Genomic DNA, 72089 nt, shown 5'->3' with positions numbered 1-72089 from the left:
CCGCCGTGGAGTTCTTGCTGATGATGGTTTAAGTAAATTTTCTCATGATCGTCAGAACTTAGGAGCTAGCAGAAACGGGATAGGCAGTGAACTTTCTGGAATGAATTCTCCAAATAGAAATCATTACTTCATTGAAAGAATCCCCAAGCCTTTTGGTGGCATCAAGAAGGGAGGCAAAGGTGTGCCAAAAGACCCTGTGGAACATGAAACTTCTAGTAATCCTGAGCGAAGGGTATCTAACATATACATCGAAGCCAAGAAACATCTTTCTGAGATGGTGAACGATGGGAATGAAAAAGAGGGGTTCGCAAGCAGGCAGGATCCAGATATGCTGGGGAGGATTCTCTCTCTTCCTGACTACAATTTTTCACCTGTTAGCAGTCCTAGGAGGGACCGGGAGCACAAAACTGCAAAAACTAGATTCTCTGCATATGAGAAATTTAGGAGGGTCAATGAGAATTCTCCGCAGTTCAAACAAGAAAAGGATGACTGTTTGGGTCCATCGACGCAAAACTTGAAAATTCTGTCAAGCATTCCTGATGATAACCCTGCTGATAAAGTAGAATCTCCGATCTCAAGTCCAAATATCTCAGATGAGCATATTCATGATACTAAATCAGAAAGAACCTTGAGTTCTGGTAGAAATGAGATGAGTTTTGAAGGTAAGTTCTATCTCCATTGTCCAATTTATGGTGAGAAGTATTCAAAGAACTCCCTATGTTTGCATTTTAAATACTTCTAATAGTGTTTTTAACTGTATAATTATTTTTGCAGTTAATAGGGACATTGTAAAAATGACCAACTTGGCATTCCAGGAAGAGAACAACGTTTTGCATGTTTCTGCTGAGCCAAGTAGCTCTTGCATGACTAGAAATCAACAAAATGATGATACGGCTGACATTTGTGATGAAAAAGGATCTTCTGAATCCTTGAAACTGGTAAGGCATTGTCACTTATAAATGTTTGTTTCACACAAATAGTTTGCTTTATAAGTGTCAAAATTTAAACTGCACAAATATTTCTTTTAAAATGACAAATTACCTTCTGGTAACGCCTAAAGGGGTGATCTACATGCTTTGACTGCACACTTCTTCAATTCAAAGCTCAGTCTGTCCACCCTAGGAGTAGATTGGGACAAAACGTACAATATTTATACATTTTTAAAAACACATTGTTACTTCTGGTAAATGCAAAGACGCTAATCACACCCATCACAATATATAGAAGCACTTCTTTGTATCAAATGTTTGTCTCTATGCATGGCTTTGATTCTCTCCCCTATATTTATATGCTTTCAGTCCCACCATCCTCTTTATCTTTTCTTTGCCATTTTTTTTCAACCTCAGGACTCAGATGAAGATATTCAACCACCTTCTTCTCCATTTGCATCCCCATCAAGATCTTTAATTATTGAGAAGGATGAACATCTAGAAAGCTCCATGGATAAACCAGAGCGACCCAGTCCCATATCTGTTCTTGAACCATTATTTACCGAAGATGACATAAGCCCTGCAAGCACCAGAAACCATCATGGTAGGCTTTAAACTTTAGTAACTTCACTTTCATTATTCATTCCAACTTCCTATCACATTGCTTTCATTCTAAAAGTTTTCTCATCTGAAATCGACAGTTGAACTGCCAGTGAAGCCACAGCAAATTGAATTTGAAGAACATGACTCTTCAGCTTGTGAACAGGGTATTCATGTAAAAACTTGTATGGAGGAAAAGGACTCCTTATTTGAGTATGTCAAAGCAGTGCTGCAGGCCTCTCGCCTGAACTGGGATGAATTTTTTATGAGGTTGACTGCTCCAGACATACTTCTTGACCCATCACTTATTCATGAAGTAGAGTTGTTCCCCAATCACCTTTGTTGTGACCAGAAGCTTCTATTCGATTGTATTAATGAAGTTCTTGTAGAGGTTTTTCAGTGGCACTTTGGTTTTGCTCCTTGGGTGTCATTTGTAAAACCAAACATTCGACCAATCCCTAATGCAAAAACCGTTATCTTCGAGGTATGGGATGGAGTTAAGTGGCATATCCATCCCCCACTGTCACCTCCCACTCTGGATCAAATTGTTGGAAAAGACATGGCAAAATCTGGAATATGGATGGACATTCGTTCTGATGCTGAAACTATTGGGGTGGAGATGGGTGAAGCTATTTTCAATGAATTAATAGAGGACACCATATTGGGCTGTGTAAAGGAAAGGCCAGAGAGTGAGTCCCCTGCATTTTCAGCTGAGTTAATTGAGAATGAGAACAGTACCAACTTGTAACTTACAGAACATAAAAATTCTTTCTTGCCCATATTGATCCACCTTGAGTTGGTATGGAAGAAAAGCAACAAAGTCATCCCTTACGTGTCAGGAGAATGGCGCAACATCTTGGTGTGGAACACCTTTGGCTTGCTCTATGATCTTTGCTTGGACAGTGCAATATTATGGTTGTTTCTAATTTTGCCTGTTGAATCATTTACACGTGATAAAATTTGCAATCCATTTGACATCAGGTTTGGGAGCTCTCATGGGCACAGGCCATCAAATAAAGGATCCTCATTACATGAGCAGGATTAAGAAAATTCTTCGCTTCTTGCGTTTGAAATGCAGTGAAGATGCTGATTTTTCAAAGTACTTAATTGGTCCTGACTTCTGTGGATTTAACCAGGCGGATCTTTTCTTCTCATCATTGTAGAATTTGTAGAGTGTTGTGTTCATTGTGATGTAGTTGAGTGCTGTACCTAATTGCCTCACCCCCCCCCCCCCCTCCTTTCCATTCCATTCATTTAACATGTTACCTGTCTTATAAGATTTGCTTCTGTATTTACAAAAAGTTGAAGTATGCAAGTTGTGTCAGCTAGTTGTAATACAAAAAAGAAAAATAATGGAAGTTCACACTGCAATGCGGTATGCAATGGATAAGTTTTCATTATTCTGCTCTGAGCTATCCATTTTTACTTGCATGTAACGGGCGGATTAAGTGTTTCCCCCAGTTCATAGTTATTCGATAATTCCTGTTTCTACCTCTATTATATCTGAGAACTGTATTATACCTTACTTTGTTCGAGACATCATATATCAAAATTTTAAATTCCTGAAAGCACAAATTAGCTCCAAAAAGGGGTTTTCATTCTAAATTCTTTCCTTACCCCATGATAGGGTGCCTTGTGTAAGACCCTCCCCCTCTCTCGATTTTAATTCTCTCATTTCTCGTGTATTTCATCCTCATTGCAGAAAGCAAAATAGAAAAGAAGGGATTTCTTTTTCTCTTGAGCATGTGTTACATCGTCCCATATACAACCAAACTCCATGTGCATATTTGCAATGTCCCAAAACACTAAACATCTCAAATCAATTGAAACAATACACAACCAAAACAAACAATAAAAGAATAAAATTCTTCAATCTCCATCTTCAAGGAATCCCATCTTCATTGCATACCCCACCTACAAAGAGCGCACACACACATGCATTAAATTTCAATCATTGAACTCCGCTAAAAGACGCAACACACAACATCAAACTTAAACCTTTAAAACAAACTTTCAAGACTTTTCATTTTTATTTAAACCAACAAATTCATACATCATTTGAGCCCAAATCTCCCAATAGAGGTCTAGTGGGTCTATATCTTACTATGGGCCTCAATTTACAAAACCAAGCTTGCTAAAAAAATCGTCATCCAAATTGTACATAAAACCCTTAAACCAAGCCCATAAATACACTTAAAATTTCCCTTTTAGGCCTAGTTGGGCCAACTCCCCAAATTGAAGTCCAATAGTCTTTTTTCTCAAACCAAGGCCCAACTAGATATTAATTCTAAGATTGAGGCCCAATCAAACTTTAACCTCTATTCCATTCCTAACCCTATCCCAAAAGATGATTACCTAATCCCACCCAATTAACCCCTAACCTCACCAATTGTCACATTAACTCACAAAAACACACTAAATTCCATGATCACTTTCCTACTAATCCATTCCTGTCCCCTAATTACAATTCCCCCTTAATATTCCCATTTTCGCCAAGTGTCTCTATGGGATAAGGTCACTTGGTCAAGTAGCATGCTTTCCCTTCATTTTTTGTCTTGGTCACACTCACTTTTTCACATTTTAGCTTTTGGCCTTGTGGCTTTGTCCTTAGGAACACTTGGCCCTCCCCCATTCCCCAACTAATTTGATTGTAACAATGCAAAAGCATTCACTTTCTCCACTTTTTTGCTTTTTGTTTTTTGGCTTTTTCCTTAGGAGACACTTGTCCCTCCCCTATTCCTCAACCAATGAGATTGTAACAACACAAAAGCACTCCTTGGAGGCTTACAAATAGCCCCCTTGGGCTAAGGCAAAAAGGACACAGACACTAAACCCAAGGTTGGTACTCTCACTCTCCCACTACTCTCTCCCCCATTCTTCTTTCCACTTTCACTCCCAACGCCCCTTCTCACTCTCCTAACTAGAGAGAGAAAAAGATAGAGAGGAAGATAAAAGTGTGAGGGGTTGTGTGGGGGGGGTAAAGATAATTTTTCATACTTAATATTTGAGTTTTTTTTCGTTTTATTATTATTTTATAATAAAATATAAAATAATATTTTATTTAGAAAAAAAATTTTCAGTTTAATGCCTACGTAATCTCGCAGTTTGGTGCTACGAGATTTAAAATGTCAAACCTTCTCTTTATGACGCGTGACATGCTAGGAAGCAAATCTCACAAAATCAAACTGCAAGATTTGTAGGAGGAAATGAACCGGCAACTGATGCATGGCAAGCCAGTTAATTAATCTTGTAGGACGAAACTGCGAAATTTGCAGCGGAAATCAACCGTGAGCTGACACCTGAAAAATCTCACAACTTGGTACTGAGAGATTTGTTTCGGCCCTTCAAACGCCCTTTCTCTTTCAATTTTCTACGCACAGAACAGAGAGACAGAGGAGACTTGCATAGCAGAGAGGGCTGTAGCCAGACGAGTGCAGGTAAACATTAGTTAGCCGAACATTGCTCATGAACATTCAGGAGAAACATATAAAAGGGGCAGATGGGGTAACTTCATTTTAAAACTTCTCATCTATTCTTGATTTCAAATTTATATTTTTGATTGAAGAAATTGTTTGATTAAGTGTGGCTGATAAATTAGTTGGGCTGATTGAAGGCATCATTTCTAAACGCCCAAATTTGAGGTTAGAGGTTTTTTTTTTTTTATATAATATTTTACTTCATTTCATGTGTTGTGTGTAATATTTTGTTTGCTATGTTGTTGATGTCAAAATCATATGGTGATCTGCAGGAGTTACATTTCAAAATTATTACTTTATAATTGTAAACTTTAAATGATTATTGTATCTATATAATATGTTTTAGCAAACTAAACTAACGTGCTATAAGAAAAATTAGAAATAAAAGTAATTAAATTTGTAATTATGTAAGTGGGTTTAAATTTTTAAATGCTTTTCATTTAATTTTAATTATATTTTATTCTCGTTTGTTTCCATTTCATAATAATTCTCCAATTAATAAAAGATGATTTTAATCGCGGAGTAAAATGACATGATGATCCTATCATATCCTATAGATTAATTGTTTTATTTTTTTCTTTTCTTTTTAACATATTCTAATATTTTATTGATGAAGATGATTCGTAGAATTATGCCAATTTTTATATATAACAAATCACCATGAATATGCTAGCTGGGGCATCATTATAAATATTTACATTTTATCTTCACATGTTATATAAAAAAATCTCATTTATGTAAATGATCCCACTTCATTTAACTCATTTTAGTGTATGTCATGCTTTTATGCATGTCGATATTAGAAGATCCAGATGCCAGGTAATAATTTAAAGATTTCAAATTTGATAGGAAATAAAAAGTTAGGATGACTAGAAAATAATTTTTTCTTTCATTTTCAATTTTTCATGATCTATATAAGAAATTTAGAAAACAATGAAAATATATTCTCACTTTACTTTTAAAAAAATTAAAATTTTAAAACTTTAAAATTAAAAATTTCAAAGATTAATTATTTTTCCCTCAGTATAGTACCTCATAATCTTCTGTCGAATATATAAAGGAATATACTATTCATTTTATTGATGGAGATTATTCATAGAATTATGCCAATTTTTTTATATAATAAATCACCATGAATGTTGTATCTTTTAAACATTAAATTTTAATTTTCAAAAGTTGAGATATGGACAAAGAAAAAATATAAATGACATTAATTTCCCATTAATTATTACAATAAAATTATTAGAAGAGGTCTATGGCAAATCAACAATTTCTTGATTAGATTTTGACTTTTGGACAAATCAACATTTAATCACGCTAAACACATTTAAACTTTCCAAAGATGTTCTAAATATTTTCAACTATCAAATCTATCATTTTCTTCATATTAAGATTAATAAAATTGTATATTGTATTATTGAAGATCTTATTATAGTGTGCCATGCTCATGGTTCTATCATTTTTCAAAGTGATCTACACCAAGTGAATTGTGAATTGATACATTCTTGAAATGTGTTTTAATTAATTTTTTATTTTTTTTTCCAAATATCATGATTCAATTAGGCACATTAAAAAAAAATTTAAGTGTTACTAGAAAAGAGCAATTAGTGAAAAAATGAAAAATTAGAGCGAGTAAAATTGAAGAAAATCAAATGTAATTTAAGGATCAAGAGTCAATTTAGTAGCAAGTAAGAGTAAGACAGCACAGAGATCAATGAGAACAAGAAGACCTAAATTAAAAATTTATGACGAGGCAAAAAGTACTATAATATATTATAGTTTATTAGCTTAGCATGAATGAAAAAAGGTGTTATGACATGCGCTTATACAATCTTGTTTTTCATAGGTTTTTACTATTTCCTGAGGTCGATCTAAATGGTAGGAAGCTCGATCAGTGTTCCGGTGACGGTATTGTCATATATGAGGGGGGGGGGGAATTATCTTCAGTGTAGAGGGTGTTAGTTATAGTACTACGTCAATTCGACCAATTCGAATTGACCATAGGTGTAAATTAAAGAAATTGTACTCGAAGATATATCAATATTTACATATTGATCCAGATCAATATGTATTGTGGTTGACCACAAGATACCCTATGCGAGGGTATAATGATACAGTCCTCTATGAGACTGTTCCCGTAACTGATGATTATGGTCTGCGCATTGTGTTGGATGCACACTGCGTAGGTACGACATATTTAATTGTGTAGTTATATGTCGAAACCAGTCCTCACACGAGTGTCCCTGCGGTTAGGCAGATGGGGACGTCTGCCAAGCATGTGGTTGAAGCGGAGGAAGACAACCAACAGACACGTCATTATGATATGACTGCGGAAGAAGGTATTGAACCATACACGAGTGCGGAAGTTGGTGGGATGCCTATTGTGGATTTTAACGAATGTCTGGGATCGTCGTTCGACCCGCGATGTACGAAAGACCTATTCTTCACATGGATGATCAAGGAGGTTGCAAAGTTCTGACAGAAGGTCCAGAATCGTTGTTCGCCATTACGAACAACGTGTTAGACAAGGGGATGAACATTACGAATGATGTTAATGTACAAGATGACACGTACGAGCGGGAAACGGGTGAAGGGTTAAATGAGTGCCCTGATGATGTGAACCCACCCCCTATGAAACGAATGATCCCACGTACGATGCCTAGTTTATGGAAAAACATCCTATGTACGGTTTAATTGATGTAGATGTTGCAAATTTGTCACATGACGAGGAGCTTCCTATACGGGCGACTCGTTGGGATGAATCGTCTGAGCTAAGTAGTAGGATGCTATTCAGGTTGAAGGATCAGTTGATAGCAGTAGTGCGAATATATCATTCTCGAACCCACCATGACTTACACGTTATGTAGTCTACCCCAGTGTTATGGGTTGCTAGGTGCAAGGAGTCTGATTGCGGATGGAGAGTGCGTGCAATGTATCGGATGAAACATCGATTATTCGAAATCACCCAATATGGTGGTCCGCACACGTGTTTGAACGAACTTTTCTTGCAAGACCATAACCAAATCACATCGTCCCTCATTGCCAGGGAGATAGTGAATATGATTAGGGGAGATGCATTGACATCAATAGCCACATTGAAAGAGTTCATAGATCGTCGCTTTGGCTATTTGATCTTGTATAAGAAGGCTTGGTTGGGCAAACAAAAGGCAATTGCCCAAGTATTCGGCGATTGGGGAGATGTATTATCAAACTTTACCGAAGTAGATGGAAGCGATGTGCGTGTACAATCCTGGTATTATAGTCAAGTGGAGGTGGACTCCTGTTCCAGGTAGCGAGAACACCATAACATTTGTATCCGTATTTTGGTCGTTCGCAGCATTTATTTAGGATTTTCGTCACTACCCTCCCGTTATATGTGTGGACGGGACACACTTGTACAATAAATAGAAGGGTAAACTCCTAATTGCGACGTGCACAAATGCAAATAGGAAAATATTTCCCCTTGCATTTGCTGTTATTAAATAGGAAAGTCTGGACACATGGAATTGGTTTATGTATTATCTTCGTTCCATTATTGATAAGGACGACATTTGCCTTATATCAGATCGGCATCCAAGAATTCTTGCTGCAGTGCAACGCAATCCTGATTGGCAACCACCACATGCCCACCACCGATTCTACCTTCGACACGTGGTCAAGACCTTTAGTACGAAAGTACACAGTGTCAATATTAAGCGTATGGCTGAGCAAGCGGGAAGGAAGCATCGAGTAAGAAAATTTGACAAGTGGATGGAAAGGAAATTCGATGAGGGTGGAAAACCAGAAAAGTTGTTTTTCGATTAGATCTCTCCTCATATGTGGACTCAGTGCCACAACAGTGGACGAAGGTATAGGAACATGACCACTAACCTTATGGAATGTTTCAACACCGTCCTGAAAGGCACTCGTAGCCTCCCAATAATAGCCCTTGTGCAACTAACATTTTATCGCATTGCACATTATTTCAATAGCCGACGGGAGGCTGCTCGTAATGCAATATCTAAAGGAAATGCATTTACTTCACATATCTTTCTAGTGATGGAAAGAAGGAAGCTGAAGGCGACCGGACATCGAGTCACGACGTTCAACCGATCTAGGGTAATTTTAGCATCACAACCGCATAGTTAGGGCCCCATAAAAGAAATAACGTCCAAACTTTGAGCATTCAGGATATACGCGAATGCTCATGTGGGAAGTGGCAAGTTTTACACTTTCTCGTTGCATATGCAGAGACACAGCTGAACGCTGTCAGTGCGTTGAGTCATATTGGAGCACTACGGAGCCTTATGCGACATATGCTGTGAATTTTCATCCGATTATGCACAAGGTGTACTAGCCAGCATCCTCGATGCCGACTTTGCAAGCAAATCCTACATATGCTCGACATAAAGGTCGGCCTAGGAGCTCACGTATACACAATGAGATGGACACAAGGGAAGGTAGGAAGAAGAGCACGTGCAGCATATGTCATCGAGAAGGACATAACCACACAAGGTGTCTGAGAAGGAACCAACCTGGAGATGTAGCTGGACCGTCACATTGACTTTGTACGCACTTATAGGGCTTGTTTTTTAGAATTTATTATGTTGCGCTGGTGCATTTTGCAGGATCGATCCAGGGTCGTCTGATCAGAGTGTGTTGACGATAGGCGATGATCACCGATTAAAGGGACCTATAGACCGTCAAGGATGACTCGTCCTGCATACTATGTGCGAGCGTTTGTTAGGAGTCGTGCCACTTGACAGCGAGTTGGTTGGTGCACGCATTCGTATGCGGTTCCTCGAGGGGGATATGTTTTTTCAGCTTCTGGCAGATGCAGATGAGTAGACTATAGCGTGCCACGCACAAGCCCACCTGTCGCGCTTGATATGTGGGGTGCCATTTTGTGACGTTTTAGGGAGTTATGCGCATCTGATGTTCCTTCCACTCCTTGTGGACCTGGAAGCGATTCCCTCATATAGTTAGGGTTCTGTGACTTTGGTGTGGCTTTACAAGGAGATGTGCCGCGCCACTCACTTGTCGAAGACACAGATTGCTGGCCCACTTCGCTTACTACAGGTTTGGGCCTATGAGAGATTTTCGTCCTTAAATCCTACGCGGCGAGGTTTCCTGCAGATTCAGAGGGACTAGGACGGTCGTCTGGTTGACTCATTCCCACTCGCATACCGGTTAGTACCAACATCATTTATCCCTCCTCATTCATTCTATAAGTACTACGAATACTAATTCATAGTACTTACTAGTCATTACATTCAGGAACTTACGTTTCATCTTGTACATATGGAGGGATGACTTAAGGGCGCCATCGGTTATGCAACACACATTGCCCTGGTACAGGTTTAAGTTGGACATGCACGGGGAGCATGAGGTATAGTCCGATTAAAGTGTAGCACATAATAGTATTTTTCTACTAGATACGTATAGTTCGCTTACATTTTTCTTATGTTTAAGTGCAGTTTCTATGGAGGCCCTACACGACTGAGATTCTAGCCGACCTACCTCCTGATTATGCAATCGGGAGTGATCTGTGGGTAGCTCGAGTGCCACTCATATGCTTTCATATTATCGAGTGGTATCTCCCTAACCAAGTCAGGTGACTGTTCGGCTATCAACAGGGCATTCCCAATTGCTTCTTGACGTCGGGGGTAGATGTACTTGGGGAGGACCTCCATGGCATGGATGGACACAGTCGATGGGGTCACGAACTGGGCAACTATGCACGAGATATTTGTGACTACATGGGAGCATCAACGAGAGTATATCCTACCAGGAGTGGCGGAGGATGGTCCAATGCATCCGAATGACCCATACTTTACTTGGTATAGGTCCATCACACGACGCTTCGTCGATAGGACCGCTACTATATATCTGAGCCTCGTAAGAAGACTTTAACCCACACTTACTTTTGTTATATGTACATTACGATCTACATGTACTAACCATTTTTTTCGTATCCTGCAAACTGACATATTACATGAGGCAAATCATATCTCTCCAGATCCCGCAATCCATAGGTTAATGAGTGTTGCATTAGACCTTGACCGCGAGGACGGCCGATGGATCCCAGCTGCTCGACCTAATGTACCTTCACGAGGAGGTCGACCAGCTCCAGTACGAGGAGGTCGAGCAGTTTCAGTAGGAAGACGACATGCCTTATCCAGTCGTCTATTGAGTCCCATCTCCTCGCCACTAGTTGTACAAGCAAAGTACGTGTTCGGTTTGTCAGCACCGTATGCACCTTCGTTAGGAGTTGATATTGCAGGATCATCCAGTAGACAGGCTGATGCCCCTTCTGACTCTGATGCCACCCCATCGAAGTCATTTTTATTGGACGACATTTTCGGTGGGGAGGAGGTTGATGCACCCGCTATGCCACCTCGTTCTCGTTTAGAGACATCATATCAGTGCACTCCTCGTGCGCTTGGTATGGATAATGATTACGTAGTACCTCTTGGCAGAGATAATCCACAAACAGGACGACGACGAGACAAGACACCTGATGCAGATGACTAGCAGGGAGAGGGCAGATGTAGATGGCAGCCACCACAACCCCAGAGACGACCTCATTGCAGTACTAAGTAGTATAACATTATTTTCATTTCATTTGTATAGCATTGATTATTTTCATTTCATTTGTATAGCATCGTTGTATTATTTATGTATAATTGAGAATGTTTATTCATTTTGCCCAATATGTATATGTGAATGAAAGTTGTGCAATTATCAAATATCTATTACTTGTTTTATATTTAGTTTGCTAAATGAAATATGATAAGATTCAAGTAAACAATACATAGAGATATTATTGTTTATAATTGAACGCATAATTCATCATACAAATTAAACCTTTTGGTATGGAAAAAAATATATCTCGGCACCACACCGTGGGTCCTCTGCCATCCTTTTTTACCGCTCCTTCATACTGCAAAGAAAATAGTTTATTTATAAACTAATAAACAAGTACTTTTAACTTTCATAAAAGGAAAAAAATGACTTTTTTATCTTTATTTTATTAAGAAGCAAAGAACACAAAGCTAACTTATACGCTAATTAATAATTAATGTGAAAGATTGAAGCAAATAAGGCTACCTTCTATGTTAATTAATGTGGAAGATTGAAGATAAGTTGTTGTTGACCTTATAGGTCACACCTGGTTTTGATAATGACAAATACTTGTTGTATTTGATGGTTGTCTAAGGATATGTGCAGGTATACAATTGGAAAATCAAAATGATGGCACAAGAAGTAGAAGTTGAAGGCCTTGAAGACTTTATTTGTGTTGTATTTAAATTCATTATTTATTATGGGTTCGTACTAGTAAATAGGATCTGGGTTGTAATAATCAAATGCATCACATGAATGATATGATAGGTAAGCTCAAACGAAAAAGGCCTAGAATGACCCTAGGACACTCATACATGCATAAACATAATGTGTTTATAAGGATAGGGTGATTGCATAAGGAAATAGAACTGAAATGCATTAAAAATACATTTTCGGTCGACCATACCTTCACAATGAAAATTTGTAGGTCGACCGAACCGGTCACCAGGTCAACAGTTTGACCATTGCATGGTCAACCGAACCCTGCCTAGTTCAAATCACCCGGTTGACCAAACTCTCTCCCGGTCAATAGTTTGACCACACGGTCGACTGCACCTATTGCTTAAGCCAACCACATAGTCGACCAAGTTCCCACGTGTGTTTGGCCAACTGCCCGATCGACTGAATCACTTAGTTCAAATCCACACGGCCGACCAAACCGCGTGGAAATGGAAAAATCACCTTGGAACCTTGTTGTCTGGTCGACCGAACTTCTAGTTCAAATTTTACTCGGTCGACCGAACTTTGTCACCTGGTCAACCGAACCTCACCTTCGGTCGATCGGTGCTCTCAGGTTGCCATATTATTTTTACCGCGGTTAAAATATCTAAACAGGGTTAATTGGGTTAAATTGGTTTAAAACAATACTAATAATCCTCTATTTGTCCTGGACGGTTATAATAATGGGGTAGTCTATATATACCCCCTCATTTGAAAAGATTAGTAATTGATTAGCAAACTTGATTAGTGAAACTTCTCTGAATTCCAAAATCTCTCTTACTCACTTCCAAGCATCCTGCACTCATACTTTCCTTGTCATATTGCCAAAAATCCATTTGTAATTGTGAATTGAGTGTTCTTGCCTCATAGGTTTGCTCTCTCCAATTTGTGATTAATTGAGATTATTTTGTTTGAGAGCAAGACCTCAAGTTTTCTTAGGGAATCAAGTTTTCTTAGGAGACTTTATCAATAAGTCTTCCCTAAGAAAACTTCACTTTAGCTTCTGAGTGTTGCATTATTATTGCAATACCTTAAGGAGTTCTCATTCGATTTTGGTTGCTAAAAATATTTTCAAATCATTTTCAAATATCTCGTGTGTTTCATTTTGAGAAAAATTCTTGGAGAGATATTTGCTTATGTTCTAAAGATCTTTGTTGCAATATTCTTTTATTGGTGTTATCTTTTGAACACAAAGATCAAACTATTTTTACAAACAAAATCTAAATATCTCTTGAGGCTTATACTTTAAGAAAAATCATTTGTTGAGATATCTAAAGTGTGGCTAGTGTCATTGTTTGAGCATTGTGATTGAAATAATCATTTTGACACAAAGATCATATTATTTACACTCTTACGCACTGATTGCAACGCTTGCATAAATATTTGAGAGTAGACATTTTGGACCACATTGAGCTTACTTCATTATATCATTTGGTGGTGTATGTGATTGTTTATATTGGATACATATCTGCTTTACATGGAAGCATAATCATTGTACCACTTTCATTATTGTGAACATACTGTTGTATTTCAAGCGTGGCATGAGGGGGCAGTATTCCAATCCGGTTAAAATTGTGTAAAGGTTGAGGTCAGTCCTGTGCTAATTGACCTAGTTGTTTATGCGCCGCTCCACCCGTTTAAGTGAGCATTATAGTGGTAATCCTTGTGCTTGTTAGCCAAGGCGGGGACATAGGTAATTTGTCGAACCTTGATAACACTTTTTGGTGTCACTTATTTCTTTACTACTTTCTGGTGCATGCTTAGTTGATTAGATTGTACTATTTAATTTCTGGTACATATTACAATTGATTTAATTTACATGTAGTAGATTGACTTTAGGGTTGTGAAAATACTGCTCTTAGGATATTAACCTAGGGCATCAATTTTTAAGTACCAATTCACCCCCCCTCTTAGGATCACGGTAAAGCTAACAATTGGCATTAGAGCCACATAGCATAGACTAATAGTTATTTTGCAAAAGATCTTATATGACTCATAGCTCCGTGACCCCTTTCACTGAGGAACCATCTTCCACACGACCTCCGGTTTTCAGTGATGTTAATTATACCTTCTGGAAACAAAGGGTGCACATCTACCTTCAAAAGGGGTGGAGGATCGTCTCTAAGGGAAATTATGTTCCCATGAAAACAGAGGGTACAACTAGAGTTCCTAAAACTGAGGAAGAATATGATGATGATGTTAATATGAAAGTTGTTAGTTGGAATGCCACAAATATGAATATTTTGTATTTTGGTCTTGATATGAATGAGTTCAATAGAGTAATGGCATGTGCTACTGCAAAAGAAATCTAGGATAAGTTAGAAGTCACATATGAAGGTACTAGGGATGTGAAAGATAATAGGATAGATATGGTGACTAGTGAATATGTGGCTTTTAGGATGAATGTAGGTGAGTCCATTCAAAGCATGTACACTAGATTCACACACATTATAAACTCATTGCATGCATTAGGTAAGACATATCCTACATATGAAATGATTAGGAAGATCCTTAGAGACTTGCCTCTTGTTTGGGAAGCAAAGGCTACGGTCAATTCTGAGGGTAGAGACTTTAAGGTCATGACTCTAGATGAATTGATAAATTCCCTAATTACCTATGAATTAGCCATAAATGAGAGACTCAATGAACATAATAGAGCAAAAAAGGTGACTACATTGAAAACCTCCATTAATACATCTAGTGAATGCAGCGAACATGACTCTGAGGATGATATGGCCATGCTAACTAGAAAATTTATCAGATTCTTCAGGAAGAATAGAAAGTCGTACAAAAGATATAAGGAGTATGCATCTGAGAAGGGAGAGTCTATCAAAAGAAAATAAAAATCAAATGCCCCCACGTGTTACAATTGCAACAAAGTTGGGCACATCAAGCCAGGCTAAGAAAAAGAAGAAAGTCATAAAGGCAGACACTTCATGGAATAAATTAAGTAGCAGTAACTCAGACTCAGACCGTAGTGACTCAGAGGTTGCTTGTAAAGACCTAAAAAATTAAAATGATTAAAATAATTAGAAAAAAATAATAATAAATAAAATAATAAATGAAAGATAAAAGGAATAGTATGAAAAAAATAATAATAAAAAAATAAAATAAAATAAAATAAATTATTAATTATTATTTAATTGAATTAATAAATTAACTAAACGATGTTTAATTGAATCAATTAAATTAAGTAATTAACTAAGTAATGTTAATCATTAGTTAAATTACATAACATAACATATTAATATATATTAATATATTATTATAATATAATATACATATATATAAAAGTATAACCCTCCTGAAGCTTAGAAGCTTCAGGAGATGGTGGATTTTTTTAAAAAAAAATAGAGATTCACGCCCCCCTCCCCCTGCAAACATATTAATATATATTAATATAATATAATATATTATTATAATATATAATCTTATAAAAGATCCTGAAGCTGAAGCTTCAGGATCAATTTTCCAAATTCACGCCCCCTCCCCCTGCAAATTTCCTACGACCAACAGCTCGCCTCCGTCTCCGTCTCTCTCTCTCAATTTCTAGACGGATTTGCGCAGATCGAAAAACGGAAGGTGCCTTTGGACTCCTAGTTCCGCCACCAACATTTATACTGAAACAGATTTGTCGTGAGAGTGGCGTAGGCACCATTCTTAGGGTTAGGCAGTTTTTCCCTAATTTCTTAATTTCTTGTTAAATTTGCTATTAAATCGACGATCAGACACCACCATGGGGTCCTAGTCATGATCGTCGTCATTTTGACGTAAGTAAATTTTCAATTGAGGTTTTCTAAATCCACTCCAAAGTGAGAGTGAGATTTGAGAAATTTGGTAATTTGACTATATTTAAGGGTATATTTATTTATTTAGAATTTATGAGTTTAGAAAATATTAAAATAATATTTTATTCAGGATTAATTACAAGGAACTAGGATTTTTTATTTAGGGTCTGGGTGAGTGCCACGGGTATTTTTCGGGATCCCTGTTGGCGTAGTTCAAGAAATCAAGTAAGGGGAAATTATATATTAAAGCAGATTTTATGAAATTAAAGGTAATAAATTATGTTATAATATATGTATGTTTTGGTGTGAATTATTAAAATGTCAACCATGTAAAACTATGATTTATGAGCCTAGAACCACTTATTTAGTTACATATTTGTGGAAATGAACTGAAGAAAGTGGAAGGAATTTTTTGAATAATTATGTAAGAAATGGAAATTGTTTTTTTAGTAATTAAATGTTAAATGTGAGTTAGCCTATTTTGCAGGAATATGTATGAATTTTTACTGTTAAATTGTGTGACATGAGATTCTGTGCAAATATATGTTAAATGTATGAGATGCAGGCTAAGTAAGTAAGACATTATGAATAAAATGTGATATGGACAATGTTGCCTATGTATGTTAATTTTGGGGAATGTAAATATTTATATTTTATGCCTTTATGTTTTAAGGATGTTGAGTAAGGAATGATTGTGAAAATACTGAAATGTTTTGAGAGTTATGTAGATTTATGGTAATGCAAGTGATGGTTGATTTATTATGGATTATAGTTAGAATTAGTAAACTCTACTATTATGTTATATGGAGATTATGTTTATGTTTTCCGCTGCGTATATCATGAATTATGGATTATTAGGAATTTGATCAGGTATAACGCGCCGGACCCAGGTTTAAAGGTTCGGGGCGTTACATTGCTAATTTGTGCTTGATGGCACCTAGTGATGAGGTATCGTCCTCTTGTTCTTTATCTTCATATTATTCGTCTGATGATTGTGATTATAATTGCATGCCTACGTTTAGAGAATTGCAATTTGAATATATTCGTGTATCTAAATTGTTGAATAAAATGACCAAAGAAAATGATGATTTGAAAAAGAAATGTGAAAATTGGTCAAAATTGTTTGGAATTGCAAAAACCTCTCATGCTTCGATTTTGAAAGAAAAAGATGTAACTATTGCTGAGCTTGAGAAGAAATTGGAGGATAGCTCCAAGATTGTTTTTAAATTCACTGAGGGCAAACGCAATTTTTAAAAATTACTTGGTGCCCAAAGAAATTTTCTAAGTAAAGAGGGTCTAGGTTTTAATGACATTGAAAATGTTAGACGACCTAATCTTTACTTGGGACATTTCACACGTGAATCAAAATCTCAAGTCCCACCTAAAGATCCTATGTGTAGACTGAAATGTTTTAAATGTAAACAAATTGGTCATATTCAATTTGATTGTCCACTTAAGAATAAGCATGCAAAAATTAGAAAAGTGTGGGTAGTCAAGGGTGATCTAGTTACTAACCCCCGTGGACCCAACAAAATTTGGGGACTAGCATCAGTTACTTAGTGTATTTTGCAGGTGTGTTTGAGATTGTCCTACTCTAAAGACAGGTGGTACCTGAATAGCAGGTGCTCACGGCATATGACCAGCAACAAGGCAAAATTTGCGTCAATCATTCCCAAGGATGGAGGGTATGTGACATTCGGCGACAATGCAAAGGGACGCATCATCGGCGTAGGTAAGGTTGGTAAGGATCCTTCCCTAGTTATGATAATATTTTATTAGTTGATGAGTTGAAGCATAATTTATTGAGTATAAGTCAATTGTGTGATAAAGGATATAAGGTATCATTTGAAAATGATAAATGCATAGTTGAAAGTAAATCGGATCATAAAGTGCTTTTTACTGCAGATCACTATAAAAATGTATACACTACCACCTTTGATAACTTAACTTCACAACGAGTAACTTGTTTTTCTGCAATAAATGAAGCTAGTTGGTTGTGGTATAGGCGCTTAGGACACGCGAGCATGGACTTATTGTCAAAACTACTGAGAAAAGAATTAATAAAGGCTTGCCTAAAACATCATTTGTAAAAGATAAAATTTGTGATGCATGTCAAATGGGTAAGCAAACAAAATCTAGCTTTAAGAAAAAGAAATTTATATCTATCACTAGACCACTTGAAATGCTTCACTTGGATTTGTTTGGTCCTAATTCTGTGCAAAGTCTTGGTGGTAAATCATATACTTTTGTCATTGTTGATGACTTTTCTAGGTTCACATGGGTGTTATTTCTCTCACATAAAAATGAATCATGTGAACAATTTACTAAGCTTTATAGGAGAATTCAAAATGAAAAGGGCTATAAGATAACCCATATAAGAAGTCATAGAGGTACTGAATTTAAAAATGAAGGTATAGAAAATTATTGTGACCTAGAGGGCATATCACATAACTTTTCTGCACCTAGAACCCCTCAACAAAATGGCGTAGTAGAAAGAAAGAATAGGTCATTACAAGAAATGGGTAGAACTATGCTGAATGAACATAACTTACCTAAATATTTTTGGGCCGAGGCCATAAATACTGTTTGTTATGTCATGAATAGGGTGTTGATTAAACCGTCACTTAATAAAACCCCTTATGAATTGTGGAACAACCATAAACCCAATATTTATTATTTTTATGTTTTTGGTTGTAAATGCTTTGTGCTTAGGGATAATGAATATATAGGGAAATTTGATTCTAAATCTGATGAAGACATTTTCCTAGGCTATACTCTTAATAGTAAAGCATATAGGGTTTTCAATAAAAGAACATTAACTGTCATTGAATCTATCTATGTCGTGTTTGATGAATATAATCTATTTTCTAAGAAAGATGATGAAGATGATATTGACATTAGAAAATGTTTAGACAAGTTATCTATTGAAAACAATGCAAGTAAAAATTCAGAAGTAAATGATAAATCATATGAAGATAATGACAATGAAAATGACGTTCAAGAGTTGCCTAGAGATTGGAAATTCATTAGGAACCATCTTGTAGATCAAATCATAGATGAATCATCCCATGGTGTAGCCACAAGATCTTCCTTGAAGAACCTAGTGAGTCATTCTACTTTCTTGTCTTAAGAAGAACCTAAAAATATTAAGGAAGTCATAGAGGATGAGTCTTGGGTGATGTCTAAGCAAGAAGAACTTAATCAATTTGAAAAAAGTAGAGTGTGGACCCTAGTTCCTAGGCCTAATGATCATACAATTATTGGAACTAAATAGGTATATAGAAATAAGAAAGATGAGAATGGGGTAGTAACTAGGAATAAGGTTAGACTAGTTGCCCAATGTTATAATCAGGAAGAGAGGATAGACTTTGACCAAACATATGCTCCTGTAGTTAGGTTAGAAGTCATTCGTATGCTACTTGCTTATGCAGCTTTTAAAAATTTTAAATTGTTTCAAATGGATGTTAAAAGTTCTTTTCTAAATGGTTATATCAATGAAGAAGTATATGTAGAACAACCACCTGATTTTGAAAATCATAAATATTCAGATTATGTTTACCGGTTGTCTAAGGCCTTGTATGGATTAAACAAGTTCCTAGAGCTTGGTATGAGAGGCTTAGTGGTTTTTTGCTAGAGAATGGGTTTACCCATGGCAAGATTGACACTACACTCTTCATCAAATCCAAAATGATGATATGCTCCTAGTTCAAATTTATGTTGACGATATTATTTTTGAAGCAACTAAGTCGAACACTTCATCCACGCACCAAAATAGGAATTGAAAACCTACTCTAACTAATCTACAATGGCTCTCAATGACATCTTATGTTTGTCACTAACATAAGAGAGGCTAAAGAGGAACCCAAAGCTCATGTTCGTAACGAATACTTATAGGCTCTAGGGTTTACAAGATTTGTTTTACAAGTTAGGAAAGTTTGCAATAAATCTTGCGTAGAAGATCGTCGCTATCGACCAAGTCGCCCCTATGTCATTCTTGTGCGCGCCCTAGTCGAGACTTGCAAGAAATCAAGAATTCAAATCTTCAATGTCTTCGACTGTATTGCACCTCAGAGTCTTGCTAATCGAGCTGATGATCAAGACTTGTAGGATCTTGATCTTTAGAAAATCTCAGGAACTTGACATAGTCGTCCCTCAAGGTCTCTTGGTCAAACACTTCGTTGAGGCTTTCGGTAATTCTGCTCTCAGTGCTGTCTCAGTATCTCGACGTGGTCGCCCTAGAGAGTCACTTGGTCAAGGACTTGGTCTAACCTTACAGCATTTTGATCTCAGTCTGAACCTTAGAATCTGCAGTGGAAGACTAAGTCGCCCATGTGTGTTGCTGGTCACGTCACATGGTCGAGCATTGTCTTCTTGTCCCTCGATGATCTGAAGCTTCAGGAGCTTGGCTGAGCATATGATTTGAGCTTTGAGTCCTCCAAATCCTCCTTGGCTCCTCATAATACCTAACTCCATGGTTTTAACCTATTTTTTCTAAAAAGACAAACAAACCTTGCATAGCTCTAAACAATAATAACTTTGAGTACATACATAGTAAAATGAGGATAAACAAAGATAAATGAGGGTCTAAAATCATGCATTTTAGGAACTCATCATCTCCTGAGTTAAAACTCCCTGCAATATGAACCATGTCATCTCTGCCTTCAGTCTGTAACTCCACCTACATCACATGTTCATTGCTGCTGCAATTTTCTGGCATCTGTTTCTTATCTTTTACCCGAGTACGCTACACCATGACTTTTACACCAAAAATCATATCTCCACTAATCACCACCTTATTTGTCATTAGATCACCTAACTTGAACCCACCTTTCTTATACCCCAGAAATATGTACTATAGGAACATTACACCAAGCCTAGATCTCACCTCACTAGAAATGTGCACCTGTGGACATCCAAACACTCTCACACTAGAGTGTTAGTCTACCACAAAACCTATCCACACCTCTCCGGCGACTTTCCTATCTAGTGATACTTTTGGCGATAGGTTAAACGAGGAACGCGCCATACTTACTGACTTCACCAAGAAGTTTCTTACAAGTCCTGAATACAACCTGTCATGCTCAAAAAACTCCTTGAATAGAACCAGCCTACTCAATACCATTGTCTAACCTGAGGATCTCTCTCCCAATCTAGTTTTTCACCTCAACCACAAGTTAAACCTAACAAACACCTCTGATTTGTGCCGGATAAGATACACCAAGACCCTTCGTGATAAACCCACGAAATACATATATCCACCCCGTGATGCTATTGGTACCCAAACATCTGAATAAATGTTGTCACCCATTTGCCTTAACCACATATACCATAAAACATCTTACTCGAACTCTACAGCTGCAGCTCCACCAACAACTGTTGTACCTTGCAGTGCATAGATACTACCCACTACCTTTTTTTCTTTCATCACCATCAAGTCACCTTCACACACTTTCATGCATTATCCCACTTTTAGACTTGTAACAATACATGTTACAATCTAAAGTGCCTAATGAAATCACATTCTTCCTTAGATCCGGTACATGTCTTACATCATATAAATTTCTCACAACACCGTCATGCATATTTATTTTGATATTTCCCATTCCAATTATTTTGCATACACAACATAATTTCCCATTAGAACATAACCAAAATTAACTGACTTGTAGGTGCTGAACCAATTTATATTTGGTGTCATGTGATAAGAACATCCGGAATCTAGGATCCAAGAATCCGTGAGGCATTCTAAACCCAATGAAACAAATAGCATATCACTGTCACTACTTTCCAAGTCTCCTTCCACTACATTTTCAAATTTTGACGAACCCTTTTGATTTTCATTATTCCCTTCCTTCCACTTCAGACATTCCAACTTTATGTGCCTAATTTTTTCGCACCTAAAACACCTTATGTCCTCTTCTTCCCGAACTACGATCGAGACTTATTTTGATTTGATCAATTCCTAAATTTTCCTCTCCCACGTTCATGGTTACCCTTTACCACAAGTCCTTCACCATGTGAAATTTCATCACTGACCTTCTTTCTTTGATGAAAACCTAGCAATGTGCTTGTTATCTCTTCCAAATTCAGGGTTTCTTTACCTCATGTTAGAGTCGTAACCAAGTTCTCATATATGTGAGACGCTGGTAGGGAATTCAGTATCATCAGCTGTAACACCCTGAACCCGCCAAGTGGGGCTCAAAGGTTACGTGTTTCAAATACCTGTTTCTGATACCATACAGCACAATCATGCAGCGGAATTAAAACATATAACCTCAATTTAAATACCAGAGTTTTTTCTATATATATATGCCCTGAAAACAACTGCAACCATTTGTTTTATATTACATTCTAGCATTTTTAAACATAAACTACTATTACAACCACTCCGAAGTTTACCACAAAATACTACCCTGCCCTTGAGCTCTAAGCTCCATCGCCTGATGGACCTGAAAATATGATCATCCACTAGGGTGAGACATATCTCAGTAAGGAAGAACAAATCATAGAAGTGTGTGGCGGAGAGTTTAAAATAATACAGAACATATATTCATTTGTATTTCACTGTCAACCGCAGCTGAGAAAATGCATCATTAACCACAATACTGTCATCTGATAACATACACGCATTCATAAATATCTTTTAATAATAATACCTGAGAATAGGGAAGATTACTCGCACATGCAAGTAGCTTCCCTCTGCTCTAATACTGATATCAGGGCACTCACCTTATTCAGTAAGCCCTCGGGCTATGTATATCAGCGAAGTTTCCAAGAATAGGGAAGGTTACTCGCTCATACAAGTAGCTTCCCTCTGCTCTGGTACCAAACAAAAAAAACAAGGGCACTCGCCTTTCTTAGCAAGCTCTTGGCATAAAGTTTTACCTTACCATAAATATACACATAATTAAATTAATATATCATTTATCTTGTCAGGTCATATTCCACACAAAATATCCATACAAGAGAACATTGTCCACATAGGACTCTCATTTATACATAGTCCACACAGGACTAACATCTCACAGAATACATGGTCCACACAAGACTAGTCCACACATGACTAATCATCACACCGAAACATAGGGTCCACATAGGACTAATCATCACAGAAACACATCGTGGCCCACATAAGCACCACTAACCACCACTACCAATCCCCATGACCTACCCGTAGTATATCAGTAGAACAACCTCCTCGAGCCAACCAATGCTCTACCCCAATATATAATGACAATATACGAACTCCTCAGGCCTGCCAATGTATATCGTGATTACATCTAGGCAATATAACGAACTCCTCAAGCCTGCCAATTTTATATTGTGATACACACGAATAACCACACAAAATGACCCACATACACACATCACATTATTTGTCACGCCGCATTCTCAAGCAACCAATATTCATAAATAATCATTATTCACCAATAAGTTGTACTCACAGCTAATCAACGTTCACAATCCAATAGTATATTTCATTATTTTGTACTCACATCGGCCAATTACAATTTTGAAAGTTGTATTCCTGCCACACAATTTCTTTTCCATATATATATTATATATCAAAAGTCATTCTTTCCAAAATGCCCAATTTGTTCAAGTAAATCATACCTAAATACACATATTTTGTATACTTAAAATTAACAGGTTTAAATTTCAATAAAAACCTACTATAATTAATTCCCCTTACCTATTTTCTTAAATTTCGTCCGCGGAAACCTCAAAACGTCGCCTGCGGCACTCACCCGAATCCTAATTTAAAAACCCGAGTTTATCAACCCAAACTTCAATAAAATGCTATTTTATCATTCCCTAGGCCCTATATACTCCATATTAAGAATAAGACTTAAAAATACCCTACTTACCCTGATTTTGGGATGGTGCCCCGGAACCTCAAATTGAAAATATGCTCCACGTAGGTTGCAGAGAATCTTCCCAAGAACCCTGTAGTGGTTCCTGATCATTGAAATGAGGCTTAATGGAGTCGGAATCAATGGTGAAAGGTTGGAGAGTTGTGGGTTTGCATGAAGGAGAGAAGGAAGATTTTTGTTTTGATTTTCAAATGGCTCTCGATTGTTTATAGTTTCAGGTTTGCTAACAAAAACCGTCGTCGATTTTCTTGGTCTCTCAGAAAACCACCACCGGTTTTCTCTTTAACCAGACAGAATTTACCGTTTACCTTTTACTAACCCAAAGTAAAACCCCCAAACCATCTCTAATTTTGTTCCTCTCTAGCAAACAGTCGCCGGTTTTCACTTTACTTTGCCAAAATTCTATTTTTCTCATTTTCTTTATTATTTTATTTTCCTAGGTCCTTACTTCGGTGCCTTGTCATCTTCCTCAAATTTCACATCAACCCGCATTAAATCACTTATGATTTAATTGAATGCATTGATGTGTTGGTTCAAATCCGAACCTTCCACCATCTTAAGTCAATATAACTTTTGCTTAAGAAAAAGTTTATTTGTAAGAGACTTAGACATATACCGGCTTTCAAGTTTTTTCCAAATATCCGTAGGAGAATCCTCTTCCCTAACTTGATACAACACGTCATCGTCCAAAAACATTCTGATAGTAGCCACAGCCTTTGCTTCCAATTCCTTCCAATTTGCCTCATCCATGCTTTTTAGTTGAACTCCGTATAAGGCCTTCACCATACCTTCCTGCAATAACAGATCTTTTACCCTTCTTTTCCATAAACCAAAATTTTTGGTTTCATCAAACTTAACAACTTCAAATTTTGCTAACAAAGTTCCAGAGGCCATTACAACAATGCTCTGATACCAATTTTTTGTGAAAATTGAATTGCACAGCGAAATATCGGATCAAACAAACGCAGAACTCGATGGTAAAATACAGAACAACACAACCGCGTGGATTATATGAAAGCAATAACAAAAGACACAAAGGAATTACGTGGTTTGGCAATGCCTACATCCACGAGAGCAATCGATAATCTTTCTTGCTATCTTGTGTCAAAGACACGAACAACCATTACAAATACATTACAAATAACATATACATAGAGTTCTCAGAGGCTTTCCCTCCAAACCCCAACCAACTTAATGGAATTTATTCAAAATTTAAAAATCTACGTTGGGTTCCCGAGTCAAACCATCGATAGTTTGTGTCATACCGTCGACAGTTTCAGATAGAGAGCAAAAATTCTTAGACACTGCCCTAAACCATCAATGATCATAGGGCTACCGTCGACAGTTTCCCATGTTGCATCTTGATTTTCATCATGTTTTCTCTTTGTGCATGTCTTCCACTCTGTATGTTAGCCACATATCACAACTCATCGTGACTTTAACATGCTCGGAATCTTTATTTTCTTCCTTAAACTCATGAATTCGTCAATTTGAAGCTCCACAAACTTTGAAAAAGTCTTTGTTGATTAAAGGAAACACCACTAATGGCTGAATGTGTGTGACTCTTATTCCTTGCCTTCCAATGACTCTGGGCTTCTTGAACCCAACCTATCTGCGACTCAATCCAAAGTGCCACTTTGCACATTCACCCTCTATAGGGGGGTCATCTCTAAACCAACATAGTATTGCTTCGTTAATCAAGATCTTAGAAATATAAAATCAAAATTAACAGGTCATGACATTGAGCATTACCCCCCCCCCCCCCTCCTTTTGAGAGAGGATGGCACACAGAATCTTCTGCTTCCTTCTCTCAGTTTTCCAAAAAAATCACCTTAAAAGTAATTATCTAACCAGCCAACATGCCATAAACGTGGGATGCTTGGAATTCCAACGATGAAACTCCAACTACCATATAATTATAGGATTCAACTAAATAGTTGCGGGAGGTCATAAATTACTAGAGAAGAAGATGAATACTTAGAAAAGAAGATGAATAGTAGGGGGGGGAAGGCGAATGGATTTTATAGAATTTGGGATATGGATGGAATTTAGTTTTGTATGAATTAAACATGGAGGGTAAATTTGGTCTTTTAATTTTTGTCACCTAGGACTACCAAAATTTGGCCTTTGTGAAGGGATTGTCATCCCTTCACATTAAGGTCCCTCCGGAATGATACGACAGATTGGTGATTCCATTGTGGAAGGTACTAGTCCACCCTTTATACAATCATTCTACGAACAATATCTAATTTTCCCTAAACTACCCTCTTTGGATTGAATAGCATTTAATTTGCTAAAATTATTCATTTAATTAAATACAAAAATATCAATACTTTCATGCATATTAGAATGTCTATTGAAACCACTAAAAAGGAGGTTTCGTTAGAAAATCTGCCCCTCATATCTTGATGGTGGCTATACATAAACATATATGAGCATAATATAATCATAGGAGACGCATGCACACGCATACACATGCTATAATTCATATATAAGTACATAAATAACGCAAACAATCATGCGACACTCACACATACCCATGCACAAGCACGCTAGCAAAGAAAGCACACGAGTCATATTAATCTAAATTACATAAGGAAAACTTTTTTCCCAAAAAAAATTCAACTTTTTTCTTGATTTTTTATTATTTTTTTGGGTTTTCTACATTTTTATCTATATTCTTTAATAAAAAAAAAAAATGAAACTTTTGAGTTTAGAAATTTCTTTTTGACTGTTTAAAAATTTTCCTAACTTTCCAATTTTTCGAAAACTTTTGAGACTTTATTTTTTCTTTTTTAAACAAATAAAAATAATTCCCAAAATTCTATGAAAATGAGAACCATGTATCAAACAATACTTCAACAAGTCAACATACATGAAATGGGTGTGTAAAAGGTTTGATTTGGAAAGAGAATTTCTTTTTTGTTTTTGGTTGAAAACATAAAAAACAAGGACATGATATTCAATTTACCTTTTGAAAAATTAAAGAAAATGAATTGGAGGTTGAGTTTGTTTTAGGCCACCAATTTTATCCATGGTTTATAGATTAAGCAAAATCTTGAGTTTAGGATTCTTTTGTTTTTGATAAACACATTTTTGTTGAAACCACGAAAAAGGCTTGACCTCCCTTTTAAAGATGTATTTTTGAAAATTTGGTCTGTCAAAATTTTTAAGGGATCAATTTTTACTTCAATCAAAATCCATGTTAAAAGAAAAAGAGCTTTAAACAAACATTTCGCTCAAGAAATGAGATTACTTAATGTTAGAAAATGGGCAAATGTAACTACAAATAAGGGTTACTCGTGGTATCCAAAACCAAAAGAAAGAGGACCTCTCTTAAATCCCATCTAGGCACTAAATATGGTTTCATATAATTTATAAAACTTCCATCATTCCAAAGTTAAAAGTCAAGATTGAGACATGAACTTATTTAAAAGGGTAAAATCTTGCAACACTCAATCCCCTATGTTTTAAAAAAACATCAAAAAATCCTTTGAGATTTAATTTTATTGACAAAATGAACCTTGCATTAGTTGATAGCTAGTCAAGCATTATGTATATGTGAAAAAAATTAATTTTAGGCATAATAAAATTGTATTTTTTAAATTACACCTATTTAATAAATTTAATTAAAAAAATTAATCAACATAATATCTTGAAAACTAAGTAGCTCGAAGACCAAATTGACTCTCAAATTATTAACTTGCCTATCTAGTCCAACGCTTTAGATCAATCAGCTGACATCATCATAATAAAGAGTATTATTATTTTAATTTTTTTAATATATATATATATATATGAAAAAATAAAATTACTAACAATCAAAAAAATACCTAATAATTATAATACTACAAAATTTTTTTTAGATGTAATTTTCATAAAAATTTAATTACTAAACACATCATAAAATAAATAAAATGTAGTTGAATATTTTAAAATTCAAGTAACTTATCAAACATAGTATTAAAAAATAAAATAAAATTTAAAAATTTTTCTTTATAAATTAAAATTATAAAGTGGGATGTTTGCTCTTCTATGTATAAAATATGAAAGCTAAATGGACAAAAAAAAAACTCAAATTTATATTAATTGGTTAATCATTTTTTTGAGACAATTCACCAAACTTTTCCTCATTTTCTTTAAGTTGTTATGTTATTAAATATTTTATTCAACCAAACCCAAAAAGTAAGTCACAATTTGATCAATTGTCTAATCCAAATAATTTTTTTAACTCTATTTTATTTGTTGAAGATATATTTAGTCATTTAATTTTCATGAAATGTATATAGCAAATATTTGTAACAATATAATTATTTACGTATTTTTTATAAATTATTTTTATTATTTATTTGCTTTTCAAAATTTTAAATTTTTTAGAAACGATAGTTTAATTATATTGTCATGCTTATGTCAACTAATTATCCTAACTCGGTCGCTGAGTATTAAATTTACTTATAAGTTTAATTTTCAAAATATGTTGTAAATAACATATCAACTTTTCCAACTTAATTTATTTAATTAATGTAATTTTTAAAATTTATCTTATCAAAATTAAGTGGAACAGTAAAATTGATATTTTATTAAGGATAAAATTTGATTTTTTCACTAAATTTAATGATTGACTAACGGTCAACTAACAGAAAGTTCATTTTTTTCAATAAAATTAAACCTTATATTTTGTGATAGTTTTCAAAAATTCAGGAGATGGAGTGTTATTTTATGAAAAGTGAGGGGATGTTGCTAGATTTTACCCTATTTAAAAAAGACATACTCTATTTTAACAACTTATGCGAAATAGCCAATGTCTTTCTCCTCAAATATTCAATTGAGACCAAAGTACGACCCTCATAAATTAAACTCAAGAGGTTTCAAAATGATAGATGGTAGTTCACATAGTTCAATCTAATAAGTTGAAAACATGAGTTCAAAGAGTCTCAAAACTATGTATGTTGCTAGTTTGGGTAAGATTGGTCAAAACTTTATTTTTGAGGGTCCAAATGATGCACATCCAAAACCATCAAAATGTAGACTCTTAGGTATTTAAAATGATATATTATTTATAAAATAACTCAAAGGGGTGAGAATACAAGAGATGGTCAAAGTTTGGTCAAACTATGAGGTTGTCATGTACTCACTCAATGCGCACCTTTTTGGTTGGGTGAAAATAATTTATTTTATAAAGAAAGTCCAGGTACATAAAATGAATCCTTAAAAATACACCTCCAATATCCTTAAAATAAGGGTCTTTTGGGTTTTAAAACTCAAATAAATTATGGTATTTTGATTACTTCACTTTACATCTTGAATAACTTTTTTCATGGATATTTTTACATCAAAAATTGAAAATATTTAAGATCAAGAGACAAAGGGAAGAGCAAAGGAGGGCATCCACTGAGAGAAATAAGAAAAAAAAAATGAAGGATAAGAAGAAGAAAAATACTATACCTTCAATTCTTTTTGCTTGTTCTCTCTCTCTATCTCTCTCTCTTCTCTCTCTCTCTCTCTCTCTCTCTCTCTCTCTCTCTCTCTCTCTCTCTCTCTCTCTCTCTTACGTGGAGAATTGGTTTCTTATTGTGGAAATGAGGTTGGAAAGAGTGGAAGAGTGAGACTTTGTTGTGATATGTGACTCACATACTGAGTGGAAAGCATGCACAAATTAGGAAAAACATGAAGGAAATCAACATGCAGCAGGGAAAACCGTTGACGGTAACTCCTTAACCATCGACAGTTTAGGGCAGGGTGTAAAAGAATTTACATTCTGTTTGAAACCGTCGACAGTTTGGCTCGGGAACCCAGCGCAGATTTTCAAATTTTGAAAAAGGGACGTTAAGTTGGTTGGGGTTTGGAGGGAATGCCTCTAGGAACTCTATTTATATGTCATTTGTGATGTATTTTGTAATGTTGTTCGTGTCTTTGACACAAGATAGTACGAATCTTTGTCAATTGCTCCCGTGGATGTAGGCATTGCCGAACCACTTAATTCCTTGTGTTGTTTCTATCGTTTTCATTACAATCACTGTGATTGTCATTCTGTATTATTCACTATTGAGTGTTATGCTTGTGTGATTGCTTATTCCATTGTGCATTCGAATTTATACAACAAATTGGTATCAGAGCATTGTTGTAATTGCCTCTAGACCTTCATCTGCAAAATTTTATGTTGTCAAGTTTGATGGAACCAGGAATTTCGGTTTGTGGCAGAGAAGGGTGAAGGATTTGTTAGTGCAACAAGGAATGGTGAAGACCTTATACGGAGTTCAACCGGAAAGCATAGATGAGGCAAATTGGAAGGAATTGGAAGTAAAAGTTGTGGCTACTATCAGATTGTATTTGGTTGATGACATGTTGTATCACGTCATGGAAGAGGATTCTCCTGCAGTTGTTTGGCAAAAGCTTGAAAGCTGCTATATGTCTAAAGTTATATTAGTTCCTTAATGGGCAAGCAAATAAATAAATAAATAATTGTTTAGTACCTAGATTAGGATGGATGCCTTCACCCTCTCTCCATTTAATCCCTCCTTTTTTATTAATAATGTGAAGATCCAAGTGTCCCTTCTTGATCAAACTAATTCTGACAAGTCAGAAAAGCAGTCTTTGGATCAAGTTGAAAAGTCAAATTTGTAGGTATTGTGGAGCAAATTTTAGTAGAACTACAAGCGAGTCAAGTCGAGCCAAGCAATGGTGTTTATTAGAAGCAAGCTCGAGCTCGACTCAAGCTCCGCTCGAGTTTAAAGTGTTCTAATCAAGTTTGATTTGCTTAACATATATATAACTCGAGCTCGAGTTCAAGCTCAACTCTACTATACCGAGTCAAGCTCAGACTCAAACTTGACTTGATTGAAAGTTATTTCAAACTAATGAATAAACCAAGTCACTTAACTAATTAAATTAATTGATAATTAACAAATATAATTTGAGAAAATTATATTTTTGAGTAAAAACATTTAAATAAAATATTTAATGAGATTAATATTGAATTTGTTGATGAGTCCAATATCGAGTCAAGAGTAAACGAGTGAATGAGTTGATAAACGAGTCATCTCATGAGCCTAACAAGTTGAGCATGAACCAGTCCGAGCTCAGCTTGCTTGGTTAACGAGTTCAAAGTTTAAGTTCAAGCTCAGCTCATTTAATTCAAGCAAGTTATTATCAAGTGAAGCGCCGAGCGGCTCACGAGCGGCACCATTTATTTGCAGCCCTAGATTTTAGATTGTGGAGCAGATTTCAGCAGTCTGCGGAGCTTCACCATATTAGTTGATTTGTAGGTACTACATTAGACTATATTAGTTGTTTTCAGATTTCAAATTTGTAGGCACTGCATTAGATTTCAGAGCATATTGCCGGCAGTACTCGGTAGAGCCTGTAGAAATTTTGTTCTTAACCTGTAACGGGGTAGCCCTTCCGTCCGACAGACTATTGCTGGTCGCTAATTTGCGGAGCTTTAAATGTAATGTTGGGTTGCCAAACAAAAACACTACATTGAACCACTTATTTGGATCAAATTAAATAGATTTTTGAATTGTATCTGACATTTAAAAAACTTAGATGCCTGAGACGTGCGTTCCTTCTAATGAAAAACGACACCCGCGAGACTACATTGCTCTCTCTCTCTCACAGATGATCAATTATGGGCAGTGCTAATAAGACTCAACTTTTCTTTCTTTTGGGTTAGGGGGTGTTAAGAGGCAGAAAGACTCCATTGCTGCTTCTTAAATCCCAACTACCTTCCATTGCTTTTTAAAATTTATTTTAAAAATTCTCAAAAATACACCGAAATATTTTTCTAATAGATACTTTGTTACAATATAAGTCAAAACAACATTATTTTTTTTTTTTTTTTGGGGTAAAAATACTAACTTCAAGTAATAGTATTATAAGCCCTTTTTTTGAGTGCACCCAAACAAAAGCTTAACAAATGACCAAAACAAAGCTAGCTTCCACGACAGATCACGTTTAGTTAAAGCTTAGGGCAGCAACCAGCACAGCCCTTCCCAGTCCTTGAACCATCACTGCTCCCCCAACTCCAGCCAATTGGTTCTCTACATCCAAACCTCCCACCAGAAACCAACATTGCATTCCTCGCTAGGTACATTTAGTACTACTGCACGTGAGTTTAGAGTCCAATTAGTACTGCACATGAATCGAGTCCAATCCTCTCCTCTCTCTACCTCTCCGAGGATCAATTCTCCCCCTTGGGTCTCTCCCCCTATTTTCCCTGAGGGGAGAGGAAAAAAATAAAAACTGTGTACGAGGAAGAAATGAAGAACTACGATTTTTAAGAATGGCTCCAAAATGCAAGTTACTTAAGTTTCTTCTTCCCTTGCAGAGATGGAACTTGAGAAACTACCCTCTTCCGGGAAAATGCGCAGGTTCTGCTCTCCAAATCCTCATCATCATCATCATCATCGGCACCGCATCCATTCCCGGAAGATGAGAATGGCTTGGATATTTCAGTACTTTCAGCAGCTTTTCTTTTTCCTGCATTCAATTTGGCACGTAATTTCCTTTCAACTGGATCATTCAAAGGTCCAAGGTTGTATTGGCGTGTAGCTGTCGCACCCAGTCCAAGCCTAAACACATGATTGATGTAAACAAAACTTCTTTAAATTACATAGAATGAAAGAAATGACTATGGAGGTAAATTTTAAGGAGTATAGCCCCAAAAAAAAAACCTAGATGGTCGACCCTCTAATTCAACTTCATGTGATCCTTCATCCAATGTCCCGCTCATATTGTCAACCCATTGTTCAGCCTGTAATAGCAGCATGAAGTTGAGCATCGAGTTGTACATAAAGCAAACTTCAAAATATAGGAGCAAAGGCAAAGAATTGGCAGAATATGCTAGTACACTCAGTGCATCGATTCCACCTTTGAGGCGTATAAAGCAAGTAATTATTACACAAATATGAAAATAATATATATAAGCTATGTAGATTGAAAACTGACTAAAATCATGATGTGTCAATATTAAAGACTGGAGAATGGTTCAGTTAGATTTAATTAAAATGCCAATTAATGTTTTTAGAAAAGCAAAAATAAAAACATAAAGAAAAGAGGTTCTAAAAAATCAAAATTTTTGGCCAACAAAAATTGCAAATACAATGAATAGAAAATTTTTATTAAAAAAAAAAATATTAAAATCTTATACTTGCATTATATAAATCAAGTAATAAGAGTCTGCACTGGTTTTTCAACCTCCATGGGATATCTTTCTTGATCGATTTCTGTTACCGACACCCAGAGCTAAGCCAGCTTAAAGCCCATTAGCAACTCCAAACCTAATTGCCAAGGCACATAACTTACACATAGAAAGAAAATGCAACATAGTTGGAATCTCCAATAGGGCAGGCATTCATATGAAAAGGCTGACTCCTGCTGGAACAGCAACCACAGCTAGATCATCCTTTAGGAAGTAGGTCGGAAGGAAGGTATTCGCCTAGGAAGGCAGTCCAAGTGTCCAACACTTCCTTTACTGTCAGATCCATTTTATCATGCTACTCTGACATGGCTAACAAAATAATTGGGTCAAACATCTAGCAATTTGATCCCCTTCAGATGTCTTAATTTCATTGTAATAGAAGCATGCATGATCAATGAAGGATATAATGAAGCTCTTTTTCTTTTTTTGAAGATGCGCCTGTACAAGGCGATGACAAAGGCAGGCTCATAACCCTTACCAAACCACCCCACTCACAAACAACAGCAATGCTCAAAGGCGAACCAAAATACTTTAAGTAGCAACTAATGTCCCAGGCAACTAAAATGTGCCCATAAGGAGACTTAAGTCCCCATCTCCACAAAGGAGAATTGGGAGGTGAACCATTGGGCCAAAGGCCCAATTCATATTGAAGCACTATTTATCCAACTGAGAACTGAAAAACAATCTCATTTAAAAATACCTGATGGCATTTTGATGAGCATTGATTCCAGTACGCTTTTCAAATCTCAGGGTTATCTCTACAGGGATATTCTTTATTTTAAGATAGAATCTACAGGGATATTCTACTATCTATTCTCTTTTCATTTGATAACTGAAAAAGGAGCATAATACAGGAATTGCTCAAAAAGAAACTAAGACATCACCAAGAATTCAAAGGAGTCCCTAATGAATGGATAAACAATCAATAAAACCAAAAGAAAATTGAAGCCCTCCTGAAAATAATCAATAGCAAAATGAATCTCAACCTTCAACCTTGCAACAAACAATTACTATTCCTGAAAATATTGTTCGGGTTTCATTCATTCTTCCAAACACAAAATAATTCTGACTGAAAAGGATTTCAAACACTCTTGACTCTTTAAACTTCATGAGCAATAACCCCCTCCAACCAAGTAGCACATCATTCATGGTAGAAGGCATTTCCCAAGAGATCCCATGCAAAGCCAGCAGCATAATCCTAACTTTAGAAGCTAAATGGGTAAAGCAAAAACAAGCGAGATTTTTCATACTTATATATGCAACATCCATTCACCAACACAAACCCCCTCTGAAAAAGATTACCAATAGTTGAGATTTAATTAGACACCATCAAGTAGTAGTTCTTCAAAGTTTGCAGTCCCAAAAAATTTCCTTTCAGACTTTGCCAGGTGAAATTTTGATAGTTTTTTTTATTTTGGAGATCTTGGAGAAAAAAAAAGTAACCTTCCTAAGACCTTGAGCCTGAGAAGGAAAATGAAGTTTTTCTTGTTCTCTCTTTTGTAATTTTGATAGTTTTTTTTTTTTGGAGATCTTGGACAAAAAATAGACACCTTCCTAAGAACTTGTGTCTGAGGAAGAAACTGAAGTTTTTCTCTCTTTATAGATCCTCCCTCAATCCCTTTTTCTTTGGTGCCTATGACGTTTGGGCCTCAGCACATCAGTAAGGATGCTCCATTCAGTCCATCGTGACCTTGGTGTATCATTGGCTCAGGCCCCAGAAACAGCCTCTTCACACTTCATTTTGGCACATCGCTCCAACCCCCACCCCCTAACAACCAAGAAAACGTGCATATGTTTATTGACTTTTGTCCTCTCTTCAAGATCATTTTTTCCTTATAAATCCTCATTTTTAAGATGAACAATTAGTAAAATGCATATGCATGTGCATGCGCATGCACAAACAAATTATAACCAATTCAAAATCTCTCTTCACTTGCACATTGCTTGCTCATGAACAGGAAACCTATAAAATTGTCGTAAGAGTTGTCATTGCATAATAAGCTAAGAAACAAACCCACGAACACATTACATTCTATAAAGGCATGAGCAATATTACCCTAATTCTTGACACGTAAGGATACGGATATTCACATATCAAAGTAAAAAGATGATCTAAGAATCTAACAAAAGCCTCTTATGCAAATCAAGAGAATTTTATATCTTTAATGTTGCAATTCAAATTTCAATCTTCATATTACACATCCCACTGTTGATGCAGTGGCCATCACTTAACTCAAGTTCCACTACTTCACTCCTTGCAAACTATGTGGCTTCCCTCCCTCCACCCACATCAAAGTAAAAATATGATCTAGCAATAGTTTCTTACCTAAACTAAGTGAATTTTACATCCTTAATGTGGCCATCACTTAAGTTTCCCCTCCCTCCCTCTCTCTCGCACTCAGAGAGAGAGAGAGAGAGAGAGAGCTGTGGTCGAGAGCTTCTCTCCCCAATTATGGGTTGAGAAACCATCTCCTTAGTGTTGAATGAAGCTTCTATATTCTTGGCTTAAGGTCAAGAGGTATGCTCCCCTCAACAAATATTAATCATGTGTTGAAGACTCCAAACATAGATGGGGATGTCCCCCAAGAAATAAGTCAAGATCCTATTTTCCTAAGCATCAGATAGAAGGGTGCTCTCCAATGAAACCAAGGCAAATATGTTTCTCATAACTAAGTCAAGGCATAACCTTCCTAACATTGGGTGGAGATCACATCTCCCTAGTATTGAATCAAAGTTTGATCTCCCTAGCTTATAAATTGGATTTCTCTTGTACAAACAAAGAACCATAATATGAGGCCCTGGTACTTGAACTCTCAAGTGCAACAAGTCTTGGAATCCAAAATTTGTGTATCCATGGTAACTCTCATCTCATGGTCAAATAATTTGCTTCAACAGAACCTTCGCTAACACCTTACAAAAGTTTGGTACAATCTTTGATGAGTAAATTTTGAGTTGTTAAGTGCGTACAAGTGCATACACGCACCAAGGTCAACTAACCAACTTGCAAGTGCATTGACTAACCAGACATCCAAGATACCAGTCCTAAAGTAACTAAACTGTTGTTTTTTTATGACAAAAATAAGGATGACTGGCTTAATTCTATAAGAAACCAGCTACTTCAATTATCACTTAAAAATATTTGAAAAATGGAACACTTCTCATACAAGACATTCTCTATTATAAGGGGATGATTGGGTGCTATCCACGTGTATTAGTGCTCACGAAGCTCAAAAAAAATTAAGTGCATGAACTTTGTTGTGAGGGGGAAGAAAGACCATCTCTCTATCATCGACTACAAATGGGCAAGGTACCTTTGGCCTACTATGGCTAAAGATGCTTTGAAGCTTCAAACCTTATGCACTAAATGTGTTGAATCTCAGGATGCTGAAGAATGTAATCCAATGGAAGTTCAGTGGAATGGCACAGCCCATACATTGACTATCATAAAATGCATGCCAGTCTTGTGTCATGAGATTGCATGCTAGTTGAGGTAATATTAACTATCTTCAATCCATCTCCTCTAATTTGGCCTTCATCAACATCGCCTCAATGATCATTTCGTCTAACTTCGCCTACGACTCAAGGGATCAGATGGCATTACTAGCCCATTTCGAGTAATTTAAACCAAACGCATCTACATAGCTCTATCATTTGAACCACAAAGTCCAAGCGCAACATAGACATCGAACTTCAAGATTGCATGAAACTTAGAATACTTCCTCAATGACATCAAATAGCATCAACGCAGCATTCTTCCTATAAAAGATTGTGCCTTCCCAGAACTCGCCTATAGAGCCATAAAGTTGCACCAAAAAATTCACATGCTTCTTGTGTATTCTTAATCCGTGAAAGATCCCCCCAACGTATGAAGAAATTCCTAGGACTATATAAGTACGTCGCCCATGGAACTAGGGGAGGGATGGTGTGATCGAGAGAATCCTTAGGGGGCAATCTCATAGCAAAAGGACAAAGCATATTCCTTTGATGTTGAGATACCTCGGGAAATAGGGGATGATAATGTGGAAGTTAAGTAGCATGAGCCCATGACCAAGTGGATTTGAGGTCCAATGAATCGAGAAATGACTTTCGGGGCATAGAGGAATCATGTAGAAAGGCATTCACATGGTCATCCTCTCCCTCTTCATTCCCATCGTTATAGCCATCCTTACTATCACTATTCTCGCTAACACCAAAGGAGGGAAACATCTCCCTAAGGATCTCCATCAAAAGCATCATCTCTTTCATATGGAATATCTAAATTTGATATGCTGTCATTTTTTCTACGAAGCATCTTCTCAAAGTCTCCATGTGCACAATCCCCATAGGAGTCAATCCCCGCAAAAGCAAGTCCCCCACTCACAATGCCCAAAAAAACGTCAATTCTTGCATCAGAGAAGTTCCCACACAAAATCTCCCCCCCCCCCCCCCCCCAAAAGAGTTAGACCCATATGAGAATGATTTCCCAAAAGAACTAGCTCTATGAGAAGTTAACCCTCATGAAAACCAATCTCTGCACTGCACTTAAAAATTATATTCTTTCTCAGATATAAGTAAAATTTTTAGTTGCAGTTGATGAAAGTTGATCTCTTCTATTAGCACCTCATTCCTTTCTCTCTACTTTCCTAGGCTCTTGACTCTTTTGAGAAGTGATTAGAAGTAGGAGTATAGAGACCTCTCCTCACCTTTCCTAGCATTTTTTATAAGCTTCCTAGCCTATATCTCCTACAATCCACTCTTTTTGGAAATTCAAAGTACCCAACATTCACTAAGAATTTTACAAGTCACATATAATAAATTTTGATACACAAGAATTTCTTTAGAGTAACTGAATAACTACCTTGTCCATAATAACTAAATTAATTATTAATTATATCACAAAAGCATTCTTGTAAGAACTCAAGATTGGCAATGCGCATTAGGATTGGACTCAAAGACATGCCCCAAGGTCTCTACTAATCTCGGTTTTGGGATGTTCTAGAGAATTTTGGCTTGGTGGACTCGAATCAAGGTTCGCTAAAGGGTGCCCCTATCCCGCAACCTTTCTTAAGTTGCTCAAGCAACCGCTATCATTCGTGACACATGTTTCATTTTATTTTCTCTTAACCATGTGTCATGACTATCTTTTTCATTAATTGGCATGCAAAATTTTAGTCTCCCTCCCTCCTTTCATCGTCCGTCCCTCCCTCCATTAAGCTTCTTGGGAATTGCTTGGTTCTCCTCACCCTCTCCAAAACATCCATAATTTGCATGCACCAAGCCTCTCCTCCCCTCTCAAGAATTCTCTACACATCCTTTTGCCAAATTGAACCATCGCTAAACTCTATCCCACTCAAAGAACTTCCATTTTCTTCATCAATTAAAAAGGATCAACCGTTGTTGCTAGCATCAAATCAAGCGTAAGTAGTTTCTATAACTACCGTTGCCAAGTTCTCTAGAGCTTCTATTTTACCAAATTCAAACCACAACAATCGTGGACCTTTATCCTAGCCAACAACAACAATTCCAAGCTTAGGTCATCACCGCCACACCTCAAATGCCATTAACAAACACTACTCAAGCTTCGTTGTCATCACCATCGGTAGCCTCACTTGCCACCAACTACTAGATTTGTAGGGGTGAGAACCCCAGCTATCCATTGTGGATCCTCCTTGCATTTCAAGAAGAAAGGTTTGAAACCCTACAAATTTGCTCAAAGAAGTTTAAGGACTAGGCTCCATCAAACCCAATCAAATTAAACCAGTCCAGCAAACCAAGCCGAACCAATCTAGCCAAACCGAACCGAGTCCGTCCCATCATATTAAAACGAAAAACAAAAAAATAAAACTAAATAAGAAAAATAATGATCTTGAACTGGCCTTGGAAAAATGAATTCTAAGGTAAGCAAGCTCAATTCTATGTTTTGCACCCATTCTTTGATCCTAATCATTGTGAATTAGACGAGATGGCTTCCTTTCTAATCACTCAAGAAACGGTAGACCAAAAAGTAGTAGTTGAGGATCCTCCTATTGCAAATGATGAACCACTCCAGGAAATTGCGGATGTCGCAAAATTGAAGCCCAATCCCCAAAAAAGTTGATTTCATCATCTCTGATAAACTTGTAGTTGTACTTCAATAGGTTGTTCACTCGAACAATTTCAAAGCTAGCACATTACATTGGCCTCCCTCAAGCATGGCCAACCTCGTTCTTCATCCTTGAAATTTTTGCAGTTTGAGGTCAATTTATTTTCTAATTGGAGGTGAATGAAGTAGCACGCAAACAAGAGCTACTTTAGTTTCTTAATTTTTACTGTATTTTCATATCTTTTATTTAGGTTGTTTTTATTAGGGTCATATCTTCAAGATTCTAGGACACTGTAACATAGGAAGCAAGATTCTAGAGTATTATCATTTAGGAAACAAGTATTTTGGCTTAATTAGAAGGATTTTTGGTACCATTGTCAAAAATTACAGAAACGGAAGCAAGAAACAAAAACCAAAAACCAAAACCAAAAACTAGCAACGTGCGTGGTTAATATTTATAAAATTAAAACAAATTAAAACTTAATTATAAAATGCTCATTTTCATCTTTAAATAAAATAATATTATTAAAATATGATTAAAATAATAAAATTACGAATAATATACATTAAAAATACAATAATAAAAATTAAAATTATTGTAATTATTTTACTTGATTGTTATATTTTCAAATTTTACTTTTACAACAAAAATTTTATTAGAGATGACAATTGAAAATAGTAAAAATATTTTTTTAATTGATTTTATTTTTATTTTTTTTAAAATTTATATATGTTTTTAATTTAATTATATTCAAATTCATATGACCATATTATTTTTATTTTAATTTAAAAGTGTGTAAAATGAATAATTTGATCCAAAAGAATTATTTCTAGACATTAAAATTTCGAGAACCAGGTTGCCTAAACAACTAAAAACCATAAAATCTAATTTTCAATTTTTTCGCAAACAGTTGAAAACAGACAACAGAAACAGGAAATTGGCTACATAAACAAACAAGTTTTTCCAATTTGTTTCTTCACTGGGCAGAAACAGAAACAGAAACAAAAAACAACAATGATATCAAACAAGCCCTAGGTTTCTTTATTAGTTCCCTTATTTTCCAAGCATCGCAAACATATACATTAGGATTATATCTTCAAAATTCTCAATTATTATCATTTAGAAAACTAGTATTTTGGCCTAATTAGTTCCCTTGTTTCCAAGCATTGTAAGCCATAAAAGGCTCCAATGTATTAGTTCATGGAGATTGGAATTTAGAAGTTTAAAATGGTTATATATTGGTTCCGCATCATCCAAACATCCTGATCTATCATACTAGTACCAATTTTAAAGGTAACATGCACAGTAGATAGGTCAGCCACCCTTACCAGAAAAGATAAAGACCCCTGACTGGAAGAAAGTTGCAGAACATCCTCTTCAGCTTATTAGAGGACGTATGTTCCAATTTGTGACTCAGATAATCAGAATTGGCACCACCTTATTGCTTGAAAGGGACCCTACTACCAACACTAGAGGGAGCCTACATATTGGGATGGTTGGCCACCCATGCAGGATAAACCCTTCAAGTTGGAAGACCCAGCCACTGCACGTCCTCCATTAGGCTCTGTGAGATGGAGAAATTGTTGCACAAGTCTCCATTGATCTGGATTGGATCCCTTTTGTTGCAGAGCCAACAGAACATTTGTATCTTGGATGTGCTTACTGTCTATCAACCCATTGCAGGTAATTCTTCAACTGACCAATTTAAACTGTTGGCATTGGGCATGCTAGAAATCTGGCTTAACCTTGAGGTTGGTTCAGCTGTTCAGATGATTAATGGTATGATAAGCAGCAATTTTGGACCAGGACACCATGCATTAAAGGATGCAAAATCTGGCCCAAATTTAAAACAATTTTTAGACTGGATCCATCTCCTCAATCCCAGCCACAAAATGTACCTCCTCCTGCAACTGGCTGCTACTGCACACCCTAGCTGCCACTGGAAAGTCTCCTTTGTCAAAGAAGAACCCCCAAGAAAAGTTATTCAATAGCCACATGAATCTCCAGTCTCTTTTGAACTCTCACTGTACCCCAAACAATACCAAATCCTTCAAAACCCATTACTGCTTTCAAAGCCTCTACAAACTGTACCCCAACAAGAATTATTCAATTGTCACATGAATCTCCAGTCTGCTCCAGGCAGTTCGAGCGACTGAACTCCAGGTCGGTCGACCGAACCTGTGGCAATTATTAACCCAACGGCTATAAACGGCTAGTTTTTCAATATATTAAATTGTTAAACTCGTCCAAGGACCATAAAGCAGTTACACAAATACGGTTAGATTTATTGTAACCTCGCTCTTATACCAAATGTAAGTTAAGGTGTAGGCCCAAGAGGGGGGGTGAGTTTTTAAGCCAACACTTAAACAACTTTTGCCACAATTTAAACAAGTGTTCTAAGTATGCAAAGGCTATCAATAATCACAATAAATATGTATGAATGCAAATGTCCTGAAATTAAAAGAGTTAAGGGAAGAGAAAACAAAACCGAGCTTTTACAAGGTTCGGCAATACTTGCCTACGTCCTTACCTCAAGAAAATCACTTAACGATTCCACTAACCACTCTTTAAATAGGCGGAGATGCCTCACTCCTTCACTAGGCGGAGATGCCTTTACAATCCCTCCTTCACTAAGCGGAGATGCCTCACTCCTTCACTAGGTGGAGATGCCTTTACAATCCCTCCTTCACTAGGCGGAGATGCCTTTACAATTCCTCAAGCGAAATACCCCTTTCGCTTGACATGATTCACTCTCGAACCGTCAATGTACAATGTGGAATCAAGATAAATTGGCTTACAATGAATGCTCCTAAATTGAGCTGATAAGTACAGTGAAAAATGGCACACTAATACACTCCCAAATGAATAAGAATGAAGTTCAAAGGAGTAACTAAAGATTCTCTAAGATTTAGAGAGCAATAGAGAAAATGAGCACTTAAATGATGAACTAAAAATGCAAAGTGCATGAAAATGATTTTCACTAAAGATCAAATGCTTAGCTTCCTTGCTAAATGATACCAATAATAATACCAAATATTAAAACAAGTTTAGAAGCCTTATATTTATAGGCAAAATTGAGTTCTAACCGTTTTATGGCCGTTGGACGAGTTTAACAATTTAAAATTTTTAAAAATTAGCCATTTATAACCATTGGGTTAAGAATTCCCGTAGGTTCAACCGACCGACTTGGAGTTCGGCCCCCGAACTGCCTGGAGCAGAACCAGTGCACGACCAGTAGCAACTCGGTTGACTGAGTCCCCTGCTTCAGGCACCCGAGCTACCTAGAGCAGCAAAACCCTTAGTTTTTCATTCCAAATTTGATTTTAATACTTTGAAATAATTTTTGCACTTCTATAAAATGATTTTTCATGAAATTTAGAGTGCCTAAAGCCCAACTAAGGTCACCTATGAATTTCACCACATTATCAAAAATAGTGTACTCACATAGGTCCTATTTGCAATATACATTAAAAAAAAAAATCTCCAAGTCTTCAAGCTTGGTTTTTAAAGGCTCCATGATCATAACCAAATAAAATCATCTTGTACGCTTCATGGCTTCCAATTTGCATCTATTATTGTGCTTAAAACCTTAAATCTTGTGAACACACTTAATAGCACAATTAGATGCCTTAGTTTGTCATTATCAAAACGGGATGAAACCTTGATAGGATGGAAAATGCATGAATGCTCAAATAAAACATGCCTAAGGTGAGTAGATATGAATTTATGTAATTTTTAGCCATGTATAGATTTATTTTGAGTATTGATACATGCTTGCACCTAATGATTATAGCATATAGCATGTAGCATCTAAAATGCCTTAATCACTTCTAAGCATGCTTGAAAATCTTTTTAGAGTCATATTATAATTTTTGGAGCTAATGTAATCAAAGTTGAGCTTAAAAGACAATAACTTAAAAAATTCTAAGTCTTAATCCTAATATGCCTAAAATGTTCTACATCGCTTATTTTTATTTTTACACATGAGGGGGAAGCCTTGTCAAGACAACCTCATTTTGCTCATTGTTTGTCATCATCAAAAAGGAGGAAATTGTTGGCGTATCAAGGTTTCATCCCGTTTTGATAATGACAAACTAAGACATCTAATTATGTTATAAAGTGTGTTCACAAGAATTAAGGTTTTAAGCACAATAACAGATGCAAATTGGAAGTCATGAAGTGTACAAGATGATTTTATTTGGTTATGATCATAGAGCTTGTAAAGACCAAGCTTGAAGACTTGGAGAATTTTTTTTTTTAATGTATATTGCAAATAGGACCTATGTGAGTACGCAACCCTTGATAATGTGATGAACCTCATATGTGACCTTAATTGGACTCTAGCCACTCTAAATTTCATGAAAAATCATTTTATAAAAGTGCAAAAATTATTTCGAAGTGTTAAAATCAATTTTGGAATGAAAAACTAAGGGTTTTGCTGCTCTAGGTAGTTCGGGCTCCTGAAGTAAGGGACTCAGTCGACCGAGTTACCACTGGTCGTGCATTGGTCTTGCTCCAGGCAGTTCGGGCGCCGAACTCCAAATCGGTCGACCAAACTTGCGGGAATTCTTAATCCAACGGCTATAAACGACTAGTTTTTCAAAATATTAAATTGTTAAACTCGTCCAATGGCCATAAAACGGCTAGAACTCAATTTTTCCTATAAATACAAGGCTTCTAAACTTCTTGTAATATTTAATATTATTACTGGTATCATTTAGTGAAAATCATTTTCAAGCACTTTGCATTTTTAGTTCATCATTATTAAGTGCTCATTTGCTCTCTTGCTCTCTAAATCTTAGAAAATCTTTAGTTACTCCTTTGAACTTCATTCTTATTCATTTCGGAGTGTATTAGTGTGCCATTTTTCACTGTACTTATTAGCTCAATTTAAGAGCATTCATTGTACACCAATTTATCTTGATTCCACATTGTACATTGACGATTCGAGAGTGAATCGTGTCAAACGAAAGGGATATTTCGCTTGAGGGATTGTAAAGGCATCTCCGCCTAGTGAAAGAGGGATTGTAAAGGCATCTCTGCCTAGTGAAGGAGGGATTGTAAAGGCATCTCCGCCTAGTGAAGGAGGGATTGTAAAGACATCTTTGCCTAGTGAAGGAGTGAGACATCTCTGCCTATGAAGGAGTGGTTAGTGGAATCCTCAAGTGGTTTTCTTGACGCAAGGAAGTAGGCAAGTATTGTCGAACCTTGTAAAAACTCGATTTTGTTTTCTCTTCCCTTAACTCTTTAATTTCAACACATTTGCATTCATACATATTTATTGTGATTTTTTATAGCTTTTGCATTCTTACAACACTTGTTTAAATTGTGGCAAAATTTGTTTAAGTGTTAGCTTAAATTTTTTATCACCCAATTCACCACACCTCTTAGGCCTACACCTTAACTTACATTTGGTATCAGAGCGAGATTACAATAACCCTAACCGTATCTGTCTAAAGATTACATGGCAAGGCATCTCCGCCTAGTGAAAGAGGGCTTGTAAAGGCATCTCTGCCTAGTGAATGAGGGATTGTAAGGCATCTCCGCCTAGTGAAGGAGGGATTTAGAGGTATCTCAACCAAGTGAAGGAGGGATTTAAAGGCATCTCAGCCTAGTGAAGGAGTGAGGCATCTCTGCCTATTGAAGGAGTGGTTAGTGGAATCCTCAAGTGGTTTTCTTGAGGCAAGGACATAGGCAAGTATTGCCGAACCTTGTAAAAACTCGATTTTGTTTTCTCTTCCCTTAACTCTTTAATTTCAACACATTTGCATTCATACATATTTATTGTGATTTTTGATAGCTTTTGCATACTTACAACACTTGTTTATATTGTGACAAAAATTGTTTAAGTGTTAGCTTAAATTTTTTATCACCCAATTCACCACACCTCTTAAGCCTACACCTTAACTTATATTTGGTATTAGAGCGAGGTTACAATAAACCTAACCATATCTATGTAAAGATTACATGGCAAACCTAGGTGTATCCCCTATTGGTGAGGGTCAATCCTCTACAAGGCCTCCAATCTTTTGTGGTGTAAATTACACCTTTTGGAAGCAAAGAATGAGAATCTTTATCCAAACAATGGATCGGAGAGCTTGGAGAGTGGTTGTTCAAGGCAATTATGTGCCTATGAAAGTTGTTGATGATAAAGAAGTTCCCAAACATGAAAGTGAAATGAATGAAAATGACATGAAATTGATGCAAATCAATTCTAGTACCATGAATGCATTATATTGTACTTAGATGCTAATGAGTTCAATAGGATCATGGCATGTAAGAGTGCTAAGGAAATATGGAAAAAATTGGAAATTACGTATGAAAGAACCGAAGATGTAAAGAATAATCGCATTGATATGCTAACTAGTGAATATCACACATTTAAGATGATTCCTAATGAATCCATTTCTGCCATGTACACTAGATTCACGCTTATCATCAATTCTCTTAATGCACTAGGGAAAACATATCCTACCTATGAGATGATTAGGAAGGTGCTTAGAGGACTACCATCCATTTTGGAGCCAAAGGCGACGGCCATTGCGGAAGGAAGGGACTTGAAAGTGATGACCTTAGATGAGCTTATCAGATCACTCCTCACCTATGAGATGGCGATCAACGAACGAGCCAATGAGCTCAACAAAGCAAAGAAGTATATTGTTCTCAAGGCTTCCAAGGAGAGCTCTAGTGAGGAGGATGATGAAGACATGGATGATGATGATGTAGCTCTCATCACTAAAAGGCTTGGAAAGTTCTTCAACAAGAACAAGAGATTTACTAGAAAGTTCTGGGGCTCAAGGATGAATAGAGGAGACTCAAGTAAGAAAGAGTCAAAAATAAAACCTCCTACTTGCTACAATTGCAAGAAGATTGACTACATCAAACCGGAGTGCCCTCTACTCAAGAAGGATTCCAAGAAGAAAAAGAAGAAGGCAATGAAGGCTACCACTTGGGATGATTCGAACTCAAGTAGTTCAGAAAGTGACTCAAGTGATCAAGAAGTTGCAAATTTTTGCTTGATGGAATTAGACAATGAGAAGGTACATTTCTCTCCTTCTACCTCATTTATTGATTCTTGTGATGAATCTTCTGATGATAGCATGCCATCTAATGAAGAATTGCAAAAATAATTGTTTAAGGTGCATAAGCATCTAATGAAGAATTGCAAAAATAATTGTTTAAGGTGCATAAGTGTCTTGTAAAGATGTATAAAAGGAACATCATTTTGAAAAATGGGAATGAAAATTTGGCAAAAGAATTAAAAAAATTTTTAAAAATCTTATGCTACTTTTGAAAAGGAAAAGATTTGAAAATTACTAGCTTGGAAAGAAAAGTGGAAGACTACTCTAGAATCATTTATAAATTTACAAGTGGAAAAGAAAACTTTGAAAAAATAGTGGGTGCTCAAAAGATGACTTTAGATAAAGAAGGTATCGGCTATAATGGTGAAGAAAATAAGAGAAAGAAAAGTCTTTAAATGGGCTACTTCGTGAAGGAATCAAAGTTTTATGCTAGTACCTCTTCAAGTAATGCTTATGCTCATGCTACTTGTTATTTATGCAAAAAAAAAATGATCATATTATATTTGATTGCCTACTTAAAAGGAGAAATTTGAGAACAAAAATGGTTTAGAAAGTTAAGGGAGAATCTAGTACTAACCCAAAAGGACCCAAGAAAATTTGGGTACCAAAGAAAGTCACATTAATTTCTTTTTGTAGGTATGCTTTAGTTCCACCTCCTCTAAAAAGAAGTGGTACTTGGATAGTGGATGCTCAAGGCACATGACGGGAGACAAGTCCAAGTTCACATACATAACACCAAAGCAAGGAGGTTATGTTATCTCTGGAGACAATGCCAAAGGCAAGATCATTGGTGTAGGTAAGGTTGGTAAGGAACTTTCCCTAGTTGTTGAAAATGTTTGAATTGTAGAAGATCTAAAGCATAATTTTTTAAGCATTAGTCAATTATGTGACAAAGGTTTTGATATTTCTTTCAAAAAGGATACTTATTGTTGAAAATGTGGAAGAACATAAAGTGTTCTTTGTTGCAAATCGTTTTGAAAATGTCTATACTATTGATTTTGAAAAATTAGCATTGCAAGATGTAAAATATTTTTTGGCCTTAAATGAAACTAGTTGGTTGTGGCATAGGAGGCTAGGTCATGCTAGCATGGATCTCCTATCCAAACTAGTCAAGGAGGATTTAGTTAAGGGATTACCCAAAACTAAATTCATTAAGAACAAAGTTTGTGACGCTTCCCAAATTCGTAAGCAAACCAAGACAAGTTTCAAAAAGAAGCAATTTATCTCTACTAGTATTGCAATTACTTCATCTAGATTTTTTTGGTCCAACAAAAACTCAAAAGTCTAGGAGGAAAATTATCTACTTTTGTCATTGTTGATGATTACACTAGATTTACTTAGGTTTTGTCTTTAGCCTCTAAGGATGAAGTATGTGAGATGTTTGCCAAATTATGTAGAAAGATACAAAACGAAAAAGGCTATACTATTTTGCACATCCGGAGCGATAGGGGTGGAGAGTTTAAAAATAAGGATGTTGAAAACTTTTATGATAAAAATGGTATCACATAACTTTTCGGCACCTCGAACGCCTCAACAAATTGGGGATGTTAAGAGGAAGAACCAATTTTTGCAAGAAATGGCTAGGACTATGCCTAATAAGCATAACCTACCTAAATATTTTTGGGTTGAAGTGGTAAATACCGCATGTTATGTTATGAATAGAGTTTCAATTAAACCAAACTTAGATAAAACACCATATGAGCTTTGGAAAGCAAAGACGCCTAACATTTCATATTTCCATGTTTTTGGATGCAAGTGTTTTGTTTTGAATGATAAAAGTGATTTAGGAAAATTTAATGCTAAATCAGATGAGGGAATTTTTCTTGGCTATGCTCAAAATAGTAAAGCTTTTATAGTATATAATAAAAGAACTATGTCTCTTGTTGAATCAATTCATGTAGTTTTTGATGAAGCTAACCTCATTTCTTCCAAGAATGTTGTTGATGATGATTTAGATATAAGAAAGGGCTTAGAAGATTTATCAATCCATGATGACAAAGAGGAGAGCAGTGAGATCAAAGAACTATCCAATGATGATGCTCAAGATAAAGATGAAGTCCACGAGTTGCTGAAGGAATGGAAGTTTGTGAAGGACCACCCTAAAGATCAAATCCTTGGTGAACCTTCATGTGGGATAACAACTCGCTCTTCTTTTAAAAACATATGTAATCATTTTGCATTCTTATCACAAGAAGAACCTAATAATGTTTTTGATGCAATTAAAGATGAATCATGGGTTTTAGCAATGCAAGAAAAGTTAAACCAATTTGGAAGAAACGGAGTTTGGACCTTAGTTCCTAGGCCTAATGATCACACTATTATAGAAACTAAATGGATTTATAGGAACAAGAAAGATGAGAATGGTATTGTTGTCCGCAACAAAGCTAGGTTGGTTGCACAAGGTTTCAATCAAGAAGAGGGTATCGACTTCAATGAAACCTATGCACCAGTAGCTAGGTTGGAAGCCATTTGCATGTTGCTTGCCTATGCATCCCATAAGGATTTCAAACTTTATCAAGCACCATACTCAACCAATTAACTAACACTGATGATTTTATAAACACTGGAAACTAAGCTAATAGGTCTAAAGTCCAAAATCTTAATGGATTTATTCTTTTTCAGCACTAGAGTAATGAAAGTGGAATGTATACTCTTGCTTAAAATCCCATTCCCATAAAGTTCATTAAAGGCCTTAAGCAAATAATCCTTAACTTCTTTCCAACAATCTTGGAAGAAAGTCATATTAAAATTGTTAGGTACTAGAGCTTTATCCCTCTCCATCCCAAAAATCGTGACCCTCACTTCCTCTTCCTTAAAAGGTCTCTCCAACCAAACCACCTCCTCGCCAGATAAAGGGTCCCACTTTAATCCTTCGACGATAGATCTACTATCATTCTCCTAGAAATACAAATTAGAATAAAATTTTTTGATTTTAGAAGCAATTTGACTCTAATTGGATATAATGACCTCCCCCACCCCCACCCCCAAAATCCACTTTCAACTCCCTAATCAAATTCTTCCTCATTTTCCCAGTAGCTATCCTATGAAAAAATCTAGAGTTGCAATCACCATCTCTGATCCATTTAAACTTCATCTTCTGCCTCCAACTTCTCATTTCCTTGAAAATCACCTCCTCCAATTCATTCTTGTAAGATACTCTTCTCATCTCTTTTCTTTCCCTAATAGAATATCATTTTCTTCCTTCCTATCCAACTCAACCAAGTCTCCTAAGATACTAGTATTTTTAAAACTTAAGTCCCTGAACACCAGACACCTCCCTATTCCAATCTTTCAACTTCTCTTTTAACCTTTTTAGCTTTTTCATGAATTTAAAGTCTTCCTAACCTCTCATCCTCATGCCAAGAATTCCTGACTAAGAGTTGAAAGGAATCATGATCCAACCACATATTTTCAAACCTAAAAGGAGGAGGTTCCCAAGAAACCTTCCTTGTTTCCAACAAGATAGGAAAGTGGTAAGAAGTTGGCCTAGGTAAAATAGATAGAGAGAGATTAAGGAACTCGTCCTCCCACTACATACAAAAACAATCTATCAAGCGTACTTGCCACTGCTCCAGCCCCACCCACCGACCACGTAAAAGTAGCATTACCAAGAGGAAGGTCTCTCAAACCACACCCCCTATTAAAGGAGTTAAAACTCAGCATAGTAACAATTACTCTATCACCTCCTTTCTTCTCTCGAGGAAACCTCACCGCATTAAAATCACTTCCCACAATCCAATTAGGAGCACAAAATCCAAGCACATAATAAAGCTCATCCAAAAACGAGCTCCTAAGAGTTGTCTAGAAAGACCATATACCGACAAAACCCACCAATGGCCCTAGCCTTTCACATCTACTAAAACGGAAAGCCAGAAAAAACTTGCTAGACTATCCACTTTAACGATAAAGCGAGTATCTCACATCACCAAAATACCACCCGCTAACCCTCAAGAAGTTACGAAGGCCCAATCCTTACTACTCCCTTCCCAAATCCCTCCCACTAACCCCCCCCCCCCCCAAAAAAAAATCAACATTCTAAAGTTTAGTCTCCTAAATCAAAACCATATCAAAAGAATATATAAGAACCTCTTTTATTAACCCCCTCTTTCTAAAATCTCCCGGCCCTTTAACATCACAACTGACAATTTTCATAATTTCACTCATTCTCTTCCCTTCCAACTCCCTTCCTTCCCCTATAGTTAATAGAAGAAACTAGATTCTTAAGTTCTTTTTGCATCTTCTTTTTTTCCAGTTCATTAGTTCTATGGTTCATTGGCAATTTCACCTCAACCCCTACTAGACTAACTAATTTCAAACACAAATCCCAAAGAAAAATCCTCCCTGACACCCTATGGCATAAAATGTTAGAATAAACAACAGATTGAATAGGAAACAGAAGAACACCTTTCAAGATTTCGACGAGTTTGGACCGACCATAGAAAATGTTGCCTCTTCATCAATACCCCCACTCTTTACCGAAGGAATATCAACAAAGTCCACCATAACATAGTAAGGCTCAAGGACAAAGGACAAAGACCCCTTATTTATCAATTCTTTCATCTGGTTTAAATTGTATTTACTATCATTAGTACCCCCGTTGTGCAGTTTCAAAGAACAATTGAATACACTCTTTCCCATACAATTGTGTGCTTTGTGTAAAGTCGTCACGCTGCCCTAAGACTTCCACTTCCTCTTCTTTGAAGCTTTCATTCGTAAGTTGAGCCAAGGCTTCATCTTCATACAAGGCCAAATCAGCTCTCAATTGATGAAACAACAATTCCTTCTCAAATTCACAAAAGCTACTCAAGTCATCTTCTATATACAATACCTCCTATTGCCTCTACTCTCAGGAATTTCTGACTCCCTTTTTGATGTCCCACTAGTTGAACCGAAGGATAGTTGTGGGTTGATATGCAACAGTGCGTTCCTTAGCTTCTCCACCATCACCTTCAAACCTTCCAAGTACTCTGTCTTTGAGACCTCTTCATTCAATTTCCTTAGGAGTTTTGTCTACCCTCCCTTTCCAACTTCCCCCTAGCTCCAATCCACCAAACTTACTCATCTGACCACTTGACGGGATGCCTACATCATTAAGTCTCATTTTCTTAAAGCTGGAACGTCTCAAATCTTCCTGAATCGGATATCATACCACGTTAATTCCCTTTTCAACCCATCTACTAACAACCCGTATCAACCCATTTTTTAAATGGCCACGTTTGTTCTCCCGAACACCATCGATATGGAAGGACTTACTCCCAAATTGCCCATTAATTTTCCTTCACTTTATCAGGTGCTCTTTGACAACTTCGAAGAATGATCAGTTATCCAAGAGCCTCCAAAAAACAATTTGCTTCTCCAATTTCTACTCATGATGAACTATGTTTATGAAGCCAAAATCTACACATCTCATATTACGGTTTTCTTCAAGGTCAATAGACAGCTTCATCAAGGCTTCTAAAAAATTGTGTCATCCCTCATTCTAAATCCCTTCTCGAACACAGACTACTTGCCTTCAGCCTCTAGAAGACTGCTTCTCAATATAGATAAACCTACCCCTCTCATTACTCCTCAGCTCTATACGAATCCTGCCTCCCTCTCTACAAAAAAGAGCATCCCCTCACATGCCCATTCACTACCCCTAATGGATCCAACAGATCACCCCAAGGGATCTCAAGATCCATAAGAACTCCGCCTTTTTTAGTAAGATATAAGAGAAGAATATCCCCACGAATTTTTAAACAAACTGAAAGTTGAACTATCCAAGCAATTAGCATCGAAAAATTTCCTCTCAATCTTCACAGTTCTCTTCCCCATACCCACGTAAGATTAAATAACTAGAAAAACGTGTAAATTAGGTAAGAGAGCACGAACAAACAGCAAGTTAAAAAAAAAAAAACAGCACAGTCGGCAAGTAAACAAAGCAGCCAACTAGCACTAGTCAGGATGAATGAGAGACTCCCGAAATGATCCATATGGTAGAAGGCCCGCGAAGCCCTGCTGATGATTAGCATGAGAGCGATTGCTGGTGGGATCGTAGGAACATCTTTGACACTAAAGAAGAGACTCCAATCAAGCACTACTGAAGGGGACGATTCTGCTAGGATTGCCATAGCACTCCCAGTCACAGGGGAGGAAAGTTAGCTGCTGATGGGGACGCAAGAAGAGAGTCAAAGCTAACAACCCAGTTTTGAAGTAGTCTCAATCAAGTGAGAACCACTGAGACAAGAAACACTAAACACGCAAGTCGCTGAAGGCGAGAGTCAAAGCAATCTCTGTCAAACAAGACGACTCTAAAGTTTGTGTAATCACAATCACCGGAGATGTCAGTCGTGCTCTCCCTGTCACTAATGGATTCGAAAGATCCCTAAGATCAAAGATGACTTGCCAGAGGATACGCATAAGTCTGTTTGAAGGAATATTGGGAGAGGGATAGGGTTCAATTAAGATGGGTATGAAAAGGCTTTGAAACGGTTCGAAAGCTACGACAATCTTGCCGCTTCGAACCGATTTCCATTCTAGGACATCAGAGACAAAGGGTTTCATGCCAAAAGATTTAGTGGGAAAATGTTTGTGGAAGCTCACATGCTCACAATCACGCATATGGCTGACATCAAGGAGAGAGCAACATGGGAGAATAAGATATCCTTCCTTCCAAAAAAAAAAAAAAATCCTATGTGGATCAGAATGTTGGGCAACTAAGAAACAACATATCCAGAAAAAATAAATAAATAAATAAAGTCAACGAGATGAAAATGATAGTGTGGATTAGTATAACATTAAAAGATAAACTAAGAAATGAAAATATTCATAAAAAATTAGGTGTAACTCTTGTAGAAGATATGATAAGGGAAGGGCAGCTCAATTGGTTTGGGCATGTGCTATGTAGGCCAAACAGTGCACCACTAAGGAGGAGTGAGCTAGTTTACTATTAGGGGCAACGGAAGGGGTAGGGGGTGACTAAAATAACTTAGAATGAGATAGTGAGTAAAGATATAATAGCCATGAATTTGTTGAAGGAAATTGTTGTTGATCATGTAAATTGGCAGAAAAGGATTTGTGTAGCCAACCCCACCTAGTGGGACTTAAGGTTTGGTTTGTTGTTGTAATACTAAAAATAATTGACTTCAAACAGCACTGTTTTAATATTTTTGAACCAACTTGAATAGGCACACTTTGCGACAAATAAAAGTGGGGTTAAACGGACTACAAAAGGGACAGTTATTGTGCTACTTGAAGAAAACTATGTAATAATAAACCATATTTCATGAAAAGCATAAAAGTGTGTGAAGCAACCAAAGTATATCAACTACACAAGGAACACATACAAATACACATACCAATTCAAATTTCATAGCATATATCAATGAAAAATAATTACCAATTTCAATGCTCCATTCAAAACAATCAATTTGGGTGGGCAAGTTTCAGGTGGTGGGGGTGCCTTTGCGCTCATAGTAGCTTCTTACCAACCCAACAGGTCAAGCTTATGTCTGCTAGCTGATTATTACAACAAAATACAAGGATATTAAATTAGCTTTTACAATCCAAGTCTATACATTATTTAGGAGCTAAGATAATTGAAACCTTCACAACCCCAACACTCAGTACAACCATTCACATTTGCAAAATGAATTCATCAAATCGTCAAAAAGGAACCAAACCAAATAGAGATCTTATTGCTTTCAACTCGCAATGTCATGCAACCACTAATCTTCCCCCCATGTTTGAGAAAGAGTGGAAGTCATTCCAAAAAAATAGTTAAGAGGAGAGGGATTGCTACAATAGGCGAAGTGTCTTTTTTTTCCAATCACTAGAATTTTGCAGGAGATAATGCCATTATAGATTGTATGGTTCGTGGAATGGAATTACAGTAGAAATGGGATTAAGGCAAGAAAGGAATTGAATGTTGTTGATAGTCATTTTTTACTCAATAAAATAACAAGACCTGCCTGAATATATGAAAAATGAAGCTAAAAATCAAAGAAAAAAAATTTTGAAACATAGGATGGCCAACCGGCCATTTATTGATGGTTGATCAGCCCATTTTCCCCTTCTTTGGTTTGGTACTACCCAATAGCGATCAACCGGCCTCCGCAGGCAATCGACTAACCTAGTGAAATTCAAATTTTGAGTTGTTTTTGTTTGATTGGCCAATGGATCTAGGCTTTGCCAAGTGTCCTAAAAGTTGCCACATGCCAGGCAACAACTAAGGCAACTAGTAGTTGTTGGTTGGTAGTTGTTAGTTTGAATTTGAATTTTAAAATTTTTAAAATTCAAATTCAAACGTTGTTTCCCTCCATCTCTTAAGAGGTCTATAAATAGACCTCGTGGGGATAGTTTTTGGGCACATCTAAGTTTAGGTAAGGAGAGAGAAATATAGAGAACTTGTACATCCCATGGGATTAGATAAAGAGAGTAGATAAAGAGAGTTGTTACTTGGAGTTTATGAAGAGAATTCCATCTCCTCATATTATTTCTTAAGGGTTCCTTGGGGTATGAGCACTATTGAGTGTACCCCCGCTTGATTTACATTAATTATAGTAACATAATGTCAGTCCTCTATCCCTTTAGTTCATTGTTTTCAAGTTTAGTTTGTATTTTCGCATGTAATGCATGTATGTGTTTACATATGATGTTGATGTTTGTTTTATGCATGTAATTTGCATTTTTTTTAAATGGATCATGTCATCTATAGATGTTAAGAGTATGATAATGATTTGAATTCATGAAAAAGTTCGTTCAAAATGACATAAAAATTACATTTGTTGAAGATGGACATACAGTCGACCGCCTGTTGAGTTTTCAAAAAGGTAGTCGTTGAGCTATAATAAACGATTGATCGTCCTCTGTAGACAATCGACCACCTTGTCCAAAGGCCATTTTTTGGCCATTTCCTCTAAAAATTTCTCTAATTTTTCATGTTGTTTTCGAATCTGAATACTTCCTGGAGTGCATGGTCGAGTTTAAATGTTGATATCTTAAGGGTTTTATTAGTCTTTCCATTTTTTTAAAAAAAAAAAACACCAATATTTCATTTCCTAAAGAATTTTCAAGCAATGACGAGTGTTTTAAAGGTTTTTTTACACCAAAAGCTGGAGTGAAAACTCATGATGTGGTTTCGGGTCAAGGTTTCTGAAAAACAAGATTTTAGAGCAAATTTGTGCTTCTCCCACCAAAAATCCACACTTCTTTCAAGTTTAAGCAAGTAAATATCATTTCTTAAAGTAATCACCTATGAAATGGCTTGAGGGTGAAAAATATGTTTTCCAAACTTAAACTTGGTTTTAAATCTCTATTTTATAGAGAATTGAAAAATTAAAGTTTTAAAAAAAATGAAGATTCTTCAATCAAATTTCAAGAGTTTTGAAGTGATTTTAAGTCATTCCATCAAAATGTTTTCTATAAAAAAAATCATTTTTAAAATGAAGTGTTTTTAAAGGCGTAAATGAGGCGTGCCTTGAGGCGTTTGAGCGCAAAAATGCACGAAGGCATAAGTTAAAAGGCGCAAGTCCACAAAAGCATACGCCTCAAGAGAGAAGGCGTACGCATCAAGCAAAACACCTCGCCTTTTTACACCTCAACATCCAGGCGTACGCCTTTCGATATGCCTGGCCAGAACCCAAAACGCAGCCTTTGCTCTCTTTCAAAGCCTCTGCTAACTCTAACGAACCTCGACGGAGCCTCTGCTCTCTCTTCGAAGCCTCCATTCTTCTCCTCTCTCAACGATTCCTCTCAACGAAGCCTCCAATCTTCTCTTCTGTCAACGTTTCCTTTCTACGAAGCTTCAGACCTCTCGACGAAGCCTCCAGTCTTCTCCAACGAGTCGACGAAGCTTCCGTAGCTTTCCTCCAGTCCCTTCTCTCTCTCTGACGATTCCTCCAAGCTGTCGTGGACCCTTCAATTTGATCTGCCTCTATTTATTTAGTTTTATATTCTTAGAATTTTGTGGATGACTTTAATTTGGCTTTTTCTATTCTTTTGGATGATGCTTTAATTTAGCTTTTTTTTTTTATTCTTTTGATAATGTGGCTCATGATTACTTTTTAACATGCATTATTTGTGTTTTTTATCTAAAATTGGCTTATATGATATTTTAAAATTATATTTTTATTTTTTTCTCCATTATTCTAAAATTTTTCTCATTTTTTTACTATATATAAATTGATTTTATTTATTAATTATTTAAAAATATACAGTCCCAAAATGTTTACACCTCAATGCCTTGAGGCTTATGCCTCGCCTCAAGGAGGGTAAAACGCCTCGCCTTACGCCTTCACCTTTTAAAACACTGTTAAAATGTTTACATGACTACATATCAATGTTTTAAAAATCGGACCGGACCAGCCGGTTTGACTGGACAGAAGCACGTGTCCGGTCTAGGTGAAGGGAAAAAATCGAAAATGAGCTAACCCGGAAAAAAACCGGCCAACCTGGTCCAAACTGGTCTAAACCAGTGCAAACCGGGTTTGATGCTAACCCAGTTTTCTAATTTCCATTTTATATCTAATTTTTAAAAAACAATAATATAAAAATATAAATAAAGAATTTGAAAGTGAAAGAAACCCAAAGTCCCTAAGCCTAAGCGCAACTCTCCTCCCTCCTTCTCCCCTACCCCTGCAGCAGCCCGTCAGCCCAGCTCTCCTCCGGTTCTCCCTCCTTCTCCTGTACCCCTACAGCAGCCCATCTCCTCCCTCCCTCTCCCATACCCCTCTGGCAACCCAACTCTCCTCCCTCCCAAAATAGAAATCTTCCATCTTTGTTGGTTTTTCTTTGTCTTCCACGGGCTTTACTCCACAATCATGTTCGGATCTTCCAAGCAGCACAAGACTTGCCAAAAATGGTGGATTCCATCAATTTTGTTGATCTCAACTTCAATTGCGATTGTGGGTTTAGTTTAGGTGAAGCTATGGTCGTACTAAAAGGTGTGGGGACGCCTACAGATGTAGAGGAACAATAATAGAGCAGTGGGGAGGTGCAATTGGAAGTTTCAGTTTCTGGTATCCCAAATAATGAAAATCTGAGAGTTAAATTTGCGCAAATTTTCTCTGTTTTCTTGCTTTTTCTCGACAAACAAGGCATTTCAGTGGGATCATAGTGCCTCAACTTCCCTATTTCCTGCTTCCAAATTGGTTGTTGTTGGTTGTGGCTCTGCTGTACTAAAGGTAGGCAACCCCCTTTTTCTCTTCCTTGTTTTTTTGTTTTAAAGCATTATTATTGCAGCGTATACATTTTTGGGTGGTTTGTGTGCATTCATTTCCTCATTTTTTTCAATTTTTCATTATTTATAATTATAAATTTATATATAGATATATTATATATATTATGACATCAAGCTGACATCACCGGTCCGACCAATCCAGTGGCCTTTCCAGGCCAGTCACCACTCCGGTTTTCAAAACATTGCTACATATGGCTTAACTCCTCTCCAAAGGAGATGTAGGCAATCTACACATATAAACTCAGTCATAACTACCAAAAACTAAAACGAAAAGTCTTTTCTTTTCATTTTTCTTCCTTTTGTGCATGAATGTGTGTTTATTTTGAAATGACATAAGGTAGTAGAGTTTTCATGAGGTTAAGTCCTTTGCATGGACTCTACGAAAGCCTTTTGAAAAAAGGTTAAGGGTCCAAAAGCTTTCAAAAAAACAAATAAAGAAAAGAATGGTTGCAACAGATGGTCAACCGGCCGTTACTACAACTCGGTTCTTTCCCTATTTTTTTTTATCATTTATTTAGAAAATAAATTTTAAAAATAAAGACATAAACACACGGCAAGTACGGTTACCATTCTTGAAATGGGTATTTTTTAGGATGCTAGGCATTTAAACTTCATTTAAAGAAAGCTTAAAGGTCTACCTTCTCTATTCCCAATGATGCTCCCAAACCTAAATCTCTTTTCAAAAGATTTTCCTTTATTCTACCTTTTTCAAATAAAAATAAAAATAAAGTGGAAACTCCATTTTCTAAAACAAAATGGTACATTAGAAAACTAATGGCTGATTTACTTTACTTGGTTTTCATTTAGTCACCAAAACTTGTTGGCAACCAAAACGGGCCCCTTGAGCGGCTGAGCCCAATGTCAACATTTATGCAAGGTGATTCTAACATTTGGTTTAAACATAGAATCAAGAACAATATGGAATTGGCAATTCCTTCCAATTTATACCATTGTAGCGAAACTACAAAATTGGAATCAAATTTAAATTTAAGTACATATACTTATGCACAAAAATGATTTTGAAGTTGATCAACTCTATATTTCACACTTTTCTATCTTAAAGTACTCGTACCGCTGAATTATAGATTTTTCATGTTTTAGTAAACCACAAATGTTTTTATTTATGAGTAGCTATTGGAAATAAGATGGAATACAAGCAAAAATTTAGGATAAATGTAACAGATGTTACTTATTATCCATCTAAGTATCTAACGTGGAATAGAAAAGAGATAGACATTCTCATAATGAAAGTTAGGAATGGTTATTCCTTGTTTGTTCCTTACTATAAATTGAAAAAAAGTTTTAGATTGTCATTTTCTTTATGGTAATAACATATTCAAACTATCAAACTATTCTATCATAGCTATTCTATTCCTAGGAATTCTGCAAAACCAAATGTAACCCTAATTTCTTATTTGAAAAGCAATAAATTAGTAAATGCAATATATTTTCAAATCAAATAAAAAAATTTAACAAAGTTTTAGGTTTTTATCATTTACAAAATCCAAAAACAATCATCTCAAAAAATTATAATAACTCCAAAAAAATCAACAACCCAAATAAGAATTTACCTTGCACACGGAATCATTAAAAGTATAAAACACAAACAGACCGTAAATCAAAAACCAACTAATATAATTGGGCTTCACACTTCTTAGAAGTATAAAACCCAAACTGAATGTAAATCAAACCAACTAATATAATTGGGTTCCCCACTCTCCCTAAAACTTAGCTAGGAGAACCAAATTTAAAAAAAAAAAAATGTAAAAAAAAAACACCAACTCAAATGAAAAATGTGCATCCGATTTTTAGGGAGTGCAAAGAATAAACGAAGTGTTTAAAAAGTGGTTTATAAAACCCTAAGCAGCACCTATACCGAAAAAGATACAGCAAGGATACATCATTAACTTAATAAATTTAAGATGAATTTTAGCCATAATTCATTCACGTTCTATGAATAAACTTCATCCACAATTCCACAGAAATCAAATTTGAAAAATCCTCTAAGATGGTTCTTCTTTTTTTTTTTGGTAACATCCCAAAGTTTAAGCCTTGGGAATTTTGGGTTCGAGATTTCAGTTCCTAGCCTCAGGACGAGATGGAAAAGGGGTAAGGAAGGGAGGGAGTTTCGAGGGGGTTAGGTGCATTCGAACCCAAATTTTAGAAGGAGATTTCATATTTCATACTGAGACTGTAGACTCCAAACTCAGAAAAAAATAATTCACCAAATGAGAGGGAGTTGAACTTGAACCTGGTTCCGTGGTTCCACAGAAATCAAATTTGAAAAATCCTCTAAGATGGCTCTTCTTTTTTTTTTTTTGGTAACATCCCAAAGTTTAAGCCTTGCGAATTTTGGGTTCGAGATTTCAGTTCCTAGCCTCAGGACGGAATGGAAAAGGGGTAAGGAAGGGAGGGAGTTTCGAGGGGGTTAGGTGCATTCGAACCCAAATTTTAGAAGGAGATTTCATATTTCATGCTGAGACTGTAGACTCCAAACTCAGAAAAAAATAATTCACCAAAAAGAGAGGGAATTGATCTTGAACCTGGTTCCGTGGTTCGCAGTCGGCACTTCGGCGGTTCGGCGTGTCGTCGTCTTCGCTGTGTAATGTCAGACTACAGATCTTAGATCTACACTGTAAGAGTGTAAGGGCGACTGGGTGAGGCTGGCGAGCGACTCGAGCGAGCGATGGGCCGTGGGTGGCAGTCGGCGACGGCTCCCTGCGTGAATCGTGAAGCTGAGGCAGCGATGAGCCGTGGGTTGCAGTCGGCGACGGCTACGGCGACGAAAATGAAACCCTAAGCCCGACGAAGAATGAGAGAACTCAGAACTTAAGAGCGTACTGAGGCAAGGGAGCCGAGCGAGACCGGAGGATTTTGAGAGAGGGCTTCGGGGGCTGGGTCTGAGATCCGACACCGACTGAGCAAAGGGTGACAAGAATCGTCGGCGAGGATTGCTTCGCAGGCGGCTGAGCACCGAGGATTGCTTCGCAAAGGCACTCGCCGATTAAGGATTATTCAAGTAAACAAAACAATCGGGTTAAAATAAGTTGAAAAATAAAACTAAATATATAAAATAAGTTAAAAATAAAACTAAATATTAAGACAAATGATAATAATATAAAATTGCAATATATAATTATAACATTGAGCTTTAAACATAAATTCAATCTTATTATTAGTAAAAGTGTATAAACATTTTTGCTAAATAGTACATTTAAAATGCATGTAGGACAAAAAAAATTTTAGTGCTTACTTTTAATAAAGGTGTATAAGAAAATATCTTTGAAATAAACAATTTAAACGTTCAAAATATATATAAAATAAAAAAAAATATTTAAATATAATTTTTTGAGTATTTTTAGTGAAATTAATTATTAATTAAATTATAATAAAAACATATCAATCCCACTTTCTCCATCTTGAAAAATATAAAATTGCAATAATATTGTAATAACCCAAACTCAATAAAATTAAAGAAAATAATTAAAAGGTAAAAGGAAGGAAATAAAAGAAAAGGAGAGAAGAAATTTAAAAGGATATCAAGCAGGGACTCGTCAACGAATTTATTCTCCTTGTCAACGAACATCCATCTAGGTTTCATCGACGAAAAATTACCGAGAGTAAGGAAAATTCAGGTTTTTAAACGCTTCGTCGACAAACATTTTGACCTCTGTGATGAATATCTTTTTTAGCTTCGTCGACAAAGGTCTAGTTATAAAAAGGCATTGGAACTTCTTTTCCGCGAATTTCTCTCTCCTCTCTCATTTTTTCTTTCTAGGTTTCAATTTCCCTACCTATTTTCTTCGAATCCGACCCGAATTTAACCCGATTCGACGATCAGAAACTACCACAAGGTTCCTGAGAAGATTTTCTACAATATAAGCATAACAGATTTTCAGTTTGGAGTACTTGAGCACCACTCCAAAACCAAGATAAGTTAGGTATTTTAATATTAAATTAAGTATTGAAAGTATACAGGCCTAGGAGATGATAAATGTTAAATATCCTGAGATTCAACTAATTAAGTTAGGATTTTTGTAATAGAAGGTCTCATTTCCTGTTCGATTTTAGGCAGAATCGTGATGAGCATGTAAGAGGAAAACGTTATAATAGCTTTTTATTAATTTTAAATAGGTTAATTTTGAGTATACAAATAATATATATATATATATATTTGATTTATTTGATCAGTTAAGCATTTGAAAAATAATGATTTTGATTATATTTTATAATTGGGAAAATTTTGTGTGGTATGAAAATAACTTTTATCATTAAATGGTTGCGAGTACTGCTTGATTACGACTGTTGTTCGCATGTGGCTACTGATTGGGTTATAAATTCTATTTGATTGTGAATACTGTTCAACTGTGAGTATTGTTTGATTGTGAAAAATGCAGTAAATGCGTTGATATGCTTGAATGGTTGGTTTTGTTATTCATATGTATTGTGGTTCATGTAAATTGCGATATAACGTTGGTAGTGGTATGAGGAGGTCGTTATATCGTACCTGAAATAAATCTCCATATAACATCGGTAGTGGCATGAGGAGGTCGTTATATGGGCATTTATATTAAAGGGGTAAAACATTGGCAGTGGAATGAGAAGTTTGTTTTATTGATTTACTATGAACGGGATTGTGTGTGTGAATTAGTAACCTGTGTGGTTGAGAAGCTTGTGTAGTAACATATGTGGTTGATAGTCCTGTGTGGACGGCTTTCCTATCACGCCCCTGAACTCGATAATCTATCACGCCCCCGAACTCGATAATGGGACCCAGGGGTGAATTAGTAACCTAACTTGTCCCTGTTTCATACAAAACATCCATACACGGGACAATGAATGAGGGTCCGACCTCGTGGGGTTCTCAGGCACCCTATACACATCCATATACAACAGAATATACGCAACGGAAAATGGTCTTTCTATACGCATCCAATACCATACCAGAGCCTATACAAAAGGAAATCCAAATTCATAATACAAAACACAACCCGGGTGTCAACTAAAATCACAAAAGACCACCTGATACAGTCCTAGTACTTAACCAAGTACCTCTCGCAAAACACCAACCACTACGCTCCCAACTCAAAGGACGCTAGTTCCGGTTACTCGAAGGACCTGAAAAATATGTACGTACAGCAGGGGTGAGACACCTCTCGGTAAAGGCAGATAGACGTTATATCGGTGTTTGGCATATGAGTGGTATCATGATACACAAAACATACACAGTTAAATGCAATTCCATTATTTTCACAATACAGTTCTAGTACAGTGCATATACATACACACACACATGATCAAGCAATCCGATGTCGTCACACCCTTTGGCCCGAAGCCGACCCGCATTACACGATATCCCCGGTACATGGCTAGTTCTAGACTCCCATGGCATCGTACCGGTACAAACTGGTGCATCCACATCCTTCGGTGATCAGCCGATAAGACTCACGCCCTCGGATATAGAGCCAGACACTCTTTCCAAACATGGCCAGCCATTTCATACGCCTTTGGATATAGAGTCGGACACTCTTTCAGTACCTGAAACAATTCGGAACCCAGTTCCTATTGCATTTCAACAAAACACAACCATGCCTGCTCATATAACCAAACAAGCCACACCTATTTGGTAATCTAAAATCATGATTTTCCAAACATATATAGTTTAAACAAGTCAAGACATGGTCATCCCTATAACACAATATATATCACAATATATTTACGGTTTTCCAACAAAACCAGGGATGCAGCCCATCGCCCCCTTTTCTCAAAATTGTAACATGAAAAACCCATAATTTTACTCATCAAATTCCCTAAAAATGAGTAACCAAAACACACATAGTACTTTGAACCACAGTCCTACCAAGTTCGATTTCAAAAATAACCGACATAAATTGAATCCTCTTACCTTTCGCCTAATGGTCAATCTCGAACTCTACGGCCCCTAAATAGCAAACCAAGTTCCCAAAATCTACAAAGCACAGTACAGAAGATACTCACAATCCTATTCTCTACATAACTACAGGATCAGAATTGAAAATTGAGTCTTGCCTCAATTTTGAGTCAAAACTCGAAAGTGCCAGGAACAAAGATCTGATCCGTAGAACTTGTGGAGAATCCTTCCCTAATCCTCATGGTAACATCAAATCAACGATTCCCGCAACAAACGACGAAGAAATCTAGAGAGAGAGAGAGAGTTCGTTGAGTTTCTAGAGAGATAGAGAGAGAATTTGAGATTTCTTAGCTGAGAAGTAATGAAAATAGATATTTATAGCCCTTTGACTCGGTCGTTCTCGTCGATGAGATGGCATCTTCATCGACGAGACACTGAAGACACCTCGTCGATGAGACGGTGATCTCGTTGACGAGCCTGAGATTTTCGGATTCCTGAAACCCCTCGGCTTCTCCTTGTCGATGAGCCCTTACACCTCATCAACGAAAAATATAAGGCCTTCGTCGACGAACTCTGGCTTCGTCGATGAAGCTTGCTTAATTACCATTTTACCCTTCTCTTTATTAATTAAATCCATATATCACAGTTCGAGTTCTTACAACCTCCCCTCGTTACAAATATTCGTCCTCGAAATTTGCAATCTCTTATTCATGAACTCATGCACACAACCAAACACATACACGCAACTCTAGAAAGAACCAACAACTACTACAACGCAACCCCCTCACAATATATACATGCCCTCACTTATGGCGAAGGAATACCGCGGTTATATACATCAACCATCTCAGGAGTTCACAAATACACACACACCCTAAGACTAACCACTTATTCCAATATAAAGTAGGGTAATGTATACATGCTCAGAACAACTGTGGATACTTTTGGTGTATTTCCGTTTCCAGTTCCCAATAAGCTTCCTCAACTTCGTGATTCCACCATAATACCTTCACTAATGGTATATCCTTGGTACGAAGCTTCTGAACTTTACGGTCTAGAATCTGAGTAGGTATCTCCTCGTACACTAAAGTGTCCCCAATCTCCAAGTCCTCATAACTCACAACATGCGATGGATCCAACACGTACCTCATTAACATAAATACGTGAAACACATCGTGGATCCTTGAGAGTGTTGGGGGTAGTGCAATCCTGTAAACTACCGGACCCACTCGCTTAAGAACCTCGAATGGTCTGATATACCTCGGGTTCAGCTTGCCCTTCTTCCCGAATCTCATCACCCCTTTCATCGGAGCGATCCTCAGAAATACCTTACCCCCCAACTCGAACTCTAACTCATGGCGGTGAACATATACATAACTCTTCTGCCAACTCTAAACTGATTTAATCCTATCTCGGATCAAACCCACCTTCTCAGACGCATACTGCACAAGTTCAGGTCCTAACACCTGACGTTCACCAACCTCATCCCAATACAGAGGATATCAACACCTCCGACCATACAGAGCCTTGAACGGAGCCATCCCGATACTCGCCTGGAAACTATTGTTATAAGCGAGCTCTACTTGTGGCATAAACTGTATCCAACTACTACCGAAGTTTAACACACAAGCCTGCAACATGTCTTCCAAGATCTATATTATTCTCTCCGACTGTCCATCAGTATGGGGGTGGAACGCTATACTGAAAGTAAGCTTTGTCCCCAATGCTTCCTGCAAGCTCGTCTAAAATCGAGAAGTAAACCTTGGATCTCGATCTGACACAATGGACACCAGTACCCTGTGTATCTTAACTATCTCATGCACGTACATGTCTACTAGCCTACTTAAAGGGTAGCTAACCTTCGTCGGTAAAAAGTGAGTAGATTTTGTCAACTTGTCCACAATCACCCAGATAGCATTCTGCCCGTGAAGTGCTGGCAGCAATCTGGTCACAAAATCCATGGAAATATGCTCCTATTTCCACTCTGGAATAGCTAAGGGCTGCAACGGCCCTACCGGCCTCTGATGTTCAGCTTTCACCTGTTGACGCGTCAGACACTGCTCCACGAACTGAGCAATTTGCCTTTTTATACCACTCCACCAGAAGGTCTCGTGCAAATCCCGATACATCTTCGTACTACCAAGATGTACCATATACAAAGAATGATGCGCTTCCTCTATAATTGTCTTTCTGATCTCATCATCATTCAGAACACATAGTCTGGTCCAAAACCTTAACACACCTCCCTCAGAAATGTTAAACTCCGCAGCTGACCCTTGTTGTACCTTCTCCACAACCTCCACCAACTCCGCATCACTAACTTGTGCTGCTTTAATACACTCAAAGAAAGTCGGCTGAATCACCAAGCTAGCAATGAAAGCCTGATGATCACCAGATACCAACTCTACACCCAAGCTCTCCAGATCCTGTTTGATGTGATGCTAAGCTACAACTGCAGATACTGTAGCATGTTCCGACATCCGATTCAACACATCAGCTACCACATTAGCTTTCCCTGGGTGATAACTGATGGTGCAATCATAGTCTTTGATTAACTCAAGCCACCGTCTCTGCCTCATGTTCAACTTCTTCTACGTGAAAAAGTACTTGAGGCTTTTGTGATTAGTGAGGATCTCGCATTGCACACCATACAAGTAGTGTCGCTAGATCTTTAGTGCATATACAACAGCAGCTAACTCCAGATCATGCATAGGGTAATTCTTCTCGTATTATTTTAGTTTCCGAGAAGCATACGCTACTACTTTACCCTACTGCATAAGCACACATCCCAAACCCTTCAGAGACGCGTCGCTATAAATCACAAAATTGCCATCCCTGAAGGAATGGTCAAAACCAGAGCAGTAACCAACTGGTGCTTCAACTCCTAAAAGCACTGCTCGCAATCACTGGTCCACTCAAACTTCACCCCCTTCTTGGTCAATCGATTTAGAGGCCCAGACAACTTAGAGAACCCTTCCACGAACCAACGATAATAACCCGTCAGTCCTAGAAAACTCTGAACCTCCTGCACATTCTTCGGCCTCACCCAGTCAACCACAACTTCGATCTTCTTACGATCAACTGAGATACCCCAACTGGATACCACATGGCCTAAGAATGCAACCTGATTCAACCAGAATTCACACTCCTTCAATTTAGCATACAACTTCTTCTCCCGCAGAATCTGTAATACTAACCTTAGATGCCTTTCATACTCTTCCGAACTCCTCAAGTATACCAGAATATCATCGATAAACCCAACTACAAATTGGTCCAAGTATTAATGGAAAACCATGCTCATAAGATCCATGAACACTTCTGGAGCATTTGTCAACCCAAAAGGCATGACTAAAAACTCGTAGTGGCCATATCTGGTTCGAAAAGCAGTCTTTGCCACATCCTCAGATCTAACCCTCACCTGGTGATACCCTGATCGTAGGTCGATCTTTCAAAAGGCCTATGTCTCCTGTAGCTGGTCAAAGAGATCATCGATACAAGGCAACAGGTAGTGATTCTTCATAGTTACCTTATTAATCTCATGGTAATCAATGCACATGCACATCCACCCATCCTTCTTCTTCACAAACAAGACCGGAGCTCCCCAGGGTGAAACACTAGGTCGAATGAAGCCCCTATTCAGTAAGTCCTGCAACTGCTCCTTCAACTCTTGAAGTTCTGCTAGAGCCATTCGGTACGGAGCTTTAGAGATCGGTGCCTTGCTAGGCAATAGATCTATATCAAACTCCACCTCACGATCAGAGGTAAATTGGGTAAATCTTCTGGAAACACATCCAGGAACTCGCTGACTACCAGAATATCCTCGAGCCTCAACTCATCCTGCGGCGGTTCCCTTACGCAAGCCAGGTACCCTTGACATCCGTCCAAAAGTAACCTCCTCGCCAGTAGTGCCGATAGAACCTGTGGCGTCGAATGCACACACAATCCTACAAACTCATAGTCCTGCTTCCCAAGAGGTATGAACACCACCACCTTCATACGACAGTTGATTATAGCATAACTGGAGAATAACCAATCCATCCCCCATATGACATCAAACCCCAACATATCGTACACCACAAGATTTGCCGGTAGAAACTTCCCCTGAATTACCACTGGGCAGTCTTCTAACATCCTCTTACAGAATGATACACTCCCAAATGGTGTAGCTATAGACAATCCTTCATCCATGACTTGGGTCTCCACCCCACACAATTTTACAAAATTAACAGATATAAAGGAGTGGGTCGCACCGGAATCAAATAAAACCACAGTTCTATTTAAAAACAACATCATAATACATGTCACCGCATTCCCTGCATGCTCAGCATCTGCTGGAGTAAGTAAGTACACTCGTGTCGAAGTTATGTTCACCTAATACGTCCTCTGGGATACCTGATGACTTCCTCGATTCTGACTCGAAGAAGGTGTACCCCTCTTTGGCGCATAACAATCCCAAGCCATGTAACCTGACTGGCCACAGTTGTAGTAGTTACCCCCAAACGGCTGGCAATCACCGCTATGCCACCTGTGGCACCTGGTACAACGATCACCCGACTGGCTTATCTAAGAACTATGATGCTCGGTATTCTAACGATAACTCGAGCCCCTGTTCCTCTTCTTCCATGATCCCTAGCGAGATCCAGACTGAGAACCAGAAGGTACTGGCCTCTTCTTTGGCTCCTAATCCACCTCATCCTCTCGAATACTAGTCTCGATCACAATGGCCTTATCCACCAAAATTGAGAAGTCACAGATCTGCAACATACCCACTAACCTATGGATGTCCTTTCTTAGGCCCTTCTTGAACTTATGAGTCTTCTCATACTCATTCGAGATCAAACATGGTGCGAACCGGGATAGCTCTATGTACCGAGCCGCATATCCTTGCACCGTCATACTTCCCTGAGTCAGTGCAGAAAATTCATCTACCTTAGCGTCACGTGTGGAAGTTGGGAAGTATCTATCAAAGAACACCTCATTAAAATGGCTCCACGTCATCTCCACAGGACTGACCCTCCGCTTCTCCAGCAGACTCACCGTAATCCACCATCGACCTGCCTCCCCAGACAGCTGGAAGGTAGCATAGAGGACTCTTTGCCTATCTGTGTAGTGTAAGACCTCCAGAATCCTCTCGGTCTTCTCAACCCAGTCCTCTGCTATCATCGGGTCGGGTCCTCCTAAGAACGTCGGAGGATGCATGCGTGTGAACCTTTTAATGGTGCACCCCGCAGATGTAGGAGAGCGTTCGCATTTCCTGACACTCCGTCTGATCTCCCGCAATACCTGCCTCATCAATCCTCGAGGCACAGAAGGCGACTCATCACTCGCCGTCTCCTCGGAGCCACTCGCCAGGTCATTATCCTTGGGCTCTATTCTGAAAGCACAATAGGAATCTATTAGTATCCTTACAACACGTACCGTTAACACAGTCATCTACGACTAAACATGTTAACTACCACCTCACAGGTCCAGGTCTGTCCTATCACACCGACATGAATATCACCAATGGTTTGCCATGATTTTACTGAAATCGTCATTCTAGGAAAAACACGGAACACCGCCAATGAGTCCTTGTCTAGAAACAAAACAACCCTCGACCTACTATACCCATTTCCAGCATCTTATACTTTGGTATGTATACACAGCTACGCCTAACCAAGTCTACAAGATCTAACAACCTGGTTAGCTCTAATACCAAGTTGTCACGCCCTGAACCTGGTAATGGGACTCAGAGGTGAATTAGTAACCTAACATGTCCCTGTTTCATACAAAACATCCATACACGGAACAATGAATGAGGGTCCAACCCCGTGGGGTTCCCAAGCACCCTATATACATCCACATACAACAGAATATATGTAGCGAAAAATGGTCTTTCTATACACATCTAGTACCATACCAGAGTCTATACAAAAGGAAATCCAGATCCATAATACAAAACACAACCCAGGTGTCAACCAAAACCACAAAAGACCACCTGATACAGTCCTAGTACTTACCCAAGTACATCTCGTAGTACACCGACCACTACGCTCCCAACTCAAAGGATGCTAGTTCCAGTTACTTGAAGGACCTGAAAAATATGTATATACAGCAAGGGTGAGACACCTCTCGGTAAGGGCAAATACACGTTATACCAGTATCTGGCATATGACTGTTATCATGATACACAAAAAATACACAGTTAAATGCAATTCTAGTATTTTCACAATACAGTTCTAGTACAGTGCATACACGCACACCCATATGATCAAGCAACCCAGTGTTGTCACACCCTTCAGCCCAAAGCTGGCTCGCATTACATGGCGTCCCCGGCATATGGCTAGTCCTAGACTCCCATGACATCGTACCAGTACAAACTGGCGGATCCACACCTTTCGATGATCAACCGATAAGGCTCACGCCCTCAAATATAGAGCCAAACACTCTTGCCAAACATGGCCAGCGATTTCATACGCCCTCGGATATAGAGTTGGACACTCTTTCAGTGCCTGGAACAATTCGGAACCCAGTTCCTATTGCATTTCAACAAAACACAACCATGCATGCTCATATAACCAAATAAACCACACCCATTTGGTAATCTAAAATCATGATTTTCTAAACATATACAGTTTAAACAAGTCAAGGCATGGTCATCCCTATAACACAATATATATCATAATATCTTTACGGTTTTCCATAAAAACCAGGGATGCAGCTGATCGCCCCCTTTTCCCAAAACTGTAACATGAAAAACCCATAATTTTACCCGTCAAATTCCCCCAAATGAGTAACCAAAATGCACATAGGACCGTGAACCACAGTTCTACTGAGTCCAATTTCAAAAATAATCGACATAAACTAAATCCCCTTACCTTTCCCCTAATGGTCAATCCCGAACTCTACGACCCCTAAACAGCGAACTGAATTCCCAAAATCTACAAAGCACAGTATAGAAGATACTCACAATCCTATTCCCTACATAACTACAGGATCAAAATTAAAAATTGAGCCTTGCCTCAATTTCGAGTCAAAACCCGAAAGTGCCCGGAACAATGATCCGATCCATAGAACTTGTAAAGAATCCTTCCCTGATCCTCGTGTTAATGTCGGATCAACGATTCCTGTAACGAACGACAAAGAAATCTAGAGAGAGAGAGAGTACGTTGAGTTTCTAGAGAGATAGAGAGAGAATTTGAGATTTCTTAGCTGAGAAGTAATGAAAATAGATATTTATAGCCCTTTAACTCGGTCGTCCTCGTTGACGAGATGGCGTCTTCGTCGACGAGACACTGAAGACACCTCGTTGACGAGACGGTGACCTCATCAACGAGCCTGAAATTTCCTAATTCCCGAAACCCCTCGACTTCTCCTCATCAACGAGCCCCTACACCTCATCGCTGAGAAATATAAGGCCTTCGTCGACGAACTCTAGCTTCGTCGATGAAGCTTGCTCAATTACCATTTTATACTTCTTTTTATTAATTAAATCCATATATCACGGTTCGGGTTCTTACAATTCTTGTGTGGTTGTGAGTCTTGTGTGGACTGTATTTCCTATGTGGTTATTGTACCCTATGTGTGTGTGAGTGAAAAATGTTTGTACCCTGTGTGGATGGGTTGTGATATTTGTGTATACGTGAAACTTTGTGTAATGATGGAATTGGAAGCGTGTAACTATAATTACATAAGTATTTATGGTAAAATAGAATTCTCCACCTGAGGGCTTGCTGAGAAAGGCGAGTGCCCTGGTAATTTTCTATTGGTACCAGAGTAGAGGGAAGCTACTTGTATGGGCGGGTAAGCTTCCCTATTCTCAGATACTTTGCCTGGATACATAACCCTGGGGCTTACTGAGTAAGGTAAGTGCTCTGGTATTAGGACTAGAGTAGAGAGAAGTTACTTGTATGAGCGGGTAATCTTCCTTATTCTCGAGAATTATCAGTAAAAATAATTACGAATGTATGTATGTTATCAAATATCAATGGTGTAATTGATGATGTGGATTCATTGCTACTATTGATATTAAATAACAGATGGATATTTTTGTATGTATTAAACTCTCTACCACACACTGTTTATAGCTTTTTCTTCCTTACTGAGAGGTGTCTCACCCCGGCGATATATTAATCTTTTTAGGTCCTTCAAGTGATCGAGCTTAGAAAGCTCCTGGTTGGGGTTTAGTTTTGTGAGTGCTTAAAGGAATAGATACATATTATGTGTTATGTTTAATTTCTTTTCTGGACATATAATATGGAGAATTTAGTTATGTTACTTTATGGGTTTGTATATATGTTTATAGTACTCTGGTATTATATTTGAGGTTGTCTAATTAGTTCTGCTTTGTGAATGGTATCAGAGATGTGTATTTGGTCTCATAACACCCTGAGCCACATCTGGCGGGTTCGGGGAGTTACAAATATATTATTTTAGTATGGAACTAAACATTATGTTGAACATATAGAATACAAACAATATTTTAGTATAATTTTTTCTATTATTTTTAGTGCTATTAATTGCTAATTAAATCACTTAAAAGTTAGATCAACTTAACTTCCTTGATTAGTCGACAATTTTAACGATTTTGTCGCAATGTCCCGGAGAAGGATTCGAAATGGTGATGAATAAAAATATTGAAAATTTGATGGAGTCGCCATTAACCTGTT

General features: G+C 37.2%; 2 protein-coding genes across 3 annotated transcripts in view; one reads left to right on the top strand and one right to left on the bottom strand.

Annotated features, from left to right (window-relative positions):
* Positions 1-2929, top strand: part of LOC131166054 (uncharacterized) — an 8564-nt gene extending 5635 nt beyond the window's left edge. For both annotated transcript variants that reach the window (XM_058124282.1, XM_058124281.1), the window contains exons 4-7: positions 1-662; positions 775-938; positions 1347-1533; positions 1631-2929. The exon at positions 1-662 is cut by the window's left edge and continues 977 nt beyond it. In XM_058124282.1, coding sequence (XP_057980265.1) covers positions 1-662; positions 775-938; positions 1347-1533; positions 1631-2277 — 1660 coding nt within the window. In that variant the 3' untranslated portion in view covers positions 2278-2929. The remainder of the gene's footprint in view (positions 663-774; positions 939-1346; positions 1534-1630) is intronic.
* A 28827-nt stretch (positions 2930-31756) lies between these two features.
* Positions 31757-60595, bottom strand: LOC131166290 (uncharacterized). Its single transcript, XM_058124698.1, has 4 exons — positions 60095-60595; positions 53712-53830; positions 32663-32742; positions 31757-32560 (listed from the first exon to the last, which is right to left on the bottom strand). The coding sequence occupies exons 2-4, from the start codon at positions 53784-53786 to the stop codon at positions 32290-32292; spliced, it is 426 nt and encodes a 141-aa protein (XP_057980681.1). The 5' UTR covers positions 53787-53830; positions 60095-60595; the 3' UTR covers positions 31757-32289.
* Between the last annotated feature and the right edge of the window lie 11494 nt (positions 60596-72089).

The sequence above is a fragment of the Malania oleifera genome, chromosome 10 (genome assembly GCF_029873635.1).
Source record: "Malania oleifera isolate guangnan ecotype guangnan chromosome 10, ASM2987363v1, whole genome shotgun sequence".
NCBI lineage: Eukaryota > Viridiplantae > Streptophyta > Magnoliopsida > Santalales > Ximeniaceae > Malania > Malania oleifera.
This window is presented reverse-complemented; position numbering and strand designations above follow the sequence as displayed.

Bases quoted from the DNA above. Each gene is read 5' to 3' on its own strand.
- LOC131166290 (XM_058124698.1), bottom strand. From the start codon at position 53,786: ATGAGCGCAAAGGCACCCCCACCACCTGAAACTTGCCCACCCAAATTG. The intron at 32,743-53,711 runs GTAATTATTTTT...CTGCTATTACAG, and splicing joins TGAATGGAGCATTGAAATTG to GCTGAACAATGGGTTGACAA. The intron at 32,561-32,662 runs GTTTTTTTTTTG...TCATGTGTTTAG, and splicing joins TTAGAGGGTCGACCATCTAG to GCTTGGACTGGGTGCGACAG.